Genomic DNA, 72,089 nt, shown 5'->3' with positions numbered 1-72,089 from the left:
TGGCAAAACAAGGCAGCCCTTCCTGTTTTGTAACTTTACAAGGGAAAAAATTTATAGAGCACTTATTCTGTGTCCAACATTGTGCTAAGTACTTTACAAGCATACCTCGTTTATCTTCCCAATCCTAAATGGTTGGTATGGTTATTATTGCCGTTTTTACAGAAAGAGAAACTGAGGCTTAGAAAGGTTGTTTCATTCTACAAAGGCTCCACTAAGAGTAGGTGGCTGCAAGCGGTAGTTGAGCCTAAGTGATCTGGCTTAGAATGCCAAGTTCTCAGTTTTCATATCAGCCTGTTAATTGTCTACAAAGTTTTGCCATTATCAATTGTCTGTTTATATTCTTCAACCTCTATTATTTGTTAAGGACACAGCAGACATTGATAATTAAATGTCTAATGGAGGAATTTTGCCTTCCACTGGGTTAAATAGAACACAAAAGATCTTTTTTATACAGCTGACCCGTGAACAACATAAGAGTTGGGGTACTGCCCTTTATGTAGTCAAAAATCTACGTATAACTTTTGACTCCCCCAAAACTTAACTATTAATATCCTGCTGTTGACCAGAAGCCTTACCAATAACACAAACAGTCAATTAACACATATTTGGTGTGTTATATGTATTATATACAGTATTTTTACAACAAAATAAGATACAGAAAAAATGTTATTAAGAAAATCATAAGGCAGAGAACATATATTTACTATTCATTAAGTGGGAGTGGATCATTTTCATGTTTAGTAGGCTGAGGAGGAAAAGGAAGAGTTGGTCTTGCTGTCTTACGGGTGGCAGAGGTGGAAGACATGAAGGTGGAAGGGGAGGCAGGAGAGGTAGGAACACTTGATGTAACTTTATGGAAACGTCTCATAATTTCTCTCTGTCTTTTGCTTTTTTATTTCTCAAAAAGTGATTCTATCGCTTGAACCTGGGAGGGTGAGGTTGCAGTGAGCCAAGATTGTGCCACTGCACTTCAGCCTGGGTGACAGAGCGAGACTCCGCCTAAAAAAAAAAAGTCTATATGGTATCAATCCTTCTTCTGCCATTTGCTTTAGTTTCAGTGCCCATATCATAGATGGTTCATGTCATACAAGAAGCCAAAAATGGTCTTGAATAATCAGAACGCGCCTGCCAGATTATCTAATGTCAATTTGTTTTCTGGCACTGCACTGTTTTTTCTATGCCTTCTTTCTCATCATCTGGCACTGGTTTGGAAGCATTCATCTGCATCAAGTCATCGTCTGTTAATTCCTCCGGTGTGGTGTCTGTTAGCTCTTGAATTCCTCCAAGATCCACATCTGGAAACCCTTCACCCCTGCCCCCCACCTTTTTGACATCTCCACAGTCTCTTTTATGATTTTTTTGATTGGCTCTATCATAAATCCTGGGAAGTCATGCTCAATATCTGGACAGTTTTCCGCAGCATAAATGTATTATTTCAGACTTGATGGCTTTTGTGGCTTTTTCTGTAATAACAATGGCATCTCTGATGGTGTAATCCTTCCGGACAGAATAGATGATGTTCTGTCTATCAGGGCTCTCTTCCATAGCATTGACAATCCTTCCATAGAGTACTGTGTATAATGAGCCTTAAAGGTCCTTATGATCCCCTAATCTAGGGACTGAATTAGAGACATTGTGTTTGGGGGCAATTAGACCATTTCAATGGCTGCCATGTTGAATTCAGGGGATTCTGGGTGCCCAGGAACATTGTCCAATATCAAAAGAACTTTAAAATTCAGTCCTTTACTGGCAAGGTACTTCCTGAGTTCAGGGACAGAACTGATAAAACCAATCCAGAAAAAGCATTCCCACTTTTCAGGCCTTCTTGTTATATAACCAAAAGACCGGTGACTGGTGTTTATCTTTTCCCTTCAAGGCTCAGGGACTAGTGCCTTTATAGATAAAGGCAGTCCTGATCATAAACACAATTGTATTTGCACAAAACAGTAGAGTTATCTTATCCCTTCCTGACTTAAATCCTGGTGCCTGCTTCTCTTCTCTACTAATAAATATTCATCGTTTGCGGCATTATTTTTCCCCAGAATAAGGCACTTTTATTTGCATGAAGATCCTGTTTAGGCAGATATCCTTTCTCCTCCATGATTTCCTTACTGGTGTCTGGGAACTTGTCTGCTGTCTCTTGGCTGGTAGAAGCTGCTTCTCCTATTATCCTGACCTTTTTTAAACCGAAACTCTTTCTAAAATTATCAAACCGTCCTTTGCTGGCATAAAATTCTCCAGCTTTAGATCCTTCACCTTCCTTTTTATTTAAGTTGTCATATAATAACTTTACTTTTTATTAAGTCATATTAGACTCTACAGGTATGCCTTTCTTATAGCAATCCTGCACCCACAAAAAAGCTGCATCTTCCTTCCTTCCTTCCTTCCTTCCTTTCTCTCTTTCTTTCTCTTTTTCTTTCTTTTTTGAAACAGGGTCTCACTCTGTCACCCAGGCTGGAGTGTAGTGGCATGATCTCAGCTCACTGCAACCTCTGCCTCCCAGGCTTAAGCGATTCTTTCACCTCAGCCTCTGAGGTAGCTGGGACTACAGGCTTGGCACCATGCTCGGCTAATTTTTGTGGGTTTTTCTGTAGAAAGACTGAGTTTCACCATGTTGCCTAGGCTGGTCTTGAACTCCTGGACTCAAGGGATCCACCTGCCTTGGCCTCCCAAAGTGCCCGGATTACAAGCGTCAGCCACTGCACCCAGCTGCTGCATTTTCAATATAAGATAAAAACATAGTTCGCATAAAATGCAAGATTTTCACACGTGGCAGTTTAACTGCAGAAATGGCTTTACAAATTTTTTTTTCTTTTTTTTACAATGGTTCTCAATGCTTGATTCTTTTATCTTGAAATGGTGGGCAAACACAGCTGCAGATCTCAATCTATGGTACATATTAAGCAATTCAGCTTTTTCTGGTAATATCATGAGTTTTCTCTGCTTCTTGTGAGCACTCCAAGCATCACTAGTGGCACTTTTTATGGGCCCCATGGTGCTAATCAAGGTTTATTATATTGCACTACACATGATGAAAAATATGTGAGACTGTGAGATCACTTTTTACTGCAATATGCCATTTACTGTAGAGACGAACTGCTCACTCAGAGATGATTAGCATCGTATGGCATTTTCAGTGTTTGATACTCCCAACCCTTGAGCTCACTGCAATAGCAACAGGAGGTGGCTACACAATTTTTAACTGCATAAATTTAAGATTTAAACTACAAAATTTTTAATTGCATAAAATTCACTGTAGTGAGTACTACAGTGAATTGAATGAAATTATGATTCAATACTGCATTTTTACATTTGTTTACATTTCTTTCAATTGCAAATGATGCCATATATGGTCTAAGTATTTGTGTGTGCAACTTTTCATAATTTTTAACTCTTAATATAATAGTTTGTATATATTTTAAGGTAGTAAGTGATAAAATAGACTAGTATCTACATGTATGTTATGCATTAATAACATACCTAAATTTTTCTTAATTGAAAAATATTTCTAGACTACGCACCTCATCTGTGAGATTTTTCAAATTGCTGCAGTTCTCTGAAAATTTTTTCAATATACTTATTGGAAAATAGCTATGTGTAAGTGGACCTGCACAGCTCAAACTCATGTTGTTCAAGGGTCAATCGTATATGGAGAATCCTAAAATCCAATAGAGCAGAATCACTCCGCAAATAAATCATTCCCTGTCTAGAACTCCTTGGGCATGTCCTGCGCTAAAAGCAAATTTCCTCACATTAAATACAATAACAAATATTTAGGCTTAAGCACTGGGTGGCTAACCATGGTTCTACAAATATTTCCCACTGAACAATACACTGCTGCCTGAGGGAAGTGTAATTATTGTGAATATTTATTAATTAAAAAATGAAAAATATTTACTGTATACATATCACAGGAAAGAACATTATAGAAAATAAAAAGAACTAAGAGATGCAGTAATTAATTGTACAATTCAGCTTTGTTTATTTTTAATGTTTTTCCTGATTATAAAAACAATATATATCCACCATAGAAAATTTGAAAAATATTAAAAGGTACAAGAAAGGAGAGTCATCTATATACTCTACTGTTACCCAAAGACAACTGCTAGGAGCTAGTTTTATTCCTATGCAGTTGATTAATAATGCGGATATCGTTTAATTTTGTAACAAAATACAAATATTTTACGTATTTGAGATTCTACACAATTTTGCTTCAATAGTCTTTAGACACATCTTTAATGTGTTTCCTCCTAAGAGTGTACAATCTAGTGGAGAGACAATACATTTGCTCATAAAAATAACAGGCTGGGTGCGGTGGCTGAGGCTGAGGTGGGTGGGGGGGGTGGGCAGATCATGAGGTCAGGAGTTCGAGACCAGCCTGGCCAATATGGTGAAACCCCTTCTCTCCTAAATATACCAAAATTAGCCGGGTGTGGTGGGACTACAGTGCCTGTAGTCCCAGCTACTCGGGAGGCTGAGGCAGAAGAATCACTTGAACCCAGGAGGCGGAGGTTGCAGTGAGCCGAGATCATGCCACTGCACTCCAGGAGGCGGAGGTTGCAGTGAGCCGAGATCATGCCACTGCACTCCAGCCTGGGCTACAGAGTGAGACTCCATCTCAAATAATAATAATAATAATAATAATAATAATAACAACACTAGGAGGTGCACGTTAGGGACCTAGTGACTAACAACACTAGGAGGTGCATGTTAGGGACCCAGTGACTAAAACAGAGAGCATGTGTAGCATGAATTCAGATGGAGGAGAGATGGGTTTTTACATGTTTACATAGTTAAAGGAGGTTACCTGAAGGGCCAATTCGAATGGGATCTTGAAGTAACGGAAAGTTCCAGTGAAAGTGGCACTGAAGAGGGAAGGAACAGAACTGTTCTAGGATCTAAGGGAGTTGCTAATGTAGCAAACTCAAAACTGTATGGAGTGAATGTTTGCGGATCTCATTCAGGCACTAGAATTCAGCAGGAGGAAGTGGTGAATCCCAGTGTCCCCAGATCTGAAAAATTTTTTTCTGAATATGAAGGTTCCTGAAAAGATAAAAAGCTGACCTTCAGCATCAAACTACTCTCTGCTGGCAAGCTTCCTGATGCCACACAGTGCCCTGTGTTTGTGCTGCTGACGTGTGTCACATGCAAATACAGTGGTTTATGAAGTGTATTGTCCAGTGTTGTCAAAGAGCTTACAGCTCAGGTGCTGTTCATCCAGGTGTCAGCCCAGTGCCCATAAGACTCAGTTCACAGATAATAACTGGTAGCCAGGGCTAGACTGCTCCAGGAGGCAAAAAAGATCATCCACCTTTTGTGTTCTTTCTCTTTTTCAGCGTCAAGGCCACCGCCCCCGATATACTCATGGTCTGAAATCGTGGGAGCAAACAAGTGTGGGTGAGCCCATTCCAAGTGCTGACACATAGGGCCTGTTTGGGAGAAAGCAATGAGGCAGCTGAGTGAATATTGAGATGACCATCTCACTTCAGCACGGGAGTACTCTGAGGACAGGGAGGGTGGGGGAGTGCATGGCTGGGCTGGGGACATCTTCCAAATATGCATGACAGGACAGAGCAGTGGATGGCATTGGAATACCCTCAGCTCCTCCCCCTGTCATTTGATCTGTTTCTCATCCATCTTTCTTCACTTGCTTCTGGGACAGCCCTTTCTTCTTTTCCTTCCTCTCCTTACCTCTCATACCCATGGAGTATGTGTTGAATGAGAGATGAGCAGGGACCAATTATGATTTAACACTCACAGGCAAAGTGTGATTGGAAGGCATGGGTAAGAGACAGTGATGAAGGCAGGAAAATGATAAGCATCACTCAGGCCACCAGTGGTCAGGCCACCATGGGCCTGTGTGGGCAGGAAGAGGATATGAAGGGGCATCATCTGTCACTGCTGCCTCCTGGCAGGCCCTGTCTGGAGGATGAGCCCTGATCTGCACACCTCAGAGCATAGCCACCTTACCACAATAAGAGGAGTTGGCAACACCCTCAGCCAAAGGTAACAGAGAACCTGAGCGCCTGCTCCGTCTGTATTCCCTGACAACTGGACGTGGCACCACTGGGGAGTTAGAGATTCAGGGCTAGAACATTCTGGGCATCCCTGCTTGTGAATCCAAAAATTTTCAGAGGCATCTCAGGGTGACTTTTTGCTTCACTTGGTTCATTCTTTCCCTCCCCCTCCCCTTGACCTTATAGATGCTGGAACCATTACATCTCAGACTTGGAAAGAACCTTAAATGACATCGGCTGAATGCTCTTCATTCTACCTCTCTAATTTGTCATTGTTTGCCTTCGGCTTGAACACTCATGAAAGGGAGCTCACTGTTTCTAGAAGCAGCTCATTCCATTGACAGTCAACTCAAATGAACAGAATGTTCTCTCGTACAGTGAATTTTAAATGTTACACTCTGTATCTTCCACCCATTAATCTTAGCACTGCCCTTTGAAGACATACAAAATAAACTCACATTTTTTTTCCATGTGTAGCTACCAGATCCTCCTAAGTTTTCTCTTCTCAGGGAAAGCACCTGGAATCCTTCAGCCACTTCTCTAAGCAGAATTTCCAGACCCATCACCAGCCATGTGCCTCGCATCTGCGTCTGTGCCAGGTCTTTCAGGTTCTTTGTACTGTGCCCCACCCGAACCACCCAGCACTCTCTGGAAATGGTGGCTGTCTGCTTCTTCAAGGGCCCCATGTCACAGATAGAGTCTGGGAGCTCATCAGCTGGTGGGAGAGCTTCAGCTTGCTATTAATGCATGTGGCCCCTCTGTCCATCCGAATGCTAACTTTTTTCTTTTTTTAGAATTGCCATAAAATACACATAACATAAAATTTAGCATTTTAACCATTTTTAACTGTACAATTCAGTGGCATTAAGGACATCCACATTGTTATGCAATCACAACCACCATTTATCTTCAGAATTTTTTCATTTTGAACAATTGAAATTCCATACCCATTAAACAATCAATCCCCCTTCTCTCTTCTTCCAGCCCCTGGCAACCACCATTTCGCTTTCTGTTTCTGTGAATTTCACTACTCTAGGTACACATACCAGTGGAATCATATAGTATTTGTCTTTTTGTGAATGACTTATTTCACTTAGCATAATGTCCTCAAGGTTCATCAAATGTAGAGCAGGTGTCAGAGTTTCCTTCTTAAGACTGAATACTATATAGCTGTATGTATGTATCATAATTTTTATCCGTTTATCTGCGGATGGACACTTGGGTTGCTTCCACCTTTTAGTTACGGTGAATCATGCTGCTATGAACATGAGTATACAAATATCTGTTCAAGTCCCTGCTTCCAATTATTTTGGGTACATACCCAGAGGTGGAATTGCAAATGCTAACTTTTTGTACTTATTGCTGATTGACTGGATTTTCCCAACCCTGTATTTGTAAATTTCACTTTTTGATCCCAAGTTCCTATAGAACCACTGTCTCTACAAATTATTCTCATCATCTCAACCTGTTGAGGTCATGAAGCCCATTGATGCCCAAGTATCATACAACACAGTAGTGATCATTTACATCATTAGCTCTACATCAGATTAACTTGCAAGGCTCTGTGCCAAGCCCAGAGTTTGTTTCTCAGAAAGCATGGTCACCAGTCCACAAATTATGTCAGTTAGAGGGGACACTGATGCAGGAAGCAGAAAGAAGCCATGGCCTCTTCCCCCACTCTCTTTACTCCCCCACTCCTACTCCCCTTGATCCCCTCTTTTGTATCTCTGCACTCTTCTCTGAGTTTTCTTCCATATTCCCATTCTCTTCTAAAACATGCTTGGGGATAGCGTGTGGCATGCTAGGTGGGGGTGAGTCAGCAGAAATGTCAGCTTGTATGGTCCCTTTAATCCGTGTTGGGAGGTCCAGAGAGAAGTAGCTAGTCAGCAGTGAGTTACACACAGATCATGTGGGGTAAAGATTTCAAACTTCAGAAAAAAAAATTCTAACATTTCCGAGATTGCTAACTTCTTTGAAGACAGGAGCATCTGTCTAGAGCAGTGGCCCAGGACGAGGAAGGAAGGCAGCCAACCTGTGTTATCAGGATTCCCATCAACTCAGACAGCCAGAACCACAGAAGTCTTTGCATTTCCCAGCCCCACATCCAGGCTCCACTCAACGTACCTCGTCCTGCAGGATGAGATCTATGCCCCCATCAGACCACTTCCATGATATTTCCAGTTTCTACTTGTAGTCTGAGGATAATATGATTTAAAAATATTTGGTATCCTTGGCCTAGTTGTGATGTAGAGCTGGGGCAGAGTCTCAGCCAGAGAAGTGAACTATGGAGAAAATGGCAAATTTGTCTGAAGAAAACTTCTAATAATAATTTTTAAAATTCAATGTAGTCAAGATGCATGTTGTTCCAGTTATCTATTATTGTATAACAAGCTAGCCAAAAACTCAATGGCTGAAGACAGCCATCTGATGATATCTCAGGATTCAGGCAGAACTCAGCTGGGAGTTCTGTTCCTGGGTAGATAGACAGAGGTAAGACACCCAGTGGTATTCAGCAGGTGGATGCCCTGGTTTGAGAGTTGAAGATGGCTACACTCATCTATCTGGTGTCTTGGCGAGAATGATAAGGAAGCTGGGCTCACTGGGCTGTCCCTTGAAACACCTACATGTGGCCTCTCCAGCATGGCAGCCTCAAGTTAATCAGACATCTTATGTGATGGCTCAGGGCTCCAAGAGAGGATTGTTCCAGTGAACAAAGTTGGAGGCTGCTGGTCTTTTATCATCTAGCCTTGGAAATTACCTAGTATCATCTCTTATGTACTCTGTCGGTTGAAGTAGTCACAAGTTTCAAGGATAGGGGACAGAAACCCTACCCTTTGGTGAGGGACTGTCAAAGAATTTGCAACCATATTTCAAAGCTGCCATATACATGTTGGGGGAACCAGCCCCACACCAACCAGCGGGTACCCCGAGTCCAGCGGAGACACAGGAGTTAGAAAGAGACAGAATAAGCATTTAAAAGGTGGGTCCAGGGGACCTTTGTGTAGGAGGCTTGCTCATGGCCCAGAGCTCTTGGGCTCCAACTAATTTATTGTTTTACAAGCTCTTTGTTCTTAGGGCAGATGGGAGGGGGAGGAAGGGATGAGGAAAAGGATTAATCACAAGTGAAGGAGAACTTGTGAGTCATTCAATAAGATGTACAGCAGTGGCGGTCTCTGTGAATTTCCTTGAGCAAAGGCTTGTGTCTAAACTACTTAAGATTGCGTGTGTCTAAACTACTTAAGATCTTTAACTTATTGGGACTGAAACGGGTGGGAGCGGGTTTCAGGAGGAGCCCAGATGTTTGATTATACTCCACTGCTTCAAGGGCGTGTTATCTCCCTGAGCAGCCTGTGGAATGCCCCCGAGCAGTTATGCTCTCAGGGCATAAAGACATGAAGGCAATAAGGAGACTTTTCTCCTCAGAGGTCACCCATGGCTCCCCATGGGTGTCTCACACAGGGGAGACCAACTCAACTGGCACTCCAGAAACTCTTTTTCCCACAATACATGTATGTATATTTGAGTGTGATGATATAACCACACCTGCACCTGCAGTTCATCACAAGTACCCCACACAATCTGGCATTCAGAGGGTTGTATGTCTTGGGAAGAGGAACTCACATCCTGTTGGGGAATCAGAGGTTTCATGAGTGAGCCAGGTCCTGAAGGATATAAACTGTGTTACAGATGGAGATGGAGGAGGGACTGTCCAAGCAGAAGGAATCAGGTGAGCAGAGACATAGGGAGAAAAATGATCATGACAGGCAGGAGGAGAATTCTGAGGGTCTGCTACGGCCGGGGGTAGCTTCATGAATGAAGAGGTCTCTGAACAGGGCAAATAGGCAAAGATCAAGGATAGGATAGGGCAAGCAAGGGTTACAGAGCAGGACAGGGAAGGACATTGTAGGATGGAGACTTGAGGGAGAAGGAGGAATTCAAGTTCTAAAAGAGTAGGGCACTTGCTGATGGGGAGGGGTTCCCAGAGGCGGAAGGACTGAGAGTGGTAAGTGCTTCCTTTCACCTTGAAAATAAGGAGGTACATTTTTTCCTTAGGGGTAAGAGCAAAGGGAAGAAATGGATTACCGATGAGTAAATTCTGAAGTACAGAGAAGTAAAGTGGAGGGCTGGCTTCAATCTTTTGAGTAACGTAGGAGGTAAGGCTATTGACTAAAAGTGAAAAATCACTGATATATATGTTAGACATTTGCACAAGTTTCTATGAAAATACAAAATATGACTTGTTTAGAGAACTTCAGTAAAGTAGGCAAATGTTCAGCTAGGTGTTGGAATGATTAATTGTACAATTCAGTTTTGTTTATTTTAAATGTTTTTCCTGATTACAAAAATAATATATATCCACTGTAGAAAATTTGAAAAATATTAAAAGGTACAAGAAAGGAAAGTCATCTATATACTCTACTATTACCCAAAGACAACTGCAAGGAGCTAGTTTTATTCCTATGCAGTTGATTAATAATGCAGATGTCATTTTATTTTGTAACAAAATACAAATATTTTACATATTTGAGATTCTACACAGTTTTGCTTCAATAGTCTTTAGACACAACTTTAATGTGTTTAATGTCTATATGGTGTCCATGCTGTAGAGATGCCATAACTTATTTAACCATTCTCTATTTTGGAATATTTAGATTGTTCTGAGTCTTCATTATTTCATCTATACCGTGTGTGTGTGTGTGTGTGTGTGTGTCCCACATGTGTATGCACTATATTATACAACTACATGTATGTATATATAGATACCGTCTATGACCAGTCTTTGTAAGTAAGTGCCTCTCTGATTGTTTTTTCTTAGGACATATCACTGAATCAGAACAAATAAACCCTTTCAAGGTTCTTGAGACGTATCGCTAAATTGCCTTTCCAGAAAGGGTGTACCAATTTTTATTTTCATCCACAAGCAGGCGGCTCGCTGACCCTCGCCCACATTTTTGTCACTTTAAAAAGAAGTGACAGTTGGGAAAGCTCAGTTTCTTCTGGCGTTGACACATTTGGGATGTTTTTTCACCAAAAAACCTAAGGTCATGTTTTAGAAAATTCGAACTCAGAAATAGGACTTCTCTGAGACTCTCCTTTTCCCTCAAGTCCTTTTTGTGAGGGGGATGGGTGGGAGAGAGGAGACTGATTCAAGGTGCCTTCCAACTCTGATGTTCTGGTATTTTCACCGTCATTACTGGCACCAGATTGCTCAATCCTTCGACCAATAAGACAAAGAAGGAAAGTACTTCAGCGCTTGCTGTTTTGTAATACTGGCTTTGATTGGGAGAAAATAAGTGGGAAACAAGAGTAGCTTGGACAGGGGGCTTGGACGGCCAGCGCATTGACCAGAAGCGGCCCACACTACACGCGCGCGATCACACACACACACACACGCACACGCACACGCCGCGCGCGGTCAGCTAGAGTTTGGCTACTGGACCCAGGAAGGGAGGGAGCGGGAGGAGCTGGTGGCTGTCGGGTCGGGGTCTGGGCGCCACCGAGCGCCCGCCCCACCTCTGGAGTGCGCAGAAGGCGGTGCGTCCCGGGCCCCGGCAGCCCAGCCCAGGCGCTCTGGCCAAGTTTGCGCGCGGTCTCCGCTGACTCTCGGGTTACCTGAGCCGGCAACCACGTCAGCGCCACATCATCTGGGCTTTTTATATTGCAAGGAAACAGGAAAAGAAGGAAGAAAAACATCGCCCGAGAGAGCCAATCGCAGGAAGACGGCGCTGCCCGGAGGAGCGGGGCGGGCGGGCGCGCGGGGGAGCGGGCGGCGGGCGGGAGCCAGGCCCGGGCGGGGGCGGGGGCGGCGGGGCCAGAGGAGGCGGCGGGCCGCGCTCCGGCCGGTCTGCGGCGTTGGCCTTGGCTTTGGCTTTGGCGGCGGCGGTGGAGAAGATGCTGCAGTCCCTGGCCGGCAGCTCGTGCGTGCGCCTGGTGGAGCGGCACCGCTCGGCCTGGTGCTTCGGCTTCCTGGTGCTGGGCTACTTGCTCTACCTGGTCTTCGGCGCAGTGGTCTTCTCCTCGGTGGAGCTGCCCTATGAGGACCTGCTGCGCCAGGAGCTGCGCAAGCTGAAGCGACGCTTCTTGGAGGAGCACGAGTGCCTGTCTGAGCAGCAGCTGGAGCAGTTCCTGGGCCGGGTGCTGGAGGCCAGCAACTACGGCGTGTCGGTGCTCAGCAACGCCTCGGGCAACTGGAACTGGGACTTCACCTCCGCGCTCTTCTTCGCCAGCACCGTGCTCTCCACCACAGGTAGGGTATCCTGCGCGCCCCCTGGCCGCCCCGGCCACCTCGCCCACAACCCACACACCCCGGCCCCGGCGCCCCGGGCCCCTCTAACCCTCCCACCCCACCCCCCACCTTTCGCCATCCCGGCTCCTCCAGCCCGCCTCCCCTCACTGTCCTCCCGACCCTCCGACCTTCCCCTTACTGGCGTCCCCGGCCTCTGCCTGGGTGACTCGGGAGGGCAAGCCCTGCGGAGCCGGAAGCCAGAGAGGTGGCTCCAGACGTGACTTGGTTGTTGCCGTCCGTAACTCTGGGGAAGTGGTCCCTAACTTCGGCCTGGGTGGCTGCAGGTGCTTCCTCCCCTTGAGTTCTTTTTTCGCAACCCACTAAGCCAAACTGTCGGGTTTGAATGTGTAGCAGCACCTGGCCGCCGTGCGGCAAGGCAGCGGGATGATGGAAACTCACCACCTTCCTCCCGACCCCATCCCAGAGGCCGAGGCTGCAGTCTGGTACCTTCTAAAGGGTCACCTTCCGGAGTGTGCCGTCCCTTTGGACCATGCACAGATATTCCAGCTCTTTTGTACCTTGGAGGCAGTTTTGGGGGTAGCCGAGTGACATCACTCTGCTCTTCCCAGGTGACCTCTGGGCGGACAGGCCGATCCGGTTTCTTTTCAGAGTAGGAGGAAGGGTGAGGGAGAGTAAAGGAACCATAGGATTGCCTAAGATCTGACTTAATTGGGGCACCCTGATTCAGCAGTTCCTTCAACTTGAGGTGTGCGAGGCTCCCCATAAACTTCGAAGCGCCACGTCCCCGTACGACTCACCCGCGGGGCGCCCGGCCATGGAGGAGCCTCCTCAGGTGAAAGATGAGGCCGGGCACATGCCCCAGGGCTCGGTCACTGTGCCAGATCAGATGAATGAAGGCCGAATTTCCCCAGCCGGACCTAGTAAGGCACATACCCAGAGTGGAGATATCAGTTGGTATTTGGACAGTGGGAGGAATCTGAAAGAGCGTTCAGCACAGTCCCTTCTTTTGATCTATGAGATCCAATCTTTGAAATAATCCATCTCGTCATGCACAAGGTCACACACTTCCTAGTTACCAGTGTCGTCCTGGAACCTGGGCCTTGTGATTTCTCTGCCAGGACCACTTTGTAACCCCCCACCCCTCAACCTTTACAGGTGAATCACATCCCTTTGTGTGACTCCTAACTCTTCCTTCCTCCCCACCCCCCTCCACCACCCAAATTATTGTGTATAATTCCCTTTGGGCTATATCTTGTTGACTATCTTGGTAATTACTTGGTAATGAGTAATAATACACTATTCATGTAGATCACATGAAACAATTATTCGGAGGTCTGGGGTGAATTACTAAACTGATGTAAATCTACCCTGAAATAAACAGAAGTGGAATTCTAGCTTGTATTGTGAGATCTAAAAAACTGTTAAATGTAGCGCTAGACAAGACAGACCTGTTATCTCACTTTCCAAAGAATGCCTGTTCCCTTGCCAATACAATTTAATTTTTCTTTCCATAACTCTGCCTCCATTGTCTTTACCTAGTTCTCTGTTCCTCAGATCATTTAGGAGTCACCATGCCTTTCCTTTGGAGTATATTTGTGCTATATTGAGAGTCATTCATTCTTCCCAGAAGTAAGTGTTTCCATGGGGCTACAGAAAGTTTACAACTGGGTCACAATGTTGGGTAAACATTTCGAAGGATGCTTATAGCGTGTGGTGTTTTCTTACTAATGATATTGTGAGGATAGAACAAGAATAAGAACAGTTTCGAGGAAAAAGGTTTGCTTTTATCTGGGTGGGATTTTTCGTGACTCATGTATAGTCTTAACATCATATTGTCTAATTAAATGTTAAAAATTAGTTTATAATCTTGAATAGATGAAATATTCTTCCCAGAGGAGAATTAGAAAAAGGGATAGTTTCTGTTTAAGAAAGGGGTGGGGTGGGAATAGGCGTCTTATTATTGGTATTCAGATTGCTTTGTAGTTCCTAAGAAAGTCTGTATTCATGCAAAACAAGTGTTCATTTAAGAAATCAGTGCAAGGGGCACTTAAGGATAAACTAAATGAAAAATGTGCCTCTTGGTTTGTAAAGTTAGCACATCAATGAATTCTTGTTATATGAATACAACTATTCTAAATGAAAAGTACTCTTCTGTTGGCTTTGTACTGCCCCATTATTTGACACATTTGATATTTCTTAAGGTTTCAAAATTATAATTACCCATTATTTGATTCATTTGATGTTTTTTAAAGTCTTCAAATTATCATAGGTGCCCTGGCCATGAATCTTATAATGGGTGAGAAATCTTTTCTTCCCTACAAGGGGAAATAAAGAGATGTTAAATTGTGTGCTGGAAACAAACAATATTTTAAATCACTTGCTGGAAGCAGACAATTTTTTAGAGTAAAGCTGATGTGCTTCATTACTAGGAAAATATTTTCTGGAAAAGCGCCAACCAAATAAAATGAATTGCAATCGCTTTTCGTTTTTTGGGTGGATATTAGACATGTTGTGCTTTTTTTTTTTTTCTTTTCTTAACACTTCTAGTCCTTTTGAAGGCAAATCACTGAGATAATTGTTACCTAATTAATCAGTACAGTCAATCCTTGACTTATTCAGAATGCTGACAATGAGCATTACAAAGATGCTGTTATTGGTAGTCATTGTTGTAACACAGGCCCATGAGTGCTTTTATGTCAGAATCTTCTCACCCCGGAATGTACAAACTTCCGTTTCTGGAAGGAACTGAGTAAAGTCTTCATGGTCTACTTGGAAGAAGGCTTAGGTTGGTAATTCAGCAATAGTCTTCTCATTCTGTGCTTTGCCAAAGACTCTGAATTATTTCCAGCAAACAATTTAACATCTCTTTATTTCCCTTTGTAGGAAAGAAAAGATTTCTCACCCATCATAAGGTTCATGGCCGGGGAACTTATAATAAAATGCAAATTAACAAGATAAAAGCACACACATTTAGTTAATATAAGTTTTAGATGACATAGACGCCTTTAGAAATAAAGACCCCAAGAAACAGGGAAGTTTATGTATTTTTAGGGACAGTTGTGTAGACGAATGATTGGAGAACAAAAGGATATGATCTGACTGAGCGCGGTGGCTCACACAGGTACTCCCAGCGTTTTGGGAGGCCAGGGTGGAAGGATTGCTGGAGCTCAGGAGTTCAAGACTGCAGTGAGCTATGATTGCACCATTGCACTCTAGCCTGGGCAGCCGAGTGAGACCTCATCTCTACTAAAAGTTAACAAAATTAGCCCGGAGTGATGGCATGTGCCTGTAGTCCCAGCTACCTAGAAGGCTGAGGCATTGAGTCTAGGAGTTTGAGGCTGCAGTGAGCTGTGATTGAGCCACTGTGTTCCAGCCTGGACAACAGAGCAAGACTCTGTCTTGGAGGGGGAAAAAAAAGAACAAAGAGGATATGATCTAAAAAGCTAATAAACTGGAGGAATTTAGCAAGGCCTATTTGTTCAGATTTTTCTTGGAATCTCTGTGTCTTCAAAGATAGAGCATTCCTTTTCTCAGGATATAGGATGGGCTCCCATGTAATGAGGGTCTTCTTCAAAGGAAGGGCAGAGCTTCAGGGAAGAAGGTTAAGAGGAAGGCGAGAATGATCTTCCTGCTTCTGCTGTTTTCTCAAATGCTAAGGTGCCCTGTTTGGGGGTCGCATGCCCTGAACTCCATCACCCTTCATTCTAAAAGATACAGCAACATCTGCGTAGGAATCATATGAGAACGAGTGAAACACTGCAATACAGTTTTGAGCTTTTCAGAAAGAAGAGTTGTATACAAAAAAAAAGGAAGTATTATAGACTGCAGAATTTCCCACAGAACTTTTATACTGTGTGTTTTTTTTTTCCCCCCCAAGGATTGAGGAAATAATGTCCAGGTGATATCTGGGGAGTAAGAAATAATTATTAAACTTTGGTAGCCATCTAAAACTTTGGACAGTGTCATTCATTCTTAAGAACAATTTGTGATGTTGATTTACTAAAGTTTACTTCTTTATTCATTCCCCAAAGCAAGGCCATGTTATGATGACAACTGTTGGGTAAAAATACAGTTTTTGCCCAGGCACGGTGGCTCACGCCTGTAATCCCAGCACTTTGGAAGGCCGAGGCAGGCAGATCACGAGGTCAAGAGATCAAGACCATCCTGGCCAACATGGTGAAACCCCATCTCTACTAAAAATGCAAAAATTAGCTTGATGTGTTGGCATGCACCTGTAGTCCCAGCTACTCAGGAGGCTGAGGCAGGAGAATGGCTTGAACCCGGGAGGCGGAGGTTGCAATGAGCCGAGATCGCACCACTGTACTCCAGCCTGGTGACAGAGCAAGACTCCATCTCAAAAAAACAAAGAAACATAAAAACAAAACAAAACAAAAAATAATTTTTGTATTCATGCAGTATACAAACTTTTAGTACCTTTTGCTGCTTTGTAAATGTGGGATCCATGTGACAGCTCAGTTCCTGTTCCTTTTTGTTTATTTTTATTTTTTAGAGATAGGGTCTTGCTCTCTCACTCAGTCTGGAGTGCAGTGACACCATCGTGGGTCACTTCAGCCTCTAACTCCTGGGCTTAGTTGATCCTCCCACTTCAGCCTCCTGAGGAGCTGGGACTACAGGGGCACACCACTGCACCTGGCCAATCTTTTTATTTTTCTTTAGAGAGGGTGGTCTTGCTTTGTTGCCTGGGTTGGTCTCAAACTTGTTGCCTTAAGCTATCTCCCACCTCAGCCTCTCAAAGTGCTGGGATTACAGGCATGAGCCACCATGCCTGGCCCCTGTTCCTGCCATTGGTAGCCCTGGTGCCTTTAGCCAGGGTGCTGCTTTATACCTATTTATGAAGAGATGCATTGAAACTCTAGTTAAAGTGTTCAGTAAGTGAACTTAATTGGGCTTGGTGTACAGTGGCTTTTGATTAAGGCAGGTAGGGAGCTGCTACAACATAGGTAGTTTTCAAATAAAGAAGATGGGAAGAGGCAGTGGGGGATGCTGGACTGATCCTTAGTTGTCAAATTATTTTCAGTAGTACAAATGTGTTGTTACCATCAACAAATACTTGTTGCGCTTTTAGAATAGAGTGAAGTGGGCCAGACACGGTGGCTTATGCCTGTAATCCCAGCACTTTGGGAAGCCGAGGCAGGTGGATCACGCGGTCAGGAGTTCAAGACCAGCCTGGCCAACATGGTGAAACCCCATCTGTACTAAAAATACCAAAATTAGCCAGGCGTGGTGGTGCACACCTGTAATCCCAGCTACTCGGGAGGCTAAGGCAGGAGAATTGCTTGAACCTGGGAGGTGGAGATTGCAGTGAGCCAAGATCACACCACTGCACACCAACCTGGGCAGCAGAGCGAGACTCCTCCGTCTAAGCGAGGGGGGCGGGGGGGCGGGGGGGCAGGGGGGTGAAGAATAGAACGAAGTGGGCGAACTAGGGCCCCTGGACCTAATCTAGCCCACCACCTGTTTTTGTACTGCCAGAGCTAAGAATGGCTTTATATTTTCAAATGGTTGGGACAAAAAAAAAAAAAAAGAAAAAGAAAAATAATGTTTTCTGACACAGTCAAGTTTTATGAAAATCAAATTTCATTGTCCATAAACACAGTTTTATTGGTGTGCAGCCACACCTGTTTGCTTCTGTATCATTTATGACTGCTTAGCAGCTAAGGTGGCAGAGTTGAATAGTTGAACAGAAACCATGTGGCCACAAAACCTAAAATATTTACTGTCTGACAAAAAAAGTCTGCTGACATCTGCTTCAGAATGATACTTGAAAGGTACACTAAGAGTATTCTGAGTATTTCACTTTCTTCTGGGAAACTTTGTGTAAGAAAGTTCAGCTTCTCAGACTTCTTTGTGCTGTTGTTCTAAGTGGTATGCAACATTGAATAAATTATGTATCACCACCAACCACTTTCAAAGCAAATGTTTATTTCAGATGCCACTTACTTGTGGTCCAATTTGTGTCACTGCTTTTTTTTTCCTTTAATGATGACAGTCTACACTTCACATTGTGATTATCTTATCTAAAATGTGCAATAAATACTAAATTATATCTACTATAGAATTTACATAAAATTAAACAAGCAAACTCTGTATTAGCCGGAAGAGAGATCCAAAATCCCATATTCTGATGTTTGTGCTCTGTATTCACAGGTCTTGATTTTGAGCCTTTACATTTAATTCTAGAAGTTTTAATTATCTGGTTTTCAAGCCTATAATATAAGAAATTACAGAGGGAAAGGCACAGCTATGGGGAAATAGACATGGCAGGTTATAAAAAGATAAATAGTTAAAAAATTCCAAACTAAAATTTTATTTTAAAATAACATCTTTATTGAACCCTTTATATGTGCCAGGCAATGTTTACACATATTCGTTTCCATGCATTGCAATAAACTGATGAGATATAGGTATCATTGTCTTCACTTTGCAGAGGATGAAACGGAAATTAATAGGTTGAACAACTTCTCTACTTAGGTCCCAAAGCCGGAAGTGACATGGTCTTAATTTGAACGCAGTTATGTCTAAGAACCTGAGCTTTAATAGCATCTGGGCATCGGAGCTTGTTATGGGCCAAATCGTCTCCCTCAAGTTCTTATGTCGAAGTTCTACCCTCAGTATTTCAAAATGTGACTGTATTTATAGATAACATCTTTAAGGAGGTGATTACGATAAAATGAGGCCACAGTGAGAAGGTGGCCATCTGCAAGCCAAGAGAGGCCTCAGAAGAAATGAAGCTTGCAGACACATTGATCTTGAACTTGAAGCCTCCAGAACTTTGAGAAAATACATTTCTGTTGTTTAAGCCACCCACTTGTGATATTTTGTTAAGGCAGCCCTAGCAAACTAATATAGAGGTACATGATAGTTTTTATTTAGTTGCACAAAACCCATACAAATAGTGGAGGACAAGAGACAGAATCTTTTAAGTCTTTAGTCTTGCAACGAACAATTTTATGTACCTGAATGGGACATCATTGTTTTAGAGCGCAATATAGTAATCCACGTCCTTGAATCATCAAGAAAAATATCTCAACGTTTCTACTTAAGAAGGCAGGGAAGTGTATAATAAATCCTAGAAACATTTCCACCCAATAATGGTCAAAGAGAAGAGATTCTTAGTGTTTAAATCTGTGAACTCATACCTGTCTATAAAACATACCAGTTTTTAGTATTTTGAAGGTTTGGGTTTTTTTTTAACTATAAATTTGTTATTATCTATGCCTATTTTATAGCCCCTGGAAGATACTGCTACTATTATCAATAACGTGGAAGAAATGATGTCTTTCCTTTTATGACATAACTGTGAGTCCTATCAAGGACAGAATCTTTGATTGAACCAGTATCCTAAGGGAACTCTGGTGCTCTCAGAACAAGCTATTTTATGACATTGCTCATTGGAGTGTTACTGTGTGTGACTGTCATTTTATAGCCCCCGGAAGATACTGCTACTATTATCAATAACTTGGAAGAAATGATGTCTCTTCTTTTATGACATAACTGTAAGTCCTATCAAGAACAGAATCTTTGATTGAAGCAGTAACCTAATGGGAACTCCAGTGCTTTGAGAACAAGTTGTTTTATGACATTGCTCATTGGACTGTTGCTGTATGTGAGTGTCTGTTGTCTTTGGAGCATGTGAATTGCTGACACTCAATTGTTTTGACCCATAAAAATGGCAATTCCACAAGGTTCAGTTTACTACAAGGTTGGTTTCAGGGACAGAAATCTCATCTGCCTCATATACTCTGACATACTCAGAGTTGCACCGTGCTGGGTTTTATTCTCCAAAGACATCTTCCAATTGTATTATTGACAAATCTGTGAAATACTAAGGTGCTGAAGTTCTCCATTGACTGTGTCATGCCCAGGTGGCTTATTCAAGGCAGGAGATAAAGGTTGTCACTTTATTGGAAAGCAAGCAACTTTTGGGGTGTTTTATTGACTCCTGTGATACTTCTATCTCCTAGACTCAGTCTGTACTCTGACTTTCTTTGTTTCTTTTGCATGGATCCCTTATTTTTTGTTCAATCCCCAAAGTTGGTGGCCCACTCTCTGTCAGCAGCATATTGCAAGGTGATGCCCCCGATCTGAGGCTGAATGGAGGAAGAAAGAGAATAGGGAGTTGGAGATGTAGAGTTTGTGCACCTGAAAGGACTGTGGGATTGTCTCCTTGAACTTGAGTCAGATCAGAAGGGCTTATCTGTGACTTTCTACTGGTTTTCATGTTTGCCTTCTTTAATTTGGAAAACAGCTGATTGTTATATTGATGAGATTAATTTGCTTAGGTTAGACATGGGAGTGTTTTTAATTTGCTACCATCTGCTTGATCCCAGATCAGAGTCTAACTTTTTGCATTAGCTCCTCTGACTGGGGTTGACCAACTTTGTGAAATAAAAGCCTGCCCGCTGCTGCCTCTGAGACTCAGTTATTAGTACCCATGGAAGGGCTTTAGGCAGAAAGCTCTCAGGGAACTCAGAGAGAGTCGGTGAAATCATGGCTGATGCATTCAGAGGACAGAAAGCCAGGCACAGAGTGTTAAATACAACATTTTCTCACCCATATGTGGAAGCTAAAAAAAGTTAAACAGTTTTTCTAATGCACTAACTTCTGGGATTATCTTTTCAAAAAGAAACAATGGAAGATAATGAAAACAAATGGAAATGGTTAGCAAGAAAAAAAAAAAGATTGGCTTTATAGAAGTGAAAAGTAAATGGAGCATACTAGCATCTGGGAAGGGTACGGGGAGGGGGGATGGGGAGAGATTTGTTACAGGATACAAAATTACAGCTAGATAGGAGGAATAAGTTCTGGTTGTCTATACCACTGTAGAATGACTATAGTTAACAGTAATATATAGTTTCAAGTCGCTAAAAGAAAGGTATTAAATGTTCCCAACACAAAGAAATGATAAACATTTGAGATGATGGATATGGTAATTACCCTGATGTGATCACTGTACATTATGTGTATTGAGGTATCACTGTGTACCTCATAAATATGTAAAATTATTACGTGTCAGTTTTAAAAAGAAGAAAGAAACCTTTTGTTTTTTGTTATTGAGACGGAGTCTCGCTCTGTCACCCAGGCTGGAGTGCAGTGGCGTGATCTCAGCTCGCTGCAACCTCCACCTCCCAGGTTCGAGTGATTCTCCTGCCTGAGCCTCCTGAGTAACTGGGACCACAGGCGCATGCCACCATGCCCGGCTAACTTTTGTATTTTTAGTAGGGACAGGGTTTTGCCATGTTGGTGGCCATGCTGGTCTTGAACTCCTGGCCTCAGGTGATCCACCTCAGCCTCCCAAAGTGCTGGGATTACAGGTAGCGTGAGCTACCGCACCTTGCCAAAAAAGCTTTCTTTAAAAAAAAGAAAGTAAACCTGAAACTATTCAAGTCAAAAAACAAAACAAAAGCAGGTAGAATGTTTCTAAGGGATTTAGAGAGAGTAAAACATGTTAGGTTTCATTTCTCTGAGTATGATCAATAGAGTTGGAGTTGGAGGCTCCAGTTGTTTACGGTCATCCCTTGTTATGTGGGGGGCTCTGTGACCTGAGTTAAGCTATTTACTCAAGTTGATGCCCCAGTTCCCTATTCACTCTGCTTCACTGAAGCCTCTTGGGGCTTATTCAGACAATGGTTTCATCATTTCGTCTGAATAGAGTCTGAAGAGTCTTTGGTGGAAGTATGCACTGAGGAGGGAGGCTGCAGAAGTGCCCTATCCCAGGAAAGTGTGCTCCCCAGGGCGCGCTGAGCCAGGCACACACAGGACTTGGGGCTACTGAGAAGCAGGTTCTTTTCAGGTTCTGTTGTCCCAGGCACCTCCTCCATTTCTTCCCGCTCTTTCTCCACAGCACTTAGCTTTCTACCTGCTGGTTCCCGTAACATCTGTCTTCACCTGGCCTCACCTGTCTTCACCTGGCCTCACCTGTCTTCACCTGGCCTCACCTGGCACCTGGTTCCCATAGCACCTCTCTTGGCCTCACTTGGCATCCCTAGCACTCAACAGGTGCTCAAAAGGAGCAACTTAAGGCACATTTCATCACATGTCTGAATCTCTGTCCTTTTCTGAAAAATGAAGAAGGTTCTAAAGATGTTACTTCTATTCAAGAGACTTTAGATATAACTTTATTCTCTTGATGAAGAAACAGAGGCCTGCATTGCCAAAATGGGTTTTGAAGCTATTCATATAAAAACAATGATATCTGGGAGGCCTCATGTGTACTCGGTGCACCACAAAAGGCCCTAAGTGATATAAAGAGAAGAGAGGCATTCATTCCTCTCTGAGTATTTGTGGAGCACTTTGGTTACTAGGTACTACTCCAGGCACTTAGGGATATGTCAGGGAACAAAACCACAAAAATCACTTTTGCCCTCCTGGATGTGTCAGTCTGGGTTGGGATCGGAGATACAATTGTAGGGGCCAAGAGAAAACTTCTCCTTCACCCTCTGAAGTTTCACTGAAAATCACCTGATAAAAGGCAGATTAATAGGAGAAAAGGCATATACAGTTGCTTGATCATAGTTTATGTGACATGGGAGCCTTCAGAATGAAGACCCAAAAATACAGGGGAAACCATTCACTTTTATGCTTAGGTTCAACAAAGTATAAACAGGTGTGTAAAAAATAGGATTGGACCAAAAGGGAATGATCTAAATCTTATAAGACCAAGCGGGGAAGCCCAGCAAGGCCTGTTTGGAATCTTCTCGGCCTCTCTGAGCATGTATTCCTTCCTTCTGGGTGTGGGGCAGCACCCTCTCTGGAATGGGGATTCTTATGACCTACAGTCAAACAAGATGGGTCATATAATTTCATTGGCCACTTTTACATAGAAAGGTGGAGGAAAAGTTTTATGGTTTTATGGCTGGCTTTGGGGAAAATGGGGTTCTGGTCTCTAGGATCCACCTTGGGGAAGAGGTATTCCAGATTTTATGGCTAGCCTGGGGGAGGATGAGGGGTGAGAGATAGGAGGGCAGGAGAAGGTCGGAGAAAAACTTTTGCTTCTGGGACCTTGATTTTGGGTTATCATTTTCTGAGCTCCAGCATGAACAAAGAGATAACTAAGGGAAATGCACAGGATGTTAGGTGGTGATAGGTGCTCAGGAACAACAATGCAGAGCAAAGGAGATGGGGAGTGTGTGATTAGTCTATGGTGAAGGGGGCAGAGTCCAGGATCGTAGTCTTCCATGAAGTTGCCCGTGAAAGCCTTACTGAGAAGATGGCACTTACGTAAAGAGTGAGAGGAGGTGGGGAGTGCCTTATGCAGTTTTCTGGGGAGCTGTGTTCCAGAACAAAGGCACCTATTGGAGGTGCAGCTAGAAAGTGACTGTGGCTGGAGCTGAGTAAGAGGGGAGTGATGAGGTCAGGAAGAAGGGGAGGGAGCAGATGCTGTAGGATGTCCTAGGCCACTGCAAAACATCTGGCTTTTATCTGAGCTAGGGGAAAAGCACCAGGAGATTTTGAGCAAAGGGTTGACACAATCTGACTGACTGTTCCAACGCGTTCACTCTGGCTGGTGTAGGAGGGCAAGGCTGAGGCTGAGACTAAAAGGAGGCTCTTCTGATGACCCAGGGGGTCATCGGACCACCGATGCCTCTCGGTGACTCAGAAAAGTGGTGATGAGAAGTGGTCAGATTCTGGATTCATATTGTTGGCCAAACCATCTGGCTTTGCTGATGGATTGGATGTGAGGGGTAAAAGAAAGAAGAGTGAAGAATGACCCCCGGGTTTCTGACCTGAGCCCCTGGCAATGTGGTTCTTCTTTACAGACCAAAGGAAGGCCATGGAAGGAGAAGGTGTTGGATAAAGAATCTCAAGCAGGTTCCAGAACCTGCTGAACTTGAGATCCCTTTCGGGTGTCCAGGAGGATCTATCTACACAAGGCACACAGTAAACCCTAAAGGGGCGTGATGAGGGCCACACTCGGAGTGTAGGTGACAGTGCCTTCTGTTGGTACAGCATGCCGTGATGTCATGTTGTATCACACACATCGATTAACTCACTGCAGAGGCTGAAGAAGGCTTTTGGGGGTGATATCTGATTTTGACCTTGAAGGAAAACTAGAATGTCAATAAGTAGAAAAGAAAGAAGAGGTCATTCAGACTGAGAATGTGAGTTCCCTGGGCTGACCTGCCATTTAATGAATACATTTAACAACAGCGTTAAATACTTCCAGGCTAAGAAAGAGTACCTAAACTGTAATATTGTTTTCTAATTTAATATTACAAAAGGTTGTTTGGGAAACTGTAGAGAAAGCCCCCAAAAGAAGTATTTGCTTCATATTTTCTTAAAATTAACAGTAGGATATTTAGTATTTGATATAATCGTTTAATAAAAATTATATTTTATATAATTCAAAGAATAAATAAATATCTCCAGTACTCTTTTAAGGAGTAGCTAATATTAAATAAAGCCACCAAGGAATGAATCTAGGTGGTTTCTGTTTTTAGGAAGTGAGTAAGTAAAACATGATTTTTTTTTCACAAACAATCTAAACATTTTAGGAGTGTGTCAGGTTCAAATAAACACATTGACGATTTTTACAGTTTGTAATGATGGGAGGATTTTCATGTGACTCTCAGAAAAACACCTGAGTGATTTTCATTTTTACTGCATTGATGCTTTACTGTTTGAAATGATCCCACGAGTATAACAGGGCTGGCTCCTTGCTCATTATTGATCATCTAAACATCTTCTTTATTTCCCTCAAATACTGTATTTTTTATGAAGCCACAGCTTGTAAATAACAGGAAGGGAAATAAAGTGTTTTAAACTAGAATTAAAAGGTTAAAATATGGTTGTAACTAACATTCTTCAAATGTTTGAACACGGGTTACCAAGGCACTTAATTATTTAAAAACCATGGTTAGATGGATTAAGTTAATTAAAGAACCTGGAGAGACTGTTCCGCAGCTGCCTACGTGTCAGACTGACTCAGAAATTCTGACTCAGAAATTCTGAGTAGCAAAGCACCCACATCGCTACCTACCTGCCACCCAGTGCTCTGACACGAGCCATCTCAGAAAAACAGTCTGTCGCCCACGGGCCAGCTCCAGCAGATGCACCTCGCAGTGGGAGGGTGGGCGGGTGCGGATGAGCTGAGCCGTTTCGCACCCCCAAACAGCAGGGAAGAGCACTGTTGTGTGGATCCACAATCTGTCATCCACTGCTACTCCCATCTCACCCTCCCCTCCACTGCAGAGCAGCTGATGTTTGAAAATCCAACCAACCAAGATGGAATAAAGAAAAAAACCTAAAATTTTAAGAAAGCTGGGGAGCACAAAAAAGCAAATTTCTGTTAGTAGTTGATGGGACGTGACCTAAAGCAATATTTGCTCTTTCAGCAACTCTGGTGGAACACCAGAGTTATTTGTAATCTGAATGAGGCTAAAAGGACATGTTTGGCACCTGAACTTGCCTGTCTAGATTTTCTGTTTCGCTTCACTCAGAACTATGTTTTGTGCGTTGACTTGTGTTAGTCATCTCTACCCAGATGTCTGGGCTGTGTCGCATTGACCCAGTGGCAGTGGAGTATGTGTGCCCTCAGAATTTCTTCTGCCTGTCTTCAGTGTCCCAGTCTCTACACAAGCTCAGCTAAGGGCGGTGCCATCTCACAGGAGCATTCCCTCATAACCATCACTGGCTTGGGGAATGGAGCTGGCAAATCAAATTGTCATCGGTGATATCAGACTGAATGAATACTATTGAAAAGTCCAACCTCGAAGATGGAAACAGTAGGTATTGGAGAATCCAGAAGAGGGAAGGATGGAAGGAGGGCCAGGGTCCAGAAACTACCCGTTGGATACTATGTTCACTATTTGAGTGATGAGTTCATGAGAAGCCCAAGCCTCACCATTATGCAACATACCCAAGTAACACACCTGCATACGTACCCCCGAACCTAAAGTACAAAAGAATAGTAACAATTTAAAAAGTCGGCCGGATGTGATGGCTCACGCCTGGAATCCCAGTACTTTGGGAGGCCGAGGTGGGCAGATCACCTGAGCTCAGGAGTTCGAGACCAGTCTGGCCAACATGGTGAAACCCTCATCTCTACTAAAATTCAAAAATTAGCCAGGCGTGGTGGTGGGTGCCTGTAATCCCAGCTACTTGGGAGGCTGAGGTGGAGAATCGCTTGAACTTGGGAGGCAGAGTTTGCAGTGAACTGAGATTGTACCACTGCACTCCAAGCCTGGGCAACAGAGCAAGACTCTGTCTCAAATAATAATAATAATAATAATAATAATAATAATAATAAATTTTAAAAGCCCAACCTAATGTAGTGAAAAGTGAGAATCATGAATTATTTTTAGGGAAAATGTTTATGTTCAGAGATACTGAATGACCTTACATAGACTGAAGTGAATGTGTGGATTGGAAGTGTGAAAGCATTGAACTGGGGATTGGTGGCCTGGGTTCTCTTCAGACAAGAATTCACTGTGGATTTCTCTAGATTTCGGTTGCTTCAGCTATACAATGAAAAGGCTAAGTAAGACCCCCTTCTAGCTCTAACATTTTATAATCCTAGGTCTTTGGAATATTTACTGAGTACATCCCAACATGTGGGGATGCATTAAAAAATAATGTAAAGGGATAATCACTGAAATAAAAAAGCCCACAGCCAGCTGGGGAGACTCGACTGAAACATCAAAGTCCCAGAAAGCTGCATAGGGTGTAGAGACCTAACTGTTGAATTGTATGGGACCCCATGGTAATTGGGTAATTGGGTAAGTGGGTAACATCTGTAGGACTTTGACAGGGAGATGGCTGACGTGGTCAGGGAAGCTTTATGGAGTAGGTGCATTGAGTTAAACAGGCAGTATGGTAAGGTTAGGTAGAGTGGGCCGGGGAAGAGGGCTGTTAAGGAAAGGGACATATACTCAGCACACACATCCAGAAGTGGAAGGCGGCCTCGCCTTAGAGAGACCATGAGGGTGCCAGCCTTTCAGAGCCAAAGCTCCCTGCTGGCACACAGCAGCAGGCGACAGGCACTGAAGGTGGAGGTGAGACGTGGGAAGCAGATCTGGCACTTGAGTCAGTAGAAAATGGGAGCCTCTGTAGGCTCCTGGTCCTGCACCATGATAAATAGCCTGTCCTGCAGCCTGGCTTAAAACAGGGAAAGCTGGAGTTAGGCAACAGAGTGCCTAGCTTTCTCAGTCATTCAAACACAAGCACGGAAGAAGAGATTGCACTGACCAGAGGACCGCCAGGGTGTGACGCTCCGTAGTCGCAGGGATGAAGGAAAGCCATGGGCAGAGCTTGTCATGGACAGCTCCTAGGTGGACATAAATAGAAACTCATTGGTTCTGGGGCACGGCGGGAAGAGGGAGATGGCCCTGGACGGCCGCACCAAGAATTTCACAACCCAAACCCGACTAGAAAGCCTGGGTGAGTAGCGAAGTTGTTGCTGTATGTAGGAATATAAGTTTTTTCTGGATGTGTATGTGGCAGGGGATATAGAAGGGAACAACCCCAGTTCTGTGTCTCTTCACCTCCTGATACCTGTGTGGGCCGGCCCGACCCCAGACATCAGGTGTTCTTCTGAGAGGTGGGCAATGGGAGCTGGTTCCACCATCCGAATTCTCATGGATTCAGCCGTAAAATGATGAGTAACCTCTCAAGGGTGTACCTGTAGGATGCTGCTTGTAATTCCTGTGTCAGTTAGTTACAAATGGGTACTTCTAAGTAGTTTTGGAAGCGTTTGAGTAGTTGCTGCAATCGTGTTTATACTGTTAATTGGCTTTAAATAAATTATTTTTTGTCAGAGCAAAACCCCAACTTCAGTTCAGTTCCTACGTCACTGAGTTGTAACTTAACTAAGCTTTAGTTTACTCTCATCTTTAAAAGAAACAGGCATTCTTTGCATTTTGTACAATGCTTTGCATTTTGTAATTGTTCAAGATAACTTCTTGGTACATTGGCCTCAGATTAAGGATATCTGGCTTCTCTTTAATCTCTTACTATTTTCATTTTTGCTCTAGGGCTCCCAATATTACAAGTCTGTTCTTGACAAGGAAGTTGGGATGACGGAACTACTGTATGAAAACTCAGAAATGCTCAGAAGTGCAGACCTTTGGTTCTGTTTTCTTCCTCATCAGATAGGAATTTTTTTTAACTACGCACAGAATCACACTTGCAAAGTCTTCTTTTCCTTCTTGTTACTTTATTTAGAAGCTGTGAACTCAAGAAGTAGGTCCCATGTTGAATCTACATGTGCGCAGGTGATTCTTTTAGCCAAGTCATTTCCACACTCATGCCCAAGTCTGGAGATACACAGGTATGTGGAAATGTTTGAAAAGCAAAGCCAGGTTGATGAGACTTTCAGTCTCTTGATAACCTGTCATCTAACCTCTGAGGGTCCACTCAGGTAAATGTCAATGTCAGACATGCTACCTCTCCAGGTCACCTTGGTCAAGTGCACTCTCAGAGCAGTGAGAGCACCATAGAAACTTGATACATAGCTTGTTTGCAGCAAAAGAGAGAGGTAGATATTAGCATTTCCAAAAGAGCTACTTAAAACAATTATAGTAGGTTGAATATGAGCCCTATAATAATGTCGCCCTTACTTCTGTTCTTACATGTTCTGACAAGGAAAAGACCGTGCCTCATCTCTGGCTCTCAGAATTGTCCATCATCCACAGTCTATTTTATTTATACCTACGTGGTAACTGCTAACTCAAATAGGCGTGATGGTGACCGATTATCATTGTGTTTCCCTTTGCCACCAGGTGCAGGATTCTGACAACATCAGGATATGAAAGGTTGTCACTCACTGAACCCCTAATGCGTGTTTAACTGTTGGGGAAGAATGGGAATCACTGCCCTGAGACACAGAATTTAATTAGGCCTGCTTCTTTATGTTTCTCTTTAATGATAGGATTTTAAGCTCAACGGTTATCAGCTCAAAAGCAGAAAATGTTCATTCCCGTTTGTGCCCTGGTATCTTGAAGAATGTGCAGTAGGTGAGCTCGCCATTAATCTAACTGAATTTCTCCCTGCTTGTAGACATTATGGTTTTGAAAGCAGCCTTCTAAGAATGCACTAAAGTTACCCTCACTCATCATCTCTACTCTGCAAGTCTAAAAATGTGGCGTGTGTCAGGGTACACAGTAAGACAATTCATTTATTTTAAAGTGTTTCCATTCTCCACTCATTTCCTCATCTGTGCAGTGAGGCTGAGCTAGAATTTAGCTGTGTGTTCCTAAAGAAATGTGCTCACTGTTTTCACACATTAGCCTTGTTCCTATGCTGGGTCTGATTACATGCTGATAGATTCTGCTTTTTTTCTAAGCAAGTAATTCTCCTTTTCCCATTAAATGCAGAGGTAGAGGGAGGAGTTTCATCCGGAAATGCCCCTGATTGAGACTGTCTTCTAGGTTGGTCCCCTTTGGCTCAAACAGAGGGAACCACTGCATTAGGCTTGACAGAGGTCTCAGGTTCAACCTGGCTATAGCCCTGAAAGTCAGTTGGACAGCAGTTGCCCAAGATGCCATGACAAAATTTACCCATCCTGTTCCCTCTTCCACGTGCGTGCTGCTGTGCTTACTGGAACAGGAAAACATTGCGTTGTCTTCTGCTAAGTGGGAACAGGATATTTGGCTGAAAAGCTTCTTAGCATGGGCTAATATGTGCTCTGTCCACTCAGCTCAGGGAACTCTCTCATTTTATTCCCACAGGCTGCTGCTTAAGTTAATGATTTCTTTGATGACAGGTTCTGCATGAATTCACTTTAACATCGTTGCTCTGTTTTCTACTCTTTTTTTCTCCCTAAAAATGTGAGCTCTAATTTGAAGCTAATAAGTTTTGACATGCAAGCAACCAAATTACTGGATAGAGCAAGGAGAATATTTTATTAGTAATTTTGACCAGATAGGGTGGTAAGGTCAATTAATGAACTAATGAACCTCACAGTTCATTTTTTCATAACCCTACCGGGACTGGATTTCTTTCTTTCTTTTTTTCTTAGCTGCCAACACTTGTCAGGATTCAATGTAGATGCTGCTGCTGGCTGTCCTGGTGGTGGTTTGATCTCTGTTGTGTGGGCTTCACAAGGGGCTCTGGTTCAGTGATTCCAGTAATGGCTACCACCAGGTGACCACATAGTGTGTGCTGCACACTGGATGTGACTTCTTTGTCCTTCCCTTCATTGGTGCTTCTGCTGTCCACTCACTGGTCTTAGAGGTCCTGGCTAGTCTTCCTGAGGATCGTGGGTTTGTGCCTCTTTTCAGAAGGAGCCCAGTGTGCAACTTCCTGACTGGCAACTCTGCTTTCTTTGTCCTCCTGCTGTTCTCCCTCATCAGGTTCATTAGCAGTTCAGCTCTCAGGACTTCGTTTTTTGGGGCATCCCATCTCTTAGGCAGTCTTTTCATGTAAAGACATTCGGAAGGAGAGCATCCTCTCTATTCTCAGAAATGTTTTGAAACCTATTTTCTCAGTGTCTTGTGTCTGCCTGCAGCTCCCAACCAGATCTTCCTCCTTGGCCTTTACAAAGACGAGGTTCATTTTTGTTGACTTGGGTTTGCTTCTGTCTGCCATTTCAATGATAACTGTGTTGATTTTTAGTGAGTGAATCGTATGAAAATAGCAACGAGAGCCTGGAGAAACATGGGGTAGAGAAGAGGAGGTTACAAGCAATACTGGTTTCTTTTGTGACCCTGAGAAATCTATCCCATACTAGATGGATTTGCCATTTGCCTTCTTCTGACAGGTATGAAATTGTCAAAGTATGTAAAAAAACAAACAAACAAAAAAAACCACACCACATTTTTAGAAGAAAGCTCCATTGGAGTATGTATTATAGGATTCTTCTGCAGAGCATTTTCATGTAGGTTATCATGTTAAAATAAGCTGGATTAACATAATGTCCTTGGGAAATGATGATAGCCCAATGAACTTAATGTTTGTTTTTCTGAAGGATTCAAGGAATATTCTTGAATCTGAGAATATGTGATTTCATTACACTCCTAAACCACCAATTCTGTAAGGTGAAATTTGAAGTTCTATTATCAAATAGGCCTATCTCTCTAGAAAAATAAAGTCATGGTGCTAATTTGTCTAAAATCTTGATTAATGCCCTGTAAAATACTAAATTTATTTAGTGTTTAGGAAAACTCTGAAAAGGACACAAGCTTTAGTATTGCAGTTTCCAGTGTCTAAAATTCCATGTTTTTTTCATTTTAGGAGGGATAGTTTTTGGTGGTTGTTTGGGGTTGGAAGAGAAGATTTTAAAGGAACAGATACAAACAGCCCATGATTTAAGAAGAAAACATTAAGCCTCGTTAATGGTAGGTGTTAGGGGAAAACCCTAACATTAGCCTTTAGTATAAGGAGGGAGTGAAATTAACATAGTCACAATCCGCAACACAGCAGTAGTTTATTCATTTATTAATAGCTGGGTACAAAAAAATTGTGAAGACATGTGCTTGGCAATGACTACGGTGAGAAGGGGACTATGAGAAATAGACACACACAATAAGAATATTTACATTTTGGGCCGGGCGCAGTGGCTTACGCTTATAATCCCAGCACTTTGGGAGGCTGAGGCGGGTGGATCACAAGGTCAGGAGTTTGAGACCAGCCTGGCCAACACAGTGAAACCCCGTCTCTACTAAAAATACAAAAATTAGCTGGGTGTGGTGGAGGGTGCCTGTAATCCCAGCTACTTGGGAGGCTGAGGCAGGAGAATTGCTTGAACCCAGGAGACGGAGGTTGAAGTGAACTGAGATCTCGCCACTGCACTCCAGCCTGAGTAACAGAGCTACTCTGTCTCAACAACAACAAAAAAGAAAAAGAAAAAGAAAAAGAAAATACATTTTGTAATAGCTTTTCAGGTTCTTAAACTGCTCTCACAAACTTCACTTCTCTTGGTAGTTAAAATGTTTATGTGCGGACAACAGGGCAGACACTAATGACTCCTGTTTCACAGATGTGAAATCTGAGGCCAGAAAATGTATCAATAAATGGCTGCTTAATGTGTAGCAGTTGGAAGTGGCAGTACAGGTACTCAAACCCAGGTGCTCAGACCGTCCCGGATGGAGGCTGTTGGAGAGAGTCAACGAGGTTGAAGGCAGAGTTTTTAGCAAAGCAGAGCTCATGGGATTGTTATGCCTCTGCAACAGTGACTTTAGCTTTATTAAGTGCCCTGGTTATTCTTTAGTAATAAGGGTCACTAGGGAAACTTCTGTTGCTAATGCTCATGCACTTACACTTCCTTAGAATCACTTAATGAAAAGCTGAAGGAAAAGCAAGATCATCTGTTGGGAGCAGACAGAAGCCTGATTAAGTTTTTCAATTTGCCAGTATGTCCTGCTGAGGCATACGAGTATGAAGTGGTCATTATGTCCAGACAGAACACTTCATCAAAGAAACAAGTGTTTCTTTTCCAAGTTAAATTGATATATATTATAACCCTCACTCGTACTCAAGGCTTCTACTCCTTGGCCCAGCTCCAAAAGAAAGAAGAGTGTTTACTTATAAATAATTCTCTAGTCCAATCTATGGACCGCTTAGGCCAATTCTTTAAAACAGAATTCTCCTAATAGCCAAAACAGGTAAATATCCAAGTGGCTTTTTTTCTTTTAGAAACTACTTTAAGATTGTGTTAACAGCAGTTATCAATTTGTGAAAGGAAAAATTATCATCTTTTTTATATAAATGTTTTATGTATGTACTTGGTTGGATGGGGAATATCCCTGAGGGTATAGTCACCACAGAAAAGCACAATAAATAATGATATTTAACTAGAAAATAAAAGCCATATTTAGTGTTTATTCAGGTCACACATATATTTTGAGTTCCACTGTGAGCCTGTCTCTGCTAGGCTTGAAATATGATAATAAACAACAGATAGTCTTTGTCTAAAGGCAACCTGGAATCTGCCTCCAAGACCATAACATTTTTGTTGCTTTTCATGCTTTTGAACTGTTGAGTAAAAATGGAAGCTTTAAGCCAGTAGGACATCACGACTATATATATTTTTTATTGGAAATTATAATACTTCTTTACTATGATTTGGTTAATAACATGTTAATAAGCCATAAGCCAATAATTTTTTTTTGTTAAAAACTAAGCTATGAATTTGCTTTTGCCTAATGAAATTTATTCAATCATTTGCTGATCCATTTATTCATACTTGGGCAAAATATTTTGGGGGCACCTACTGTGTGCCAGGCATGTTTTTAGATGCTGAGGAACATCAGGGAACAACAGACTAAAATTCCTGCTATGTAATATCTATTTCAGAAGGCAAGAATGACAATAATATAAATAAATAAAGCATAAAATATTTTACATAAAATAAGTGTTAAGAAAAAATACAATAAAGCATTGAAAGGTGATATAAGGTTTGCATTGAAGAGAACGTTGATATTTTATATACAGTGACTTGGGTAGGCTTCTCTGAGTAGGCGACCTGAAGTTGGTGAGTAAGCCAGCTCTGTGCATAATAGGGGAAAGACCATTCAGGCCATGGGGGCAGCCACGTGCAAAGGCCCTGAGCCAGGAGTATACCTAGTATCGAGCTAAGAGGCCAGTGTGGCTGGAGCTGAATAAACAGTGGGGAGTCGTAGCAGATGAGATTAGGGAAGTAGTGGAGTCAGATCATGTAGGACCTTATGGGCCCTGATAAGGATGTTAGGTTTTGTTGTAAGCAAGTGAAGTTGAGGAGTAACATGATATCCTAGTTGAGTGAAGTTGAGGAGTAACACGATATCCTTGTTTTCTTAGGGTTGCTGTGGCTCCTGTTTATGGGAGGCTGGGGCCGATCAGGGAGACCAGCTGGGAAGCTATTACTATAATCCTCAGAGAGATCTCGGTGGCTTGGGCTACAGCAGGAGAGTGAGAGTTGGTGGATTCTGAATGTCACTCAATGGTAGAGCTAGTAAGATTTGCTGGTGGATTGGAAATGAGTGAAAGAGACAACAAGAGATAAGTGAGGCTGCAGGATTTTGGTTTGAGCAACAGTGAGAAGAAGGTGCCACTGACTGAGAAGAGCTAAACCCCAGTAGAGCCAAGTTGGGAGGTGGTGAAAAAAATCCAGGCGCTCAGCTGTGGATGTGTTAAGTTTAGATGCCTGTGTGATGGCCAAGTGGAGATGCAGAGGAAGAAGTTGGGTGGGTGGGTCTGGTCTCCCTCACATTAGATATCTGAACAGGGAGGAATCGGATCAGAAGACTGGGGGGTGGTTAGTGATGTCATAGGAAAAGCAGGTGATTGCAGTGTCCTGGAGGTCAAGGGATCACGAGAGAGGTGGAGAGGAATTGAAGGCAGCAGGGGGATCATGGTTTCTACGTGTTGTCCTGCAAAGGGGCACAGGAGAATGGGCAGTAGGTGGCAGGGAAGTGGAGAATCAAGAGATAGTGTTTAAGATGGTGAGATGGGGCCAGGTGTGGTGGCTCACGCCTGTAATCCCAGCACTTTGGGAGGCCAAGGCGGGAGGATCATGAGATCAGGAGATCGAGACCATCCTGGCTAACATGGTGAAACCCCATCTCTACTAAAAATTCAAAAAATTAGCAGGGAGTGGTGGCGGGCGCCTGTAGTCCCAGCTACTTGGGAGGCTGAGGCAGGAGAATGGCATGAACCCAGGAGGCGGAGGTTGCAGTGAGCCAAGATCGTGCCACTGCACTCCAGCCTGGGCGACAGAGTGAGACTCTGTCTCAAAAAAAAAAAAAAAAGATGGTGACATGGAAGAGCAGTAATGGTTATGGAAACAAGGCAGGTTCACTGGGCTGTGTTTTTGAGCAGGTGAATGGGGCTAAGACCCCATACCCAGGAAGAGAGCTGGCATCAGAAACAGAAGACTGAGGTCATTTTTATGGATGGGAGATGTGCTGGTGGGTTTTTAGAAGAGCTCATGTCAGTTGGCATCCATTTCTTCAGTAAGGTGAGAAGGTAAGGAAAATTAGAAACAAAGGACTTTTAAAAACTCACCAATATACATACCAATTTTTCTGCCTATCTCTCAATTTTCACCATCCTTTCTTTCAAGCTAGACTCTCAGCTCCTTCAAATTAAAATTTTCCATTTGGCAGTGCAAGTTTATCTTTTCTTAAAGACAGAATGACCAGCCTTTTGATGGAAGCTTTTATGACTCTGGTGTCTTCCAATGACGTGACCAGTGATGAGGTTTGCATCTGTGTAAAACCTACAGATTGGAATTCTGTTTTCTGGTGCAATGGAGTGTTAGAATGTAATGTCGTTCTGGGAACCTCAGGATTGAGAGCAAACCCAATTCAATCACTGGAGGAGCAAGAAACTCATTTTACGTTTTAAATGGTTCTATTCACTGGGCTGAATAGACTCAATATTTAAAACCCTTAAGACCAGTGATTCTCAATGGGTTGTGGAGGGAGAGGGATAGGCAATTTGAAGACTCAGTACTATATTTAATATTTACTATTTATCATGCAATTTACAGAGATGAATTCTTGACAATGTCCTGGGCTGTGGAAAAATGAAAAAAAAAAAAAAACACAGGGTTGTCCTCTCCTGCTTCTGTTATATTTATTTTTGTTATGTTGTTTATCCAAAGGGGGCGTTGATTATAACAGTTAGTAAAATACTGGTGTGGATATTCACCTTTGTTAGCTTATATGTCTTAAGTGGTAAAAACAAAGCCAAGTAAGTGTCTGATGTGAGATCCTTAAAACCGGGAGGCCTGGGCGCTCCTTCTTCCCCTGACTCCAGTATTCCTGCCCTGGACAGTGAACCCACCTGAAGCTCTTTCCTGAGGTCCCACAAAGAAGGGTCTGATGGTTTTATCAGGAAAAAAAAAATTAATTTTTTAAAATTTTAAATGGAAAAAATTAAATTAATTAAAAATTAAAAATGGCTCTTTTCCTTGTTTCTCTTGTTTTTTGATGACCAATACCTAAAAAAGAGAGAGAAAAAAAAAGAATGAAATTGTCAACTCAAGAAATGAGGGTTTTGCAGAAGGGAGAATGTTTTTCTTCCCCCGGCCTGATTGGACTGGAGCACTGCAGGGTAAACTGTGCTCTGCAGCAGCTTTGTGAAGCAAATTGTTGACCGATTGTGGAGGCTGCAGAGCAGTGATGGCCACGGTGACGCCAGCCTCAGGGCCTCCCCTTGAGGAGGCTCCCTGGGCCATCCTTTTGGGGCTGAGTGGCCATATTGCACAGGTGCAGGGCTGTGGGGAGCCAACCGAGGACACACAGCATGTGATGAACACTCCAGCTCTGCATCCATGGGCTCGATGACTAAGTGAGGCCATCCATGTACAGGAAAATGTTTTATGCCAGAGAGTAATATTTTTGGAAAGGGAGGAACTCATATGATTCTAACGAGCAGCTTGTTCTTCCTACATTTGGCTCTATGGGGTAGTGTGTATGTCTGGAAGTGGCAGATACATGTTTCCCACTACCTCGGGGTAAATGTCCACAAAAAAATAACACTCACTGTTTGGGAAAATTAAAAAATAAGCCTAGGGATGATTAGGTTCCTCTGATCCAAGTCTTTGGAAGTCTTCTCTCCACATTTGTGCACCCATGTGTGGGTTTGTCCTGGCTGATGGGCCCCAGTCCTAACGCACCCAAAAAACAGATGAATATATAGGGCTTGAGTTTTTCACTCATATGATCCTGAATTAGGACAAAGTCCAAAGAAGGGGCTAACTGACCTCACACAGTGCTTGCTCTCCTTTTTCTTTCTTATATAGCATATTTTTAACCACTCATTTGGCCCCTAATATCCTGTTTTGCATTTTTAAATGTTCTTTGCTTTTTGACTCTACAAGTATATTTTTCATAAGACAAGAACATGGATCTAGTCCTGTGTTTCTTTGAAGAATCTGCAACATTTCAAATTGTTGGATAAATAGTAGATATGTCATAGGGATGTGAATATCAGAACCAAAGTGTATTCCTGTGTATTTTGATTAGATATGAGAAGGGTTGATTTTCTGACTTTTATGTTGCCTAATTGAATCCATTTTTCCCATAAGCAGCACCTTCTTTTTCACTTCTAAGCGTCCTTCTCATTTATCTGGTAAGAGTATTTAAAGTAGAAGAATCCTAACGTCTGACAAAGCATTGAACATTCTTTCTATGTTTGTATCAAACACTTGATTCTCTTTCTTGTTAATATCATAAGGGAGAGAGTTGATGCTTCTTAAGCTGTTCAATTACAAAAAAAACAACAAAGAAAACCACACAACTGTGAGGCAATTGGTCATCTCGTGAACGTGGCATTGTGGTTTGCATGTTTGCTTATTTTTGCTTTTGTACTCCTGGCATTTATCCGGAGAGCTCCTTCCTGCAGAGTGCCTGAATGCTGGTTCCTTCTTACACATGAGCCACGTCAGAACACACCTGGTGGGACTCCTCAGTGGGGCTCTTCCCATGCCTGTTTCCTCCTCTGGGCAGTTGGTGGTCTGGGGCATTGGGACATATAGAAAAGAAGCTGAGGAGGAAAGGCGTTGTTGCTATTACTTCAATATTCTCATTTTTCAAGTGAGGATTTACAAAGGGGACTGTAAGCGTTCCATCCGAAGAGAGATCTGAGGTAAGAATTCTTTTCTCCAAATGAGAAAGACTGGAATCCCACCAGCTGTGTGGGAAGCTGCAGTGAGAAAACCAAATAATCCTGGTTTGAAGAGTTAAATATTCTTGGTAACATTTGAATAAATTGGAAACATATTCCTCTGAGAATTTTTTTTTTTTCACCATAGATAGTTTCTAAAAGGCGTGGAAGCATTTATAAGAAATACCAATTATGCAGTGTTGGTGTCAGTGTGGACTTAACTGCTGAGACTGACTTATTGCCAGGTGGGCAGGTGAAGTAATAAAGAAATAATTGGAATTCTTATTGCTGAACTCTAAAGGACTCTCAGGAAACCTAACCTTGCTTTTGACCTACTGATTAGCTTGAATTCAGCAGACTCATTATATTCTAATTTCATCTCCACTGAAAGATAAAACAGACTTAGAAGTAATTAATTATAGTTAGATATTAATGATCAAGTGAATTGACTTCAAAAGTCATTTTCATGTGAACTGATTTCCCTGTGATGGAACTTTGGTAACATTTTACATTTGTATTTTTAATCTCTTAAGTAAGTACTCCTGTAAATTGTTCCAAAAGAAGTGGTTTTCTGGGATAACATAGAGAATGAAGGTCAAGTCTGGCTCTTTGTGCTATGGTTCTGCTTTTCTCTCTCTCTCTTTTTTTTTCTTTTTTAGACAGGGTCTCGTTGTGTCGCCAGGCTGGAGTGCAGTAGCTCAATCTCGGCTCACTACAGCCTCCACCTCCCAGGTTCAAGTGATTCTCAGGCCTCGGCCTCCCATGTAGCTAAGATTAAAGCCTTGTGCCACCACACCCGACTAATTGTTGTGTTTTTAGTAGAAACGGGGTTTTGCCATGTTGGCCAGGCTGGTCTTGAACTCCTGACCTCAGGTGATCCACCCGCCTTGGCCTCCCAGAGTGCTGGGATTATAGGTGTGAGCCACACTGTCCCTGGCCAACAGGCTCTACTTTTCTCATAGGCGACGCCCGAGGGTGTCAGTCTAAATTGGCATCTCTCTTAAAATCTAGTGAGTTTATCCTGAGATGGTAAGTTTCTTCAGCAAATAAATGGAAGCACAAACAAGCCGGAAGACTTTCTATGTAGGACACTCTGTAGGTCCTTAGAGTATGGCTCTCACCAGGTGTTTTCACTCTACTTTCTGCCTGTCGGAGGGCTGAGTCACAATGAAGAATCTTCAGCCAGAGCACACCACCTTCTGATTAAAGTGCTGCTTTCCTCTATATTTTGAGTCCTCTCAAATTTCATAGGCTTCTACAAGCTTGCTCCATGCAGAGCCCTATGCCAGGGTTTCAGGGTTAGAGATACAAATAGACTCAGTAATCAAGCAGCTCGTATCTTAGAGAAACATCTAAACTGATTATTGTAATACAAGTGATGTACAATTAAGATTGCTTGCAGCTGCAGTAAACAAAAATCCCAATTTATAATGGCTGAAATTTATAGGAGGGACACGTAAATGTCCTCACGCTGTAAGGTCTGGCGGTAAGCAGATGGGGTGTTATATCCCCACTTAACACGGCAGGGTCCTGTTGGCACTTCCTGGCTTGCCATTCCTTCTTCCTGTGCTGGGGTCAGGGAGGAAATGGAATTTCTCCTCAACCCTCATAAGTTCATAAGTTGATGAGACAGATCCCTGTAACAAAAGATAGATTAACAGGAGAAAAACAAGCAAGTTTATTAACACAAGCAGTGCATGTCCCATGAGAGAAACCTCATGAATGGTAACTCAAAGCAGTGGCTTAGATAGCATCTTCAACAAAGAACAAATTCAAGGCAAGTGACAAGACAAAGGAAAAGGATTTTGAGTGTCTGCAGGGAGCAGCTTGGGCAGAAGATGAACAAATGGCAGGGCAGATAAAAATTAGTGAATAAAATTTGTTGATATCAGTTCCTCTGGTGTCATCTCAAGTTTGATGAGGGTCAAAGCTGTCTTCAGTGGTTAGCTTTTGGTGGAGAGGTGGGCAGGATACCTTATGTGTTTGTCAATCATCTGTCTCCTGTTTTTAGGCAAACAGAGGGAGGGCAGAGAGCTCCCCTGCGTCTTCTTCTTCATTGTCTTCAGCTCAGCAATTTTTCCTGCTTTTGGGGAGTCATGTTCTGGTCTCTCACTCTAGGTTTGACCTCATGCTAGTCACTCTACCTCATGAGATGCCTGCTCAGCTGCAGATGTGTTGTTTGTGTTAAAGGCAAGAAGAAACAAAGATTCCCCTAAACCAACTTCCCTCCAGGTTTCCACTTCTATCTCATCAGCCAGAGCTCTGTCATGTGATCACTGCAACCTTCCCGGGAGGTGAGAAAAGGAACTGTGTAGCTTTCCTCTGCTCCATGGTAGGGACAGACAGCGGACAAGGGCAGGTGAGCAGATACTGGCCCTGAGGGGCTTGAAGACAGGTCAGAAAGATGAAAGGGAGCAGCATGTACAAAATCATGCAAGTGTGAAAGGGCAGGGGGTGTTCTGAGACCACGTCCTGGTTCTCTGATGCAGGCGCAGGCAAGCATTGAGGCTGGACAGATGGACGGGCTTGTTTGTGAGGGACACTGAGAGGACCTGCAGGATCTGCCCTTTAGCCTGTGGCCATGGGAAGTGATGCTGTGGGGGATGGACGGGTAGAACAACCCAAACTAAGACACAGCAGCGGTGATAGAGTAAAAGCAATGAATTCGGGAAATCATTCCAAAGTCAGTGGCTCTTGGTGCCATTTTTTTTTTCTTTTGAGACAGAGTCTCACTCTGTCACCCAGGCTGGAGTGCAGTGGCGTGATCTCGGCTCACTGCAACCACTGCCTCCTGGGCTTGAACGATTCTTCTGCCTCAGCCTCCTGAGTAGCTGGGACTACAGGCATGTGCCACCGCACCCGGCTAATTTTTTTTTTTTTTTTTTTTTTTTTTTTGCATTTTTAGTAGAGATGGGGTTTCACCATGGTGGCCAGGCTGGTCTCGAACTTTTGACCTCAGGTGATCCACCTGCCTTGGCCTCCCAAAGTGCTGGTATTACAGGCGTGAGCTGCCACGCCCAGCCTCTTGGTGCCATTTTAATGTCAGTGGTGAGGAAGGAGGAGTCAGGGAAGTAGAGCTGATCTCTGAGCCACAGCAGGTTTGAGGGGAGCTTGCTAGTTCAGTCATGCATATGTGGGGTTATAGGTGGCTATGGCACATCCACAGTGGTTAGGAGTAGAGGACTGGATTTGGTGAGAGAAGTGGGGACTTAGAGTATAGATAAGGGACTTTGAGCAGAGAGTGGGGAGGCTGTGGGTACTAGTTGAAATAAAATGGCCATGGGCATGTTTAGGGTGAGCTGGTCTACTCACTACACTCTAATTGGTATCCATGTCTATGTATGAGCTCACGGTTTTGCATTTTCTTTCAAAGTAAAACATTTTCTGTGGTGAGCTTCTATTGTGAGTGCAGCACTTTCCCTATGGTCAGTTCTCTTTAAATACTGTACCTCCTCCCAGGCAGTGCTTCTCTTTATCTTATCCTCAGGCTGTGTTTCCTGTTGTTTCCTGTTTACAGAAGTTAGAAGAAGAGAGATGGAGACTTGGACCTCATAAATGGGTGTGGGCTGCCCACCAGGTCTTAGACCAGATTGGCAGGAGGAGCCAAAACTGCTTCACTTCTCACTTAGTGCATGAATGTGGTAGGGCTGGCTTCACTTATACCACCGCTGGCAGCATCTCCAGACACGGCAGCATTTAAATTCACCTAATTCCTGTCCACCCCTCTACCCGACGCCAAACCCAGCCTCCTGGTCATAGTCAACAAATAATATTTAGAATATGAAAACAGAAACAAAAACAAAAATGGTATAACAAGACAAACATTACCCGGGGTCCCACAATTCTCAGACAACTGTTGCAGTTCACATTTCTTTGCAATAAAACTGCCACCCATTTCAGGAGGGTTCATGGTGCTTCTTAAACAGACAGCTTACTGTCCTGGTCCGTTTGAGGTTGCTGTAAGAGAATACCACTGGGTGATTTATAAAGAACAGAAATTTATTTCTCAATGTTCTGGAGGCTGGGAAGTCCAAGATCGAGGTACCAACCTCTGATGAAGGCCTTCTTCCTACATCCTCACATGGCAGAAGAGCAGAAGAGCGCTAGAATAAACCCACTCCCACAAGCCCTTTTTATAGCAGCTTTAACCTATTAATGAGGAAAGAGCCCTCATGGCTTACACACCACCCAGAAGGCCCCAACTCCCAACACTGTTGCACTGGGGATTCAGTTTCCAGGACATGAATTGTGGGGGACACGGTCAGACCATAGTACCTACTAATGCATATATTCAACAAATATTCGTTAGGCATATACTTCTGACTAAGCAGCTCTTAGCACTTAGGCATACAATGATAAACAAGACAAACAAGTTCCCTGTCCCCATTTTAGTTGGGAAGGCAATCAGTACATAATTCAATTAGATAGTAGTGGGGGCTACAACAAATTAAAACAGGATACTGAGCTTGAGCATGACTGGGGAGGGAGTGAGGCTATTATAGGAAGGGTGACCAGAAAGCCTTCTCTTGGGACAGTGATATTAGTCTGAGGTCTGAGTGAGGAGAAGGTGCCAGTCATGTGAGACTGAGTGCAGAAGGCATCAAACCAGGGGAACAGTGAATGCAAAGGCCCTGAGCTAGGATCTCAAGCTTTTTGAAGAGTAGACAGAAGGCCCTTCTATCCAGAGGGATGTGGTAAGAACAATGGTAAGATATTTGGTCAAAGAGGTCGTCAGGGGCCAGATCTTGTAGAGTTCTGTAAATCATTTCAAGAAATTTAAGATTACATTCTATTTCCAGTATTTGCAATGGGAAATCATTGGAGGATTTTAATTTCAAAAGTAGACTGGGTGAGGTGGCTCACATCTGTAATCCTAGCACTTTGGGAGGCCAAGGCGGGTGGATCACGAGGTCAGGAGATTAAGACCATCCTGGCCAACATGGTGAAACCCCATCTCTACTAAAAATACAAAAAAATTAGCTGGGTGTGGTGGCGGGCGCCTGTAGTCCCAGCTACTTGGAAGGCTGAGGCAGGAGAATTGCTTGAACTCAGGAGGCAGAGGTTGCAGTGAGCGGAGATCATGCCACTGCACTCCAGCCTGGGTGACAGAGTGAGACTTTGTCTCAAAAAAAAAAAAAAGAGATATGACATCATTTTTATTGTTAAAAGATAAGCCTATAGTGTTGTAATGGGTTTAATGGTGACTCTAAAAAGATGGGTGCATACCCTAACCTCTGGAAACTGTGAATGTGGCCTTCTTTGGAAAAAGCGTCCTTGTGGAAATAATTAAGTTAAGGATCTCCAGATAGGGTCACCCTGGATTATCCAGATGGGCCCTAAATCCAATGGGAAGTATTCTTATAAAAGACAGAAAAGGGGAAGAGACAGAGGGGGAAGGCATGTGGAGACAGAGGCAGAGATTGGAGTTATGCAGTCACAAGCTAAGGAAGCCTGGAGCCCCTAGAAACTGGAAGAGGCAAGAAAGCCTTTTCCCCTACAGCCTTCGGAGGGACTGCTTCGAGGCACTGCTAATACCTTGATTTCAGATTTTTGCCCTGCAGAAATTTTGGGACAATACATTTCTGTTGCTTTAAGCCACTAAGTTTATGGTAATTTGTACAGCAGCCACAGGAAACGAATACCAGTGTCTCATAGGCTTGGCGTACATTAGGGGGTGGAGGATTGGAATCATGGGGGAAATAACAGAAGCTGATAAATTAATCCAAGAGAAAAATCACGTGGCTTGCATCAACAGCAGTGGGAATAGCGAGAAGTGCTCTATTTAGAACATTCTGAAAGTAGAACCAACAGGATGTGCTGATAGATTAGATGTTGGAGACAAGGGAAAGAAAAAAAAGCTTCTTGGTATTCGGTCTGAAGAACTAAACAGATTGCCTAATACTGTTACCTGAAATGAGGAAGACTAGGGGAGGGACAATTTGGGCTGAGGTTTTCAGGGTGAGAGGTGAGAGGTGATGGTGGGGATGGAGGTTGCCTAGGGTGTAACATGGTGAAGACTTCTTTCATGGACGTATTGATTTTCAGATGCCTACGTCACATTCAAGGTGGAAGTTTGAATAGGATGTCAGGTATGAATTTGGAGCTCAGAAAAGAGATGACGGTCAGTAAGTTAGGAGTCATTTGTGTGTCGATCCATGAATCTCAACCTTAGCTCTATAATGGAGTCTCTTGAAGAGCTTTCCAAAAAAAGATACCCATACTTGTGCTCCATCCTGGACTGATTAAGATGAAATCTCTAAATTATTTAAGAACTCTCCAGGTGAGGCTAGGGGCAGCCAGGGTGGAAAAACCACAGATATAAGCACAGTATTTAAAGGCATGGGTCTGGACGGAATCACGCAGGGAGAGCTGCCTAGAGGATAAGATGCTGCTAATATGTCACAGGTAGACCAGACTGATCCTCCTCAGCTCTCAAGGTGGCCGCAGTTTTGGTGTTGGCACCATTATTATTATTATTATTATTTTGGTAGGCCATGAGGTGAAAGAGATAGGAAAAGCCGAGTGCAGGGAGTGAGAGCAGATGGAAGGTCTGAAGGCCGAGTCCTGGAGGGTTCTAATGTGGTGGGGTCACCAAGAAGAAAGAACCAACATGGGAAACAGACAGAAATTCTTGAACTGGGAGGTAGCAGTGAGAATGTGGCATGTGTGAAGCCAGAGGAAGAAAGTGTTTCAGGCAGAACAGGGGACTCAGTTTAGTCAAGTGGTCCTTAGAAGTTGAGAAAGATGAGGATAGAATTAATTCAGGGATTTGTGAAGATAGAAGCCACTGGTGGCCTTGAGACGACAGACCTGTTTGAGAAGAGTGGCTTGGATGGAAGCTCACATTGAACCAGCTGAGGGGAAGCGAGTGCATTTTGAGCCCATAGATCTTCCCACCAAACTCGAAGCAGTGAGTGACGCCTCTTATTGGCACATTGCTTCTGCTATTTCCCCTTAAAATCTGGCATTTCTGAGAGTTAGAAAATTTTATTCAAAGTGACTTTATTGAACCAGATATTTAATCTTCTGGAATGTAGTACATGGATCCACTTATTAATGTGTCAGTTTTATAAACGGCATGTCATCTGTGCTTCTGTTTCTTTCCTCTAAAATCGTTTTCTTTTGACTTTGTTCCAGATGAAAATCCTCTTGGTATTTTCCTGGGTATGTGTGATGGTTTAGCGTTGCTAGCCATTCATCTTGAGGGAGGCTGTTCTGGTTTAATGAATCACAGCTGCTTCAGACATGAATGTCAGTGGTGCTGTCAAACCTCATTGCCTAGTATGTAGTTGGGGCTCAGGAAACATGAGTTGAAGAAACTTAGGGTGAAAGTAACCCTGTGGTGGACACTGCAGCTGCCTTGGGGAGGGTGAGGTGAACGTTTTGAGGTTCCTTCAGAGGAGGGCACAGGAGCCATGGCTGTGGATTGGACAGTTTCCGCCCTTTACCAACTCCTGTCCTTGTTACCTGCTCATCCCCTGTTCAGTCCTCGGTGCTCTCCTTAGGGCCTCACGATGCTCAACAGGGAGGGAGGGCTGCCTTGTCATTTAAGTTTTGGCTATGAATTCTCTGCTCCACTCTGGCTGTCTGCTCTGGAAGGATCCTGGTGCATCCATGGTAGTTAACAGGATGTTGGAAGTCGGATTCAGCATGTGTGGGTGAGCTCCTGTAGCCTTAGTGAAATTGCGTTTTCTGGAGCACTGCACACCAGGAACATGTTGGTAAGACCAGGAGGTGCTCCCTGGTCTGCACCCCTCCAGCCTGGCAGATAAGCCTGGGCTCTTCCAAGAATTCTGTTCCATGTTGCACAAGAGCTGACAGCTGATTTACTTTAAATCTCTGCAAACTGTACTGAGGAAAAAAACCCAAGTATATTCTCCTCCATCCTTTTGGCCCCTGTGCTTTTGAATTGCTTATAGCCTGGGAGTCTGTGCTCTCAAAGAACATTCCAAAAATTTAATTCTTCCATCTGAAGATATTATGGAATCATCACAGATTTGGAGGGTTTCAAATTAAGAAATCACATTTGACTATACTTTAATGTTTTGTAAGTGCCATACCTCTGTATTCTAATTCATTTTCTGTTTATGTGGTAAGGTATACTTGTAGTACTGTCTCTATAAAAGCAGAATTTTAAGGAGTAAAGAAAATCTAGAACTTCCTACTGAGGTTGTCCAAATGAAAAACTGTGTTCCTATGTCCATATTTCCAAGCCTCAACTTTTTAACTTTTTATTATGGTTACTTTCAAACATATGCAAAATAAGAGAGAATTAGATAACAAATACACAGTGCATACACAAGCCAGCTGTCAACTGTCTGAATCCTGCCATCCTTGTTTCATCCATCCCACATACCTCACCCACTTTCTTTTTATTTTTTTCTGGCATGTCAGTACATTTTTTTTTTTTAACCATGAGATGCTATAGTAACATGGTCCCAAACTCTCCGTGGGTTATAATAACAAAGGTCTCTTTCTTGCTTGCTTGCTTGCTTTCTTTTTTTTTTCCCTTGAGACAGAGTCTCACTCTGTCACCCAGGCTGGAGTGCAGTGGTGTGATCTTGGTTCACTGGGCAACCTCCACCTCCTAGTTTCAAGCCATTCTCCTGCCTCAGCCTCTTGAGTAGCTGGGATTACAGACGCGCACCACCACACCCGGCTGATTTTTGTATTTTTAGTAGAGATGGGGTTTCACCATGTTGGCCAGGCGGGTCTCAAACTCCTAACCTCAGGTGATCCACCTGCCTTGGCCCCCCAAAGTGCTGGGATTACAGGCGTGAACCACCATGCCTGGCCAACAAAGGTCTATTTCTTGCTCAAGTCACATGTCCTTTGTGGGTACAGGGGCCCTTGCTCCGTACCTTCTTTATTCTGGGACCAAGCTGGAGAGATGAGTCTCTATCTGTGGAAGACCTTGGAAGACCCCACTCAGGGTTGTTCTGAAAGGGATCTCACATGGATTGAGCCATAACCTAGAGCCAAGAGAAGCCAGATTTGCTAGGAGAAAGTCCTGTCAGCATAGTCAGACACTTAGGAGGAGTAAAAAGGTGTATTTTTCTGCATAGATGGTGTGATCACATTTTTATCAATTAATCTGCACCCTAGGGACAAAGAGTTAACATTTGAATTTTTCTAAGTAAGAATCTACTCCTCAGGGAAAGTTAGCATTTGAAAGACTCTAACTAGAAATCCACTTTCCAGAGGCTGTCTCAGCAAGTGCTTAAGTATCTAGACTAGAAATTCCCTTCATAAGCATGAGGAGTGCTGGAAGTGATTTTTCATTGGTGAAATGGGTGGTTTTCAAGTTATGTAGATGGACTGGAGATATTTTTCCTCTACTCTTGCATGAAGAAATATGTCTTAATGTAGATAGACTGGAGATATTTTTCCTCTACTCTTGCATGAAGAAATATGTCTTAATCCCTTTGGATTGCTATAACAAATTATCTTAGACTGAGTAATTTATAAAGAATACATTTGTTTCTTCTGGTTCTGGAGGCTGGGAAGTCCAAGATCAAGGTACTAGAAGCTTTGGTGTCTGATAAGGGCTTGCTCTCTGCTGGTGCCTTGTTGCATCCTCATGTGGTGGAAGGGGCAAATAGGCTCCTTCTGCCCTCTGATATAAGGGCACTAATCTCATTCATGAGGGCAGAATCCTTATGACCTAATCACCTCTCAAAGGCCCTACCTTTTAATACTATTGCATTGGGGATTAGGCTTTAACATATGAATTTGGAAGTTGGGGGAACACAAACATTCAGACTGTAGCAGGGAATGAAATCTTTGGGCACCCAGCAAATGGATATCTTTAAGAACAGGATTCTAGGTCTAGAACACCATCCTCTTCTGTGTTCTGCCACTAAATGATGGGTCCTGAGGGTTTTATCTCCTGATTTGGTTAGAAGATTGTTGAATCTGTCTGTGAGAGCCTTTCAAGTGCCTAAAGGAGAGAGCTTGAACTTCTCTGAGCATACACCAGGTGATGTGACACTTTCTTGTCCTTGTAATATGCCACCTAGAAGAGAACTTTTAGGAGAGGAGACCTACAGTTCTCACCAACCTTTAATCATTAGAATTTACCAGCATCTACTGATAAGAATGTGATCTTGGTGAGCAGCTATCATAGTGGGTCAGTTTGCAATGAGGGGAGTAAGAATTTGAGAGAGCGCATTTGGATTTTTCTGTTGGGGAGTCATTGTAGTCATTCTAAACTACAGAGTGGCCACACAGTTCCTCTATATCAGATTGGTTCCCAAGCACTGTTGTTAAGTCTTTAATTACTGTCAGGGACCACTTTAATAACATCTGTTAGTGTGGAAGAAGGTCTCTTGAAGGACTTGGGGAATATTAAAATGTGTGCAGAGAACAGAGGGGAGCATATAGTTCATTTGTAACTAGTATAGCTAGGAAGAGTGTGGCCAATATGAAAGGGTGTGCCTATTGTGGAGATAATTCAATTAGTTTTTTCTTTCCACAGCCACAGAAGAGTTTACCTTCATGGTACTTCCTATGTGCAGCATCTGTACTAAATGTTTTACATGGATTGTTTCATTTAATCCTCATAACACCTGCATGAGATAGGAAATAGTCTTCACATTTGACAGATGAGGAAACTAAGGCATCAAATTTTTCAGGGAGACTTAGCTAATAAGAAGCAGAACCAGGATTCAAATTTAGCAAATGTGATTCCTCAGCCTGTTCCCCTAAATAAAGTCTTTCGAACAATAGAAAAAAAAAAAACAAAAACTGTTGACTTCATTTCAAGAGTGTCTTCCTCCAAAAGATATAGAGATTCCCACCAAGGCAAAATGGACACCATGTTTTCCTCCCGGGGGCACCAGAAGCCTTAGCAAGTGGCTGTTCTGAGTTCCTGTGAATGGAGGCGCAGAGGTTTGGTTTGATTCTACAGAGCATCTAGGGTTCCCGCACCCCTTTACATAATATGAGAATCGAGGACTACTTTGCTTTCTAGTCTCAGTTAAGCTTTGGGACCAAGCAAGAGCTATATTGATTACCTGCAGGTTTGGAGTGTGGAAATTCAGCATCAAGTAAATGGTGTGTCTTCTTGTCATCCAGCATTTGCCCCCATTACCTTTGCAATCTGTCTTCCATTGGGCAAAGTGCCCAACTGTTCTTGAAGGAAAAGAAATCTAAATCCTGAGTTGCCTGCACAGCATCTACGCCCCAGGGAAAAATGCCTACAGCACGAATTTAAAAACCTCATTCTAAAAGTGCATTACTGAAAAGGCTTTACAGTATAATAACTTTTAAACCTAAGGGTAGTGATGGCTGCAGGATAATTATGTCAAACCTGAAAGCAAACCCAGAGGAGGTGGCATGTGGAAGAAATACCACTTTGGTTAATAGATTTGCAACCTCGTTTAAAATATTGAGGCTTTAGGAAAAACTAGATTTATCCTCTCTGTTAGCTTCTTTATCTTATCTTCACTCTGTTGTCCTGTTGTTAAAATTTCTAAGAAATGGTAAAGAAAGTGAGAGGGGAAAATATCAAAAAGAAAGAAAAAGGGGCATACTAGAACATAGTATATGATTCTCCCTTTGCTATTCTGTTTTATGCAATAATCAGGGTCAGGTTTCTAACTCTCTCTTCAAATGTCCCAGATAGAAAGGTGGGTCTGTGTTTGATAGACAGGCAGATGGGAGCAGGACGTGTGTGGTGTGCTGACTCCGACACAGAAGTGGAGGTAGGTGCTGTCAAATGGATGGCAGCAGGAGCTGGTGTGAGAACGCCAGGGCACATTGATGGCATTGCCTCATCTCTGGCAGGCTGCTGTCTCCTACAAGACGTTTATGTGGATTACATTCACATGAGGTTGTATAATCCCTCTTATTCCTATTCTCATGGAATTGGGAACAGGAAGACAAGGGATGACCTGGACATTTCATCTAGATTAGACCAAAGGTGAACAAAGGTGATGAGGCAACAAAGGTAGCCTTTACCTGAGAGTAACCCCAAGGCAGAGGCCACCATGAGTTAAAAGCAAACAGGGCCAAGCAACAATCAGGCTCAGATCCAGGAAGGACTGGACAAGTGTTCTGAAGCTGTAGCCTAATTCTTACTGAAGGCCATGGGATCATGGGGGCTGAGACCTGTTTTTCCTGGGAGCTCCTGCTTGGGTGGGTTAGATCTTTGGTTGTTGTCTTAGGTCCATTCTATCTCAGAGTAACCCTTTATTCTGGAAACATCCAGGGATTTCTTTCTCCAGCTTTTATTTTCTACATTGGCCATCACCCCTCTTTGATTTTTCCTTGTTCTTCCTTACCGCTACCCCTGAGGCCAGACATAATAGATTGATAAACCCATGGTTCAAATCCTGCCCCCATCATGCATCTGCTTTCAGATCTTTGGAAAACTATTTAACCCCCTAGTCTCTTTATTTGTAAAATAGGGATATGCATGCTTATCTGAAAGAGTTGATGTGAAGATTAAAGGAGGTCATGCCTTTAAAGCATAACATACCAAATGCTTTACTTTCATTTTCTCATTGGAATGCTCTTCACAGGTCTGGAGTGAGGGGGAACAAGAGTTAACAAGTAACAAACATGGGGGTGATTTAAAGGTTTCAGGAGCTCATGCTGTTCATGCCATAACTATCCATAGACCACATTCCCTGACTTTTTCCTAAATGCTTTCAAGCACGTCTCCCCTGTAACTATCCAGTACACTGGATGCTTCCTGGTTTGGTTACTAGAACAAGCTCCTCAGGGTTGGGTTGGGACTGTTTCTAGGCCATGCTGGTGGACATGCCTTTGCAGAGCTTGGCTCTGGTCACAAACTCCTTCCGTATTATCTTTTTATTCTGATGTTTTGACATCTTGGGCTTTGCTGACCCTGAAGGAACTGCCCTTCCCAGGGCTGGCCAATTCCTAAGGATAGTAAAGGACTCACCTGTGAGCATGCCTTTCCTATGCAAACTGAACACTCTGGAGCCCCATCCCCCAGCCACCTTCTTTATCAGGCTTTCACATTCTGAGCCACTAATGCTCTGCCTCAGTCACCCCAGAGCCTGGTACCAGACAACTGGGACAACTCCTATATTCCAAAGCTTGCTGAAATGATTCAAACTAGCTAACCCTAAACCTGCTTATGCTGCTTCACCCATTTATTCCTGCAGAAACCACAGTAAAGTTCCCCCCTTGATTCCTTTGTGTCCTGACCAACTGATGTTTCCCTAGGTGCCCCCACAGCATGGCATGGCATGCCCCACTTTTGAAACCTGAACAAGCTGTCTTTTCAATTGCAGATATCCCCCGGTCTGTTGGCCTCACTATACCCGAATAATAATAAAACTTACATTTCGAAACCTCTTCCCTGACTGATGGTTAATTGTTGTGTCAACTTGACTGGGCTAGAGGATGCCCAGGTAGCTGGTAAAACATTACATCTGAGTGCATCTGTGAGGGTGTTTCTGGAAGAGATTAGCATTTGAATCAGTAGACTGAGTAGAGAAGATCCATCCTCACCAAGGTGGGTAGGCGTTATCTAATTCATGAAGGGCCTGAATAGAACAAAAAGAGAGACAAAGGGCTATTTGTCTTTTGTTGAGTTGAGACTTCTCTCTTCTCCTGACCTTGGACTGGGAGTTATGTCATTGGCCTCCATGGTTCTCAGGCCTTCAAACTTGGGCAGAATTGCACCACCGGCTTTCCTGGTTCTTCTGCTTGCAGATGGCATGCCAAGGGACTTGCTGGCTTCCGTAATTGGATAAGCCAATTCCCATAATAAATCTCTTCTTATATATCTATATATATCCTATTGCTTCTGTTTCTTCAGAGAGTCCTGACAAATATAAAGATTGATACCAAGAAGTGGGAGTGCTTCTAATGAATACCAAAAAATGTGGAAGTGGCTTTGGAAATGGGTAATGGGTAGAAACTGGAAAGAGTTCGGAGGTGCACACTAGAAAAAGCCTACATTGCTGTGAATTGACCTTTAAAGGTGATTCTGGTGAAGGCTCAGAAGGAAAAGAGGAGAGCTATAAAGAAAGCCTTAATCCTCCTAGAAAATACCTAAGTGATCATGAACAGAACGTTGGCAGAAATATGGGTAATAAAGGCCAGTCTGATAAGGTCTCAGAGGGAAATGAGGACCATGTTATTGGACAATGGAGAAAAGGCCATCGGGGTGGGGGGGAAAGGGAAGGGAGAGCATCAGGACAAATACCTAATGCATGCAGGGCTTAAAACCTAGATGACGGGTTGATAGATGCAGTAAACCACATGTATACCTGTGTAACAAACCTGCACGTTCAGCACATATATCCCAGAACTTAAAGTAAAAGAAAAAAAAAAATTTTTTAAAGTGTCAGAGAACTTGGCTGAATTGTGCCTGTATTCTAGTGTTTTGCAGAAGGTAGAGCGGTGAACACTGAAATTACATATTTGGATAAGGAAATTTCTAAGCAAAGTGTGAAAGTTGTGGCTTGGCTTCTCTTGACAGCCTACATTAAAATGTGAAAAGAGAGAAAAGATTTAAAGACAGAATTGTTAATCAAAGAGAAGCAGCACTTAAAGATTTGGAAAATTCTCACCCTAGCCATATTATGAAGAATGAGATAACGGGTACAGTGGTTCATGCCTGTAGTCCTAACTGTTAGAGAAGTGGAGGCAGGAGGATCCCTTAAACCCAGGAGTTTGAGACTTGTCTGAGTAACATAGTGAGAGTCCATCTCTTAAAAAAAAAAAATAAATAAATGAGAAGGCACATTGGGAAGAACACCAAGGGTGCGGCCAAATGACCATCTGATAAGGAGATTAGTCAACCAAGTGGAACCTATTGCTCAAGGTGACTCAGAAGTAATTGGGGCTGCCACCTCCATCACAGCTCCAATGTGCAAAAGCTTGAGCAGGCAAGCATGGGACCTCCACAGAGAGCCCTTACTAGAGCAACATCCAGGAGAGCCGAGTGGTAGGACCACCCCAGCAGCCCCAGACCTGTAGAGTCATAGACACGATTCTAGCTCTTGGAGCCACAAGGGCACAGAGCAACCTTTGGGGAGGGCCACCACCCCCGTGGGTTGGGAAAGCAGGACCACAGCCCTAGTGGGCCTGGGGGACAGAGCATTGAGCCAAAGAAGATTATTCTCCAGACAAAAGTTTGGACTTTGCTTGGGACCTATCCTTTCTTCTTTTCTTTCTTTCTATTCTTTTCATTCTTTTGAAATGGAAATGTCTATTCTATGCCTGTCCCACCATTGTATTTTGAAAGCCCCTTGACTTGTTTAATTTCACAGGCTCACAGCTGGAGGGGAAATTGCCTCAGAATGAATCATACTTGCGTCTCACCCGTATATGATGTAGGTGCTGTTTAAATGAGACTTTGGACTACAGACCTTCAAGTAGATACTGGAATGAGTTAAGATTTTTGGAACCATTGGAATGGACTGAATGCATTTTGCGTGTGAGAAGGACATGAAATTTTGGGATGTCAGGGGTAGAATGTTATGGTCTGAGTGTTTGTGTCTCTCCCAAATTTATATGTTGAAATCCTAACCCCCACCCTCTCAAGATGATGGTATCAGGAGGTAGAGCCTTTGGGAGGTGATTAGGTTATGAGGGTGGAGGCCTCGTGAATGAGACTCGTGCCTTTATAAAAGAGACATAAGAGGGACTCCTTCCTCCTTCTGCCTTGTGAGATTAGAGTGAGAAGTCTTTGAGGAAGCAGCCCTCACCAGACACTGAATCTGCTGGTGCCTTGATCAGAGACTTTCCAGCCACTAAAACTGTGAGAAATACATTTCTGTTGTTTATAAGCCTGTGGTATTCTTTTGTAGCAGCTTGAACAGACTAAGATACCCTTGGATGAGGAGCAACTGAGGTAACGTGGAAAAAAGAAAAACTGCTCCAATGCCAAGGGCATACTAGACAGCTCTTTAACTTATGCTTGGTGGTTGCTTCTCATCATTTTCAGTTAATCGTAAAGCATTCTACTTTTGTGGATTTCAAGTCGCTAGGAAAGGATGCTGAAGGAAACAACAGTTTTGTGAGACCATCAGTAATTGTAATATTGACATCTCTGCATTCAAATGGGTTACAGGATTAAACAAGTGTCATCCAAAGGACCATCAGGATGGCTAGATAACAGAAAAGAGAGTTTCACTGACAATACTGGTTTACAAACCTGGAAGAGAGAGTCTCCGGTGTGAACTGAAAATGCTCTCTGAAGAACAAAGAGAAGGTTAGAGGTTTTATAAAAAGGAGAAATGTTGCATATTGCTCTTTGAGAAGTTTCATTGGCACCAGTAAGGTTTTGAGGAGCTGGCAGGCTTCAACTGATAAGTGAGGGTGGTGCGTAAACCCAGTCTGAGAGTTGCAGCAGGTCATCTCAGTAGTCGTTAGACAAAACTGGTTTCAGGTTACTGCAGGCAGTGTCAGCTGCCAGGCCTGCAGAAAATTATGTTTTTTGGAACAATGTTCTTTACCCTGAGTGCTTTTTCCCCTTGGCTTATTGATTCTGTCTTTGTTGGGTATGACAAGAATGACTCATTTCATGTGATCAGCTTTCACACAAGGGTGACAAAGCTTCAATTATTTATTTCTTTATTATTTATTTATTTAATTTGGGACAGAGTCTCTCTTGTCGTCTAGGCTGGAGTGCAGTGGTGCATGATCATGGTTCACTGCAGCCTCAACCTCCCAGCCTCAAGTGATCCTCCCACCTCAGCCTCCCGAATAGCTGGGACTACTGGCACATGCCACCATGCCCAGCTAATTTATTTAGTTTTTGTATAGACAGAGCTCACTATGTTGACTAGGGTGATCTTGAGCTCCTGGCCTGAAGCAATCTTCTCACCTCAGTCTCCCAAAGTGCTGGGATTACAGGTGTGAGTCACCATGCCCAGCACAAAGCTTCGTTTTAAGTCTCTTTTATTTACTTTTTTTGGTCCTAGTCATAACACATTGTAAGTATACTCTGTTAGAGAATTAGATAGCATGTTGTTTTTTAAGTCTTTTCTAATTAATCTGTTCATGTAATTTAGTAAGAAAATATTAAAGGGGAATCTTGCCCGAGGGATGGCCAGTACTGAGTAAGAAGCCCATTTGGTTTGTGCCTGGGAGGATGGGCAGTGAGGATGAGTGAGGATGAGTTTAATTTAGCTTTGGTGAGAGGGGGACAAATCCACCTTTTCACGAGAGCTGCTTTCTCATCGCTTTTTGTCCCCCTTCATCCACAACCCCCGCAACCAAGGCAGTGTCAGTAAATTTTGGGATGGAAAAGCCTTAGGTAGGATTCTTATGTTTTTGAAATGTGACTGCTTGGAATTGGGGGAAAGCTGTATTAAAACTGTGAAGCAATGTGGTTATTACCCATATCCAGTAGTGGGTCATGTTCCTGTGCTACCATGATCTGCCCGCAGTAACCTAGCAAGACATCAAACAGCAGTGTGCAGTAGATGGTACCGTTGAACAAGCCAAGCCGTATTGTCTGCAGGGATCTGAGATGATAAAGAGATTGTTACAGAATTTATTTTCATAAGGAACTGTGTAATGACGATGATTAGCCAAAGAAAGAAAGAAAGAAAGACAGAAAGGAAGGAAGGAAGGAAGGAAGGAGGGGAGAAAAAGAAAGAAAAGAAAAGAAAGAAAAAGGAAAGAAGAAAGAAAAAGAAAGAGAAAGAAAAGAAAGAGAGAGAAAGAAAGAGAGAGAGAGAAAGAAAGAGAGAGAGAGAAAGACAGCCTGGTCTGTTACCTATGCTGTCCTACTATAACATTTAATATCTTACTGCAAATTTTACTAAGTTATAACTTAAAAGTGTTAAATTTTTTTTTTTTTTTATCACTTTGACAAACTTAGCCTCCTACAGCAGAAGGTGACTGATCAAAAGCTGGACTGTCAACCAGGTACTCACCAGCTTAGAGAGAATGGAGAAAAGGAGTATAAAGAATTTGAATAATTGTATGTAACATACATGTTTCTTTTGAAATTTCAGTTTTAGGAAGCAAGGCCTGATGAGATGATCTTCATTTGTGAGAGTATGCAGAGGGTGGTGTGAAAAGACATGGCAGGGATCCATATTTTTAAAATGGATGGAAAAACAGTTCTAAAAATATGAAAAAATAAGGACAAATAATCATAATTTAAATTCTCAAGCTAAGAAAGGTTCAACACATTTCAAAGTTAAATTGTAAACAGTGTTAGGGAAAAGAAACCATATAGAAATGGGACAACAGGGATCCATTAGAGTTGGATATCATTCATTTACTAGTTTGAGGGGCAAAATAAATAATTATATGTGTTTTTAAATCATAGAGAATGAACCCTGAAAATGTTTAATGCTTAGAAAAGAAAGCATGTATAATAGAAATTTTAATTTGGCCAAATTGCTTACTTTAAAATTAGAAAATTCGATTCTTTTGATTGCATAATTTTGGACACATAATTAATAAGCAGGTAGATTAAAAGGAAAAACTACATATTAAGCAAGAATCATCTAACAAAAACAGTTCCTTATATAAAAGACTGTATGCTAACTCCTAGATGCCAGGGAGAAAATGAGACTACATGAGACTACAGTCAAGCGTCACCTAACGACCGGGATACGTTCTGAGAAATGCATCCTTAGGTGTTTTTGTCATTGTGTGAACAACGTAGAGTGTACAAACCTGAATGCTATAGCATATTGCTCTAGGTTACAAACTTGTATATCATGTTACTGTACTGAAGACTGTAGGCAAGTGTAACACATGGTATTTGGGTATCTAAATATATCCAAACCTAGAAATGATACAGTAAAAATACAGTATAAAAGATTTTTTTAAATGGGACACCTGTATGAGACACTTAGCATGAATGGGGCTTGCAGGAATTGAAGTTGCTCTGGGTGAGTAAGTGGTGAGTGAATGTGATGGCCTCGGAGATTACTGTTCACTGCTGTAGACTTTCTAGACACTGGACACTTAGGCTAAGTTCAGTTATTTAAAATTGTTTTCTTTCTTCAATTTATTTTCTTTCTTTAATTTATTATATTAATCTTAGCTTTTGTCACTTGTTTACTTTATAAACTTTTTAATGTTTTTAATTTTGATTCTTTCGTGATAATGTTTAACTTAAAACACGAGCATGTTATACTGCTGAAAAAGTATTTCCTTTATATTCTTATTTGGTAAGCTTTATTTTTAAAATTTTCAGGTTTTTTACTTTTTAGATTTTTTTGTTAAAAACTAAGACACGAACACACACACTAGCCTAGGCCTACACAGGGTCGGGATCTTCCACCTGCACATCTGTCCCACTGGAAGGTCTTCAGGGGCAGTAATATGCATGGAGCTGTCATTTCCTATGATAACAATGCTTTCTTCTGAATTCCTCCTGAAGGACTTTCCTGAAGCTGGTTTACATTTGACATTTTTTTTATTTTAAATATTTTTTATTAAAAAAATGTCAAATGTAAACCAGCTTCAGGCAAGTCCTGTAGAAGGAATACAATCTAAAATAATGACAAAAATTAGTAAAAAATTGTAACTATATAAACCGGTAACAGTCATTTATTATCATTGTCAATATATATACATACACTATAATCGTATGTGCTATACTTTTATGCAAATAGCAGCGCAGGAGGTTTGTTTACACCAGCATCACCACAGACACTTGGGGAATGCATCGCCTTATGATGTTACCATGGCTACGACATTGCTAGGGGATGGGAGTTTTTCAGGTCTGGTATAATCTGATGGGACCACTGTCATATATGTGGCCCATTATTGACTGAAACGTCGTTATGTGGTACATTGACTGTACTGCCGGCAAGCTCCTATTTAAGTAAACAAACACAAGAAACACAAACAAACATGAGAAGTCCAGAAGAAAGGCCAAGGATAAGAGAACCTTCTTAGGAAAAGGAAGCTACATCAGGGCAAGGGGCCAGTTCTCACCTGGAAGACACAGTACTGCACACTGCAGCCAGATGAGTGCCATTTGAACATACACCACACAGGCACACTGTGTGTGTACCCCCTGGGAATGGCCTCTGCCAGGAGCTAGTGGGTTGTTAGAGCTTTAGGGGAGTTATTTTTAACTTTCTGCTAATAAGCTCTACTTTGAGCCAAAAATTTGTGTAGTGCATAAGGCTAGCAAAGAATATCAGAGATTGTATGGCCCATTCTGTTATACTCTTCTTACCAGTGACTCAGAGGACCTGGCGAGGCTGTCTTTGACTTGTTTCTAACAGTGAAGAATTGGAAACACTCTAAATGTCCTTCCATTGGGGGGTGGATAAAATAAGTTATGGTGCTAGTATAGAGTAGAATATTGTGTTTAAAGAGCAGGGAGCTTTTCATGTTTCAAAATGGAGCCATCTCTAGGATATACTGTTAAAAGAAAACTCCTAACAGTAACCTCTGGAGAGAACTAGAATTGAAGAGGACATGAGTAGTCAAGGGGACATTTGCTGCATCAGTGTTGTTTGAATATTTTACAATGAAAATATACTTATGTATTGAGTAATTTATAATCATAATGTACAATTTTGATTTCTGCTTTTACCTGATATTTATGTTAATGTCTTTAGAATATAACTCATTCTTTGGGCTGTTGGACATCCTATCTTACTTAGCTGGTATCTCTGCAATTAGATATTTATTTATAAACAGGGATTCCTTGAGAGTTATCATTTACATTAAATAGTTAAATAGGAAGATAAGTATTTTATTGGAATTTAGTTTATGCTTATATCACTGATATTAATTATTGCCACAGAAACTCTACTTTTGAAGATCACCACTAATTTGTTATGTTTCGTGTTTGTTTGTCACAATTTAGGGACAGTCTTCATTGATGACCTTACTATTTACCACAGAAGTTCATCTATGTGTCTCCGAACTCTATTTCAAGAATATGAAAGGCATGTAGGTTATGCCTACGTTCTCGGACCCTTGATAGATGTTTTGCTGACCCACCTCCTGATATCTGTAGAGTTACCCTAGGTTCCACCTTCCACCAACCAGTTCTGTGTGTGAGTTGCACGGTCCTTTGTTCATTACTAAACGTTGTTTTTGCGCTCTACTGTCCTCTCATTTCAGTCTCACTATCTTAGAATCAGCTTCATGGAACCACAGGAAAGACATCATTGTTCTTCTTTTGCAGGTAGCGAGTAACACCACCCTCTCACTGAGAGCACCTAAGAAATAATGTTAGGACTTGAGTTGACTTTTGATGCATCCATGTCCTTTGTATCATATAATATATCTGGAGTGGTAGAGTGCAAAGATTATGGTCTCAACTTGTTATTTGTATGACTTTGAGCAAATTGTCTAAACTCTCAAATACTCAGTCTTTTTATTTATAGAGTAGAAATAACAACTCTAGGATTTGGAAATTGTTATGAAGATTCACAATTATTCTGCATACACTACAGCTTATACACATATGGCAAGTATACACATATGGCATACACTACAGCTTATACACATATGGCAAGGTGTGGCTGTTTTTAGTGAGTGTTTTGAGCCCGTTTTCCTCCTTTCCAGAACCTACCTCCTCAGACTGAGGGATGTATGATGAGTTCCCCTTGACTAAGTTATTATTTCTAATTGTTCTTTCACTGCGCTGCCATTTTTAGTGGAAACTTCATTGCAAAAAGTGCAAGGTTCTCATCTGTGGCACTTGAGTTGTTTGCTGGCTCCCCTAGCTTTTAAGTGTGGTGTATTAATTTAGTCCCTCTCTCAGATGTCCACTGTAAGGTAAAGAATTGATGCCATGTCCCAACTAGGAATGCCATTGCCTCTCTGTCTTTGCTTGTTAGCAAGAAACCATTCATGAATGAGTAGAAACAACAATAAGTGTTTAGAAAAGTATTAAATGAATGAGGCAGTAAAAAGTGATCCCAAGAAAATCCTAGACCACTTGCACCTGCCATGACTTGTTACCTCTGTGACCTCTTACCATCTGTGCCTCCTTGGTCGCGTGTATTGACTGTAGCCCACTTTCATTCTGTCAGCATTTCTCTTCAGTCTATTTAGAGCTCCCTTGAGCCTTCTCTCTCTGGCAAACTTCTTTTTATAACATAAGCAAAATAACGGAAGATGTACATTCCTTGTTGTGTGCATGGCATGGATGGGAAGGATGAACAGAGTTTATCCATGAAAAGTATGGCTGTCAAAAAAGGGAATTATGAAGACCTGTTGTATGCAAGATATCTTGAAATTAACTTTTAAAAAATATGAAACAACTTATTTCCAGCAAAGTGCAAAATGAAAATCACAGAAAAAGTCAACCTGACCTGAAGCTTATTCATCACCGTGCAATGAGTTTCCCCATACAGTGAGTTTCTGAACCATGTGACACTGAAGTCACTAACAGCACCGGTGTTACGGTTCACTGCAGATTGGACAGCACTCTGTTTGGGGATCCTGGAGAAATTTAAAGTAGGAGAGGATGTGGTCTACCTCCAGGGCCACACAGTCCAGCGGCAAAGAGATAATTAATAAGCTGAAGTTGAGGACTGCAAAGTAAATTCTGTTTTACAGAAGGGGAAACATTGCGACTGATTTCAGTATCTCTGCTGAGGTGGAGAGGCTGAGGTTCTTCTTTCGTAGCTGCTGCTGCTGCTGCTGCTTCTTCTTCTTCTTCTTCTCCTTCTCCTTCTCCTTCTTCTTCTTCTTCTCCTCCTCCTCCTCCTCCTCTTCCTCTTCTTCTTTTTGCATGTATCAAGCTAACTTAATGGAGAATGTATACATTGTTCCATATCATACTAAATAATGCAAATAAGTGATACTGTTACAGACTCAGGGTCACAACGTGGGGCCATTGTAAGCTACACCTTTCTCAAAAGCATCTGGTGTATGTGAAGAAGTTGCATATCAGTGACTTGCTCTGATGTACTCAATAGGAGCCCACAAAGGTTCTCTGTCTTGGCCCTCATTAAGGAGCATTTAAATACCAGAAAAATCTAGCGAAGCATAGCCCCTGATTGGATATTAGCCAGCATAGTGTCAGGGCTGTTGTAATTAGAGTAGCCAGATGGGAAGGCAAATTTAGTAGGGGACTGTCATCATTGCAACCACCCATTATACGTATACTCATACATGCCTCACAGATGCAAGCTCATAACAGGAAACCCAGCAGTTGTGGAGTAGAAGGCTAGAATACAAGAACATTAGTGAGTGAGAGCTTTGCCTCAGGATTATAACTAATTTTGAGGTCAGTTTTTTCAGCAGTCTTTGTTATGTTCAATCTTTTGGTTCCAAAAATTATGTGATGACTGGCCTTAGAAAAATGTAACCCAAGTAAGCCTGGTCTATTAACATTTTGCTAAATTCTTCGTGGTTTGTAATGGAGTTAAATATGGTTATAAGATTTAAAAATATGAATTTTGCTTCATGATCTATCTGAAGGTTCAATTGACTGGACTTGAGTAAATTATTCACGACTTCATTAAAATTCAATAGGACTGAAAGTTTCCGTCAGATGCATTAAGCCGTCTACTGCAAACGAAGCGCTGTGTTGTAGTTGGTGCAGAGGGTGGTTTACTCAATGTGGCCTGTGCTAAGTGTATGGAATGCAAATGAGATGTAAATTTTATATTTTACTTTCCATTACCAAAAAATTATTTATGTACACATCAGGAGAGGAAAATTACTTTCAGTAAGGATCTGCGTGGTGGTGATTTTTAATCTCTTAGTGGGAATATATAATATTTTTACAGTACTAGCATAAAAATGCCATTACTGCAGAGAGAGGTCTTAGAGTCTTATAATGATTATCTTTATTGCTTGGAGATAACATTTTAGTAAATGAGATTTAGTTAACATTCTAATGAAAAGAGCTATCATAATTTGAGAGAAAATTCCTAAGCTAAAATATTTTTAAACTAGAAGTTTGTTTACTTTTTTTTCTCTACTAGAACCTAAATTATGTAATTTATTGCAACAGATGGTATGGAAAATTTGGATTGTGTGTTACAGTTTTAGTAAAGCTGATTTACAAAAATTTATAAAAAGGCTACCAAAAAAAGTAATAAAATCATAGACTTAAAGGCCTTCGTGGAGTCCAACTGACTCAGCTGATCTTATGTTTTCTCGACAAAATCAGTGCCAAAGCTAAATTCATCTCTTGCAGTTTCTGTTTGACCTTCTGGTCATGTGAGCACTATTATTAATATCTCCTAACACTTTCAGTCACAAGCTGGTAACTACATTTGCGAATCGCTTTCCAGTTGGCTTTTTTTTGGGGGGTGGGGGGGTGGGGACAGAGTCTCACTGTGTCACCCAGGCTGGAGTGCAATGGCGCGATCTCAGCTCACTGCAAGCTCCGCCTCATGGGTTCAAACAATTCTCCTGTCTCAGCCTCCCAAGTAGCTGGGATTACAGGTGCCCGCTACCATGCCCGGCTAATTTTTGTATTTTTAGTAGAGATGGGGTTTCACCATGTTGGCCAGGCTAGTCTCAAACTCCTGACCTCGTGATCCGCCCGCCTCGCCCTCCCAAAGTCCTGGGATTACAGGGGTGAGCCACCGTGCCCGGCCTTCAGTTGGCTTTTTTATGGTTAAATAAAGTTCCATTTTTCAGATTCTATTTCCAGATCTCTGCAATCATCGGATCATCCCTCCTTGGTGCCTCGCTGAAGTTGTAGCTCCCATTAGTTCAGGTGGTTCTGTGATATCAGCTGCTTTCCTCAGAACGAGTCTCATTCTTCCTTCACATATTTTTTTTTTTTTCTCAAAATGAAACATTCAAAGACTCCTACTTCCATATGTAGCATGAACATTATTTGGCACCATCCTTCATGTTATTCTCAAGGCACTCTCCAACTTGCCCATTTCCCTCTTTCAATATGATGCCCAAAATTAGTCACCGCATTCCAGGAGCAGTTGGGTGTGCAGGGACCAGATGGATTCAGGAGCCAACACTCAGAACAAGAGTAGTTCTTAACCATTTGAGGACACGTACCCCTTGTGAGAATCAAAGCCCTGGAATCTCTCCATGGGAAAGTGGATGTACAATCTCAGAGGATTCCTGGGCCTTGCTGTAGTTCATTCATAAACTGTGTACCTTCTGGGACAGTGGGTCAAGAACCCTGCCTCTGCCGTGGTGAGGCCGTACATGGGAATAATCAAGGAAGCTTTTTAATAACCACATACTCTTGTATAAGCCTTAAGTATAAGGCAGAGAATTTGGGGGATTTGCAACTAAGGAGTTTGTTTATTTTTAAGCTGAGTGTATTTTAGAGATCAGATTTTGAAACTACTTTTCAATTATAATCACCTATGTGGATTTTTCTCAGAATCCAATTTCATTTAAAAAAAATGTATTTAGCTGGCTTTTTCCTGAATTGACTTGTTCAGACATGTTAGTTCTTTAAGATGAAGTGCTCATGAGATTTTAAAAATAGCCACCAGGCCCCATGCCCAGCTGGGTTCTCTGTTGGCGTTGGTTGGATGAAGTGTCCCCTGATTAGCTAGATTTGGGAAAAACTTCAACCAGGTAGAAAGTAAAACAGACATGTGTTTCAACCACTGGTCCTAATGTAATTTTTTCAATGTTTGTGGAATTTATGACATCTTTGAAAATACAGAAATGACCAGGGGGGTGGGGGAAATGTGTCAGTTTATGAATGTGCCATTTAACCAGATAACTGGGCAAAATATTTTACAAGAAGTATTCTCATGAGCGGTACAGAGTAAGAGATAACCACGTCCATGCACATTTGTGCCTTTCCATAGTGTCACACTTTTACTGATGCTATTTCCGTCACAAAAGCCAGGAGCTGCATGGAATTCCAAGGAGGGAATTCTCCCTAGTACCTTCTGTTCACTCGGTAGTCAGAGCTGCAGTCACACAAGCCACTTCACAAGTCAATTATATTGCAAACCATACATAATAGTATACTTAATCAATAGATAAGTGTTACAGATCAAACATTTCACAACAAACAAAGTAACATATAACATCAAGAGAAAAGGGACAAGAAGAAGGGTTAACAAACCAGTCAAGGGAGACTGGGAGAGCAACAAAGACCCAAAGAATCCCCTGGTCGGGGCCAGGCAAGTGGTCCACAGGTTTTGCAACGAAGAGTCTTCAGTGGGGGCAGAGCCTTCCCAGCAAATGCCAAGTGCTAATCACAATTGACAGCAAGGCAGTGTCAGTTGAGATGGCCGTTTTGAGCTACCGATGTCCTGCTCTTTTTATGGCCACAGAGTCCTCTGGCGAGGACTGATAGTGACAGAATGTGCTTGTTTTTGCCCTTATCTGGTAGGATGCAGACTTTATTTATTAAGCATAACATCTTGTCCATGTTGGCAAAGTGCCCTATGAAATGTAAGATGGAGTCTTTTCCTAAGATGGAGTTACTCATGTCATGGGTGCTGTATACAAGTGCTTGATCCTGTGACACGGCATGGTTTAATCTTCATTTTTCTTCCGCTTTTTGATATCTCTATCTTCATTGATTCTACTCCACCCTCTTACTGGACTCATATTATCTTGGTTCTATTCACACACCTTTATTTGTCAGTCATTCCTGTTAGAACATTCTGAGTAGTTTGGGAGGTGAATGTAGACTGAGGTTTACACACTAATGAGGATCCTTGGGGAAAGTGAACTGAAGGGGTGGAGGGGATAGACTGGCCCTGGTGAAGTGGGTAGCCTCGGATGAGTTTTTCCTGATGGTCTAAGATGGGTGTGGGCCTTAGCTTCTTAGCACACAGAACTTGTGTTTGAGCCTGATAGTGAATTCAAGACCAGAGACCCTGATGTGTTGGAATTGCTCGTTGGATTTTACAAAGAATGGTGGACTTTCAAACTTACGGTGACCACTGTTGAATTTTACTGGGACATGACAATTATACTAGAGCCCCTAAAGTGGCAGACCTGAAGTCTCGCTGTTCTCTTTGGTTTGAGGGGAATAAGGGCAGATGATAGGCATATATTGTTTAAAAACGTGTTTGCCACTTTGTCTCTTCCTCTTCGCCTCAGTGACCTTGTTCTCCTTGCAGGTTATGGCCACACCGTGCCCTTGTCAGATGGGGGTAAGGCCTTCTGCATCATCTACTCCGTCATTGGCATTCCCTTCACCCTCCTGTTCCTGACGGCTGTGGTCCAGCGCATCACCGTGCACGTCACCCGCAGGCCGGTCCTCTACTTCCACATCCGCTGGGGCTTCTCCAAGCAGGTGGTGGCCATCGTCCACGCTGTGCTCCTTGGGTTTGTCACTGTGTCCTGCTTCTTCTTCATCCCGGCCGCTGTCTTCTCAGTCCTGGAGGATGACTGGAACTTCCTGGAATCCTTTTATTTTTGTTTTATTTCCCTGAGCACCATTGGCCTGGGGGATTATGTGCCTGGGGAAGGCTACAATCAAAAATTCAGAGAGCTCTATAAGATTGGGATCACGTGTGAGTATTACAGCTCCCTGGCTGCTCCTTCTGTCTCCTTTATTTTATTTATTTATTTATTTATTTATTTTGAGCCCAGCTCTCACTCTGTTGCCCAGGCTGGAGTGCAGTGGCGCGATCTTGGCTCACTGCAACCTCCGCCTTCCGGGTTCAGGGGATTCTCTGCATCAGCCTTCCAAGTAGCTGGGCTTACAGGCTTCTGTCTCTATTTTGCCATTGCAAGCTCCACTTCACCTCCCAATGAGGGGTCATTCATAAAAGCACTGATTGCTTTCTTCTCATTGAGAAGTTTTCCGAATTTACCACCTTCTCAACCATTTCATTTTATGATTTCCTTCAAAACTCTTTATGCAAAAATCTTATTACTGAGATATTTTTCACAACACCTTAAAATTACAGATGAATTTCTTACTAATAATGTAGGCGTTATAAATGACAGTGTAAAAATACATCATACAGAATGTACTTGATAACCAACTGTTAATTAAAAAAAAAAGATTGCTCTACTTTATTAAATATTTTAAGGCCAGGAAAACTAGGCCTCGGATAGAGCGTGTTATCAATCACTCTCTTTAATTTACCAGAAAAGTCTTAAAAGAGCTGCTTACCTCACTTGTCCATCTGGTTCTTTTTAGAAGTTCGCCTCTATTAACTGTTTCCAGAATTTTGTGTGTGGAAAATAAAATGGGCATTCAAATTCAGATGGTCAGGGATTTATAATTTTTTAACAGTTTTCATTTTAAATTCAATGCAATATCATAGAAAACTTAACCATCCATTTTCAAGAAACTGTTCATTTCTGTGTGAGCCCTCCTGTCGTTTTCAGCATGCACACAGTTGCAGTTATAATGTACCTACTGTTTTCATTTCTGTCTTGCCTTCTTAAGAATTTTTCAATTTATGACTTGGCTCAGGTCACGTTTTCTAGGAAATCATAGTAGATACTCAAGCAGCCAGATGCTCTGTCTTGGCCCTGTCTTGTAATTCTTAACCCTACAAAATGCTTAGTTGAATTGTATGTATTTTGACATTTCCTTTAAACCATGGGCTCAGCCAAAACAGACTTTACTCATAAATCCCTAATGCTTTTAACAGTGCCTGGCTACCATACAAGTTAAATAGACTATTTTTTTGCCGAATGGTTACTTAGGATAATTTTATATTTCCTGTAGCTACCATAGGTATTATTTTTAGAGCCCATATGGTATTCATCAGGTGGCAAAACCATAATCCAATCATGCCTCTATTGCTCATTATTTAGCTTTCTTCTAATTCAGGGGTATTATAAATGACACTGTAGAGAACTTCCTTTTTTTTTTTTTTTTTGAGATGGAGTTTCATTCTTGTTGCCTAGGCTGGAGTGCAATGGCACGATCACAGCTCACTGCAACCTCCGCCTCCCGGGTTCAAGCCATTCTCCTGCCTCAGCCTCCCAAATAGCTGGGATTATAGGCACCTGCCACCACACCCAGCTAATTTTTTTGTATTTTTAGTAGAGACAGGGTTTCACCATGTTGGCCAGGCCAGTCACGAACTCCTGACTTCGTGATCTGCCCGCCTCAGCCTACCAAAGTGCTGGGATTACAGGCGTGAACCACCTCACCTGGCCAAGAATATTTTTGTATATATACACATTTCCTCCTCTGATATTCTTCCAAGAAATGAGATTGCTGGTGCAAAATGAATACGCCTTTTTGTGACTCATAGAACATAATGACCTGGTGCTTTCCAAATGTTGTTATGAGTTGACACGTCACCAGCATTATCTGAGTGTGACAGTTTCAGCACTCCTGGGGTGGTGATGGCCAGTAGCATTAGAGATGTTTTTTGTGTATGTGAGTTTAATAGCCAAATAAACATTATCTTAACTTTCTTTTCATATAATAGGTGATTGTTTTGTTTTATTTTATTTTATTCTGTGACTTGGAAAGTAGAATGTTTCTGTAATTATGTTTGCTAGCTACAATAATTTTCTCTTATATAAATTGTCTTCTCATAAATTTTGCCCAACCACTTAACTTCTTCAGTGTTTCATATAATACTAAATCCTTACATAACATTTTATCACTTCTTACAATGTGAATCATTTTTTAAAAAGCAATCTACATAGAATTAGTTTATGTTTTGAGCGTCAAGAACCTGAGTATCTAACAAATGAATGTTCCAAAGATATATTAGATGTGGGCAGGATAAAATACCCCTGTTTTTGTCTGAAACCCCATGGATATTTTTGTGAGCATTCAAGAGTTTGACAAAATAATTATAAAGGAAGCTGGGCACGGTGGCTCATGCCTGTAATCATAGTACTTTGGGAGATGAAGGCAGGCAGATCACTTGAGGCCAGGAGTTCGAGACCAACCTGGCCAATATGGTGAAACACCATCTGTACTAAAAATACAAAAATTAGCCAGAAATCACTTGAACCTGGGAGGCGGAGGTTGCAGTAAGCCAAGATCATGCCACTGTACTTCAGCTTAGGTGACAGAATGAGGCTCTGTCTCAAAAAATAGTAATAAGAATAATAAAGGAAAAGACACAGAGATCCATCAATTAGTCTAACAATGTCATTACTATTTTTAAAGTACAGGAGAGCACATTGAATGCACAATATTGTTTTCAAAACCTATAGTCAGATTCTGAAGATACTAAAACTTTGTATTCTTGGGTTAATTAGTTTCCTTATTCCTGTTATGCTGCCAATTTTAGCTTCCCTACTTCATACATTTTCGAAAATCCTTCTCAAATGTTTTACCACTGGGACATAAAATCAGAATTTTTGTTATTCTTGGAGTTTTCATCTTCACATTTCTGTTCCTTTTTATGATTTTTTTTCTGAAAACTCATTTTTAAAATGATGGAAGGAATTTTAAATCACCATTTCCCATCACAGATTCCAAGCAATACATTTTACTTGAGTCAACAGTTATCCTTTATTTTCCCAGTAAGAAACTGGTAATGTTGGCCAGTGAGTAGTCCACATGTCCAAAAACAACTGAGAGATAATGAAGAGCTTGGCTTTGTTGCTGGATTTAGGTGCAAGTGTAGATAGCCATGCACAAGGACCTATTTAATATCAACATACATTCTTAAATTTTTGATTTAGTTTAGTGTATTAGTCTGTTTTCACACTGCTGATAAAGACATACCCGAGACTGGACAATTTACAAAAGAAAGAGGTTTAATTGGACTTACAGTTCCATGTGGCTAGGGAAGCCTCACAATCATGGTGGAAGGCAAGGAGGAGGAAGTCACGTCTTACATGGATGGCAGCAGGCAAAGAGAGAGAGAATGTGTTCAGAGGAAGTCCTCTTTTTAAAACCATCAGATCTCGTGAGACTTATTCACTATCATGAGAACAGCAGGGGAAAGACTTACTCCCATGATTCAACTACCTCCCACCAGGTCCCTCCAACAACACATGGGAATTCAAGATGAGATTTGGGTGGGGACACAGCCAAACCATAGCATTTAGACTGCAATTTCTATTATAAACTCTTATTCTGTAATAGAAATTGTAAGAGTATTGAGTGCTTAAAAAGATATGAAGCTTTCTTCCGAGCACCCCATGATAAAACAAAAACTTTTCTAAAACATCACTGGCTTTTTGTGAGCCACTGATTATAAAGCAGAGGTGGCAAACCCTCCTTGCATAAAATATCACACTTGGGTAAGTGCAGTATGTTATCTGTCTTTAATAATGCCACATCAGCCCCAAGTATTTTTTTTTTCTCAAAAATTGCAGCCTGTGATTCTAACTAATCCAAGTTCATAGGAGGTTAAATCATTCTTCATTGTCTTTCACTGTTTAATAATGGGTAGTTCCTCTTTGAACCATGAACTTAAAAACATTTCTAAAAATTAAGAAACTGGCAATGAGTTTATTCCTTAACAAACACTGTGTTGGCATGAGGTGGGGAGATAAATCACTCACTACTTGATTTATCCATGTTGAGATCACACTAAGACAGTGTCCTGTTTCTCACACAGGTTACCTGCTACTTGGCCTTATTGCCATGTTGGTTGTTCTGGAAACCTTCTGTGAACTCCATGAGCTGAAAAAATTCAGAAAAATGTTCTATGTGAAGAAGGACAAGGACGAGGATCAAGTGCACATCATAGAGCATGACCAGCTGTCCTTCTCCTCGATCACAGACCAGGCAGCTGGCATGAAAGAGGACCAGAAGCAAAATGAGCCCTTTGTGGCCACCCAGTCATCTGCCTGCGTGGATGGCCCTGCAAACCATTGAGCGTAGGATTTGTTGCATTATCCTAGAGCACCAGGGTCAGGGTGCAAGGAAGAGGCTTAAGTATGTTCATTTTTATCAGAATGCAAAAGCGAAAATTATGTCACTTTAAGAAATAGCTACTGTTTGCAATGTCTTATTAAAAAACAACAAAAAAAGACAAATGGAACAAAGAAGCTGTGACCCCAGCAGGATGTCTAATATGTGAGGAAATGAGATGTCCACCTAAAATTCATATGTGACAAAATTATCTAGACCTTACATAGGAGGAGAATACTTGAAGCAGTATCCTGCTGTGGTTAGAAGCAGATTTTATACTTTTAACTGGAAACTTTGGGGTTTGCATTTAAATCATTTAGCTGATGGCTAAATAGCAACATTTATATTTAGAAGCAAAAAAAAAAAAAAAGCATAGAGATGTGTTTTATAAATAGGTTTATGTGTACTGGTTTGCATGTACCCACCCAAAATGATTATTTTTGTAGAATCTAAGTTAAACTTACTATTTATAATGCATAGGTAACCATTAACTATGTACATATAAAGTATAAATATGTTTATATTCTGTACATATGGTTTAGGTCACCAGATCCCAGTGCAGTTCTTAAACCAAGTCTATAGATATTTTGTTTCTTTTGATTTCTCTTTATACTAAAGAATCCAGAGTTGCTACAATAAAATAAGGGGAATAATAAACTTGAGAGTGAATAACCATAGTATTCTGCTGCAATAAATGTTTCTACCCTCTTGGGATAGAATGGTGTCAGATGTCTAACATGTTTATAAACATTTTTTTGAATTGAACAAGTTATGAAAAGGATTTATTAAAAGGTTAAGATACTTTGTTTTGAAAGTACATTGTGATTTGCAGCCACCTAGCACTAAAGCACAGAACTTAAACACAAATCCCTAAATGAACAGATTATGTTACATTAATCTGAGAATTTTAAATTTAGAAGCTAAAATAAATAAAAATCACAGCTGGTTGTAATCCTATGCTTTCATATATCAGAAGTGTGCCTCTATGTAGAATATATATACGTGTGTGTGTATATACATATATATATATAATATATATATATATACTCCTTCATAGAAAACATAAAGGTCACATTTAGATGACGTACACAGGATACTATTATATTAAGGATTTTAGGAAAGAAAATGAGAAAGCCCCTGTGTGATAATGAATGTCCACTGACCCCCGCAATGGAGCCTTACCTCCCATGGGTGGCTGCCCAGGAGTTGGTGGTTGAGGGGCTGGTAAAAATCAGTGCAAAATCAGCGCCCTCTGATGAGCCAGCCAAGCACTTTGATCATGGGCCAGTCTCCTGACAGTGGGTCACTCGCTCAGTAACCTTCTATCTTCTGTACCATGTGCTGCCATGAGCAAATTATTACCAGCTGCAGGGCAAAGGGAAAGCGTCCCCTTACCCTTCGGAAGATTTGCTGAAAAATCAACTCACAAAAAGGCAGATTAATGAGAAAAGGCATACACATTTATCAACTACCATGCACACAGAAAGAATTACAGAGGGATTGGCCAATATCTCAATGGGGGTTCACATGCTTAAATATCTTACTGATTAGAGGACAGGGAGATGGAAAAATATAGGTGATTTTAGAGGGATAGTATATGATTTTTAGGGGAATCCAAGTGTGCTGCCCTGTAAGCATATTTCCTTCTTGCTGACCATGTCCCTGCAATAGAAGACTGCTGTCATGAGGCCAGATCATTGGTTAAGGGTAGAATAGAGAATCCTTGGAGAATAGAGGCATGCATCCTGCCATAACTGGATCTGCAACATTTCCGATGGTCACAAGGCTTGGTGTGGAGCAGAGTCCTGAGATGCTGATCAATATAAATCACAGAAGCTGGATTACACTTGGAGAGTGTTATTCTATTTTATGCAATGCAGGAAAAAATAATGGCTAGTTTGCTACAGCGGCTTGGCTCTAACATGAGAGGGAAGTTTAAAGTCCAGAAAATGAGGGAAGTACATGAAGAAAAACTTCTGAATCAGATGTGATTAATAAGTAATAGAGTGTAGTACTTAATTTTAGGAACTCGTTTGAATCCGCAGAGAACACATTAAACCTTAATACCTTTCAAATTGTTGTTGTTAATGTGAAGGGCAAAGTAGAAAAGTGGGAGCAAGTTTTGCCTCGGCCGCCACCCTAGCAGGCAGGAAAGTAAGGGAGAATGTCTTCCCCAGGGTTTCTTTTTGTCTCTGGCCGATGATGCTGCCCTTTGGTCCCCAGGGAGAAGCGAGCTTGGTCACCCAGGAGGAGCTCTGTGTCAGCCTCTCAGAGAACAGAAATTCGGCTTGCTGCAGGCATGACAAGGAGGTGGAAGATGAACAGTGTAGCTAAGCCAGAACTGACCTTGGGAACCCTTTCGTTGGAGGCGAGAGAGTGGGAAGTTGGAGGTAAAAGTGACTGCTAGAGAATTCTGGGTGATGAGTACAGGCTGAACTCACTTGCTTAGCTTGAGCCTTCAAGGTTGAGTTCCTAAGATGCCTGCGGAATGCCCTCAGGGTAGAACAGCAGCAGAAAGCCTTATCATTCCAGGACATGGTCCTGTGTGTGAACTTAAATGTGACACGTGTCTGGTAGGGATGTTGATTTCAAAGTAGCAGATACACTCCATGTGAGGAGAGAACACAGAGTATCTCAGAGTGGG

The 72,089-nt window shown here is 42.1% G+C and overlaps 1 protein-coding gene across 1 annotated transcript; it reads left to right on the top strand.

The window, feature by feature from the left end:
* Positions 1-11,799: 11,799 nt before the first annotated feature.
* KCNK1 (potassium two pore domain channel subfamily K member 1) lies at positions 11,800-70,247 on the top strand. The gene is made up of 3 exons (XM_003824484.6): positions 11,800-12,264; positions 64,767-65,162; positions 69,150-70,247. Exons 1-3 carry the CDS (start codon positions 11,910-11,912, stop codon positions 69,407-69,409), a joined length of 1,011 nt encoding a protein of 336 aa, XP_003824532.1. The 5' UTR covers positions 11,800-11,909; the 3' UTR covers positions 69,410-70,247.
* Positions 70,248-72,089: the final 1,842 nt, after the last annotated feature.

The sequence above is a fragment of the Pan paniscus genome, chromosome 1, assembly GCF_029289425.2.
Source record: "Pan paniscus chromosome 1, NHGRI_mPanPan1-v2.0_pri, whole genome shotgun sequence".
NCBI lineage: Eukaryota > Metazoa > Chordata > Mammalia > Primates > Hominidae > Pan > Pan paniscus.
The sequence above is the reverse complement of the archived record's forward strand: the minus strand, read 5'-3'. Positions and strand labels throughout refer to the sequence as shown.

What these genes read in the sequence shown, in the direction of transcription:
- KCNK1 (XM_003824484.6), top strand. Translation starts at nt 11,910, where the DNA reads ATGCTGCAGTCCCTGGCCGGCAGCTCGTGCGTGCGCCTGGTGGAGCGG. An exon ending in CACCGTGCTCTCCACCACAG is followed by an intron (nt 12,265 to 64,766) that starts GTAGGGTATCCT and finishes TTCTCCTTGCAG; the next exon opens with GTTATGGCCACACCGTGCCC. An exon ending in CTATAAGATTGGGATCACGT is followed by an intron (nt 65,163 to 69,149) that starts GTGAGTATTACA and finishes TTTCTCACACAG; the next exon opens with GTTACCTGCTACTTGGCCTT.